At 38.6% G+C, this 59,404-nt stretch overlaps 2 protein-coding genes across 2 annotated transcripts; one reads left to right on the top strand and one right to left on the bottom strand.

Moving 5' to 3' along the window:
- Window positions 1-1,707: 1,707 nt before the first annotated feature.
- On the top strand, window positions 1,708-33,713 carry LOC145766174 (G protein-coupled receptor kinase 3-like). Its single transcript, XM_082577827.1, has 21 exons — window positions 1,708-1,939; window positions 9,449-9,525; window positions 10,922-10,992; window positions 11,332-11,430; window positions 12,610-12,684; window positions 13,524-13,585; window positions 14,416-14,467; window positions 15,397-15,488; window positions 17,964-18,051; window positions 22,489-22,570; window positions 24,364-24,494; window positions 25,970-26,064; window positions 27,095-27,269; window positions 27,754-27,854; window positions 27,948-28,014; window positions 28,419-28,590; window positions 29,606-29,686; window positions 30,140-30,273; window positions 30,827-30,946; window positions 31,355-31,486; window positions 32,003-33,713. The coding sequence occupies exons 1-21, from the start codon at window positions 1,827-1,829 to the stop codon at window positions 32,150-32,152; spliced, it is 2,169 nt and encodes a 722-aa protein (XP_082433953.1). The 5' UTR covers window positions 1,708-1,826; the 3' UTR covers window positions 32,153-33,713.
- Window positions 33,714-35,128: 1,415 nt separating this feature from the next.
- LOC145766344 (uncharacterized) lies at window positions 35,129-48,210 on the bottom strand. The gene is made up of 4 exons (XM_082578036.1): window positions 48,099-48,210; window positions 36,773-36,813; window positions 36,425-36,621; window positions 35,129-36,313 (listed from the first exon to the last, which is right to left on the bottom strand). Exons 1-4 carry the CDS (start codon window positions 48,193-48,195, stop codon window positions 36,277-36,279), a joined length of 372 nt encoding a protein of 123 aa, XP_082434162.1. The 5' UTR covers window positions 48,196-48,210; the 3' UTR covers window positions 35,129-36,276.
- Window positions 48,211-59,404: the final 11,194 nt, after the last annotated feature.

Genomic DNA, 59,404 nt, shown 5'->3' with positions numbered 1-59,404 from the left:
TTATCTTGTATTCAGTATTGTATTGCATTTTGATTGTCATAGTTAGCCCTTTGAAATACATAGCAATAAACATTTTTGTTTTTGAAAATTGATCGTGGGGGTAATTGGCTCACTTCAGGGTGGAGATTAGGGTAACAGCCAAAAAAAGGTTGGGAACCACTGGTTTAACCAGTATAACCACGCCACTCTAATGTGATCTTTAAAGCAATTTCCGGTAATATTATTGTTTCAGCTTCGTATTTGTTCGCGTTAAACAAACAATTGTAACAATTCAAATTTATAATATATTTTTGCTGCATTAGCTCTATTTTTGTCAAGAATTTTGCGGCGGTCATTTATGACCGACCAATGAGTCAGCTTCAGCAGGCATTTGAGGTTATTCCGGAGGTCATGACCGCCGGATATTTCGAGGCCTGTTGATCTACTTGTAGTTACAGTGGTTCTCAACATTTATGCCATATTCCTCCTTTGAAAGCCTCAAGTATTGTCAACCCTCTTCACAATCATTCACAAAAAGAAAAACAGATCAGCAGAAGTTTCTGTAGGGTACCCTTTCAGTTAGGCTATGATTTGATTGTAATCACAAAGTAGTCTATTTCATCCATCTAAAACTGTGCTCACGCTCAGTCATAAATAAATTAATTATCCGTGTCAAATAATAATAGATTAATTTCGACAAATTTACATTTCATTTACATTCCTTCCAATACGATTATTTCCCTTTAAGTTAAAAATTGCTCCTTATGGAGTCAAGTGGCTCCCTGTATGAACCACACTGTTGTAGTTGCTTAAAATCAACGTCCGTATGGCGTATATTATGCAACAGACGACATTAATCACATCATGCCACCGAAATTATTATTTCAATAATTAGAATGAAAATTACCACTCTGCAGCAAATTACAGCACCATCATTCGTTGTTACTACAATCAAAACAACTAAACGAAACACACAAGTAACACAAATGAAATTAAATTATTCAATAACTCTGACAGAGTTTTAAATAGGTATGTGACCCACCTCAAAATTTTTCCATGGCCCTCCTGTTGAGAAATGCTGGTCTGATCTAAGTGATCTAAGCATTGAAAAACTGCTTATCCTGCTTACGTATGAAATGATTACGCAGCACAACGGGTCAAGTATTTGATAGAGAAATATATTATTTGGTTGGATAGTTTAATCAGTTTGAAACTTTATCATTGGACTGAGAAAGCCTCTAATTATTTTTATGTTTGACCTAATGTCAGGTTTCTGAAGGATAGGATTAATTCACAAAGGATTCTGAGCTTAATAATTTATATTGTTTATTGAACCATTTTGAAGGCCCGCCGCCCACCCAGATCCTTCTTTGGATGATGACCAAAGACTCTAAGCCAATGAGAGGCAGATGGAAAAGCTGTGAAACCAAGTCATGATTATTCAAATGAGCAGCACACTCTCTAGCAACAGCTAGTGGATAAACAAGGGGAACATTCAAACTGTCAACTCATGAGAAACGTCTGTCACTGAAAAGTGTTTCTCATCCAAAGATAAATATTGTCTTAAATGAAAGTTATTCTGTTTCTCCACCTTTGTGTAGACTCCTGATTGTTTAACCCAAATAATCTAAAGCAAAACTATTGTAAAGTACCTTAATAAATCGTAGTCTTTTATCTTAATTGTTATGTATCTAGCACTGACTGTAATCATATGCTTCAGATGTCCGTTTGAGCTTAACTGTTGAAATTATGTCATAAAAAAGGTTTAGTAAGATACATTGTGTCAATGTCAAAAACTGAAACAGTATTTTGCGTTTAATCCGGGGTTTTGAATCGTATTAATCAAGATGGCTGATCTTGAAGCAGTCTTAGCTGATGTCAGCTACCTGATGGCCATGGAGAAGAGCAAAGGAACTCCTGGAAACCGTGCCATTAAGCGAATGCAACTTCCAGACCCAAGGTTGAATTATTTTTATATTCATCGTATTTAAAGCTTTTAATATTTTATTTTTATTTTCACATCTAATTTTTCTATATTTCATATATTTTTATTAGTTTGTTCTATACTGTCTATCAAGTTTTTGTTCATTATTATTTTGTCAGTCCTTGATAAAAGCACTTGCAAAAATGTTTCAAAGCTTCTAATTAGTTTAAACATGTTACCATCAACCTTTTTTCCAGATTAAGTGAGTACTATGTCTCTTCGTTTATATAATTATTTTCTAAAAACTGAAATTTATGAAGTTTTTTTTCTTCTTTAACATAATTTACCTCAACTGCAACAAAACACTGTTGTAGCAACATATTTAAACATATTCAAAAGGTTTACAATTGCATTTAGAAGAGATTAACTTGCAAACTTAATATTAGTATCATAGCCAATTTTGTATATCTTTGAGAAGAATCCATATTCAAAAGCAGTTGCTATAATGCTATATACATTATCACTAGACATGAACTTATTCAAATACAAAGATTCCACAACTTTAGTTTTGTTGGAACTTATTTCTAGCTTATTAAATTGAAGGGTTAAACATATTATGCACATTTTTCGAAGTAAAATCAATTCATTATAGGTAGAGCTCGACCGATGTATCGGTCAGCCGATATATATCGGCCGATATCAGGTGTAGCCGATATATTTTATCGGCTATTTTTCGCCGATAAACATCGACCAGCAAAAGCAAACTCAAAACCAGCCATACATGCCTTTTGAAGAAACACAAGTTGCTCAAACGTGCTTGTATAGCACGAACAATTGTTGCGAGAATATGATTTCCCGCCCATTCTAGTGCGCGCATCTATAGAAAATGTTAATAGTATCCCTTAGCTTCCCATCAAGCAGGAAAACTTTCGAGTTTTACGTTGCTTCAACGATTGATGACATTGAATCAGTGTAACAAAGGTGAAGTTTTCGCTAAGAATCGATGGGAGCGCCGGTGTAGGCCTACTTCTACACTAATCACGTGCAACTTATTTCAAGTCTCACGTCACAATGTTGTCTGGCTTTGATCTCCGAGTGATATTGATAAGGCAAGATTCGTTACAAAATTAGATCATACGAGTAGGCTATCACAGCAAGATGCAGCAAAATTTGTCAAGTTTTGGTATTACAGTCAGTAAGAAAGAAAAGGCCCAGGGAAAATTAACTTTCGCTCACATGACATGCAAAAATAAACCCAAAAAAAATCCTAGTGAAACTTTGCACAGAAGAAAATAGTAGTCATCATTGTAGAAGTTTTCCGACCAGAGCATTGTGACGCAAGAAGCCACACGACCTTGTTCGGTGGAAGTTAATCAGTTATGCGTCGTATTGCAGCTACACTGCGCTTTGACTCTCCAAGCGCACCTCATTGGTCTGATGAAAGCCTTCGCTGAAATTTTAAAAAGCCTTACAAATCGTAGCCATAGCTCTTAAATGGAGAAGAATTCAGACCGGACGGCATCGAAGAATTCAGATCAGACACGTTTGTCCGTCTTCAGCAAAAACGAATTTCGAGGCCTGGGTTGTTTCTTTTTTGTTTGGTGTTTTTTTGTGATTAGTGTTAAGAATGATTTTTCCATTACAACAACTAATGCATAAACTTTCTTGGACTGGTTTGTTGCTTAATAACTTTGTTGGTAACAACCTTTTCGTAGCTGATATATATCGGTATCGGCCTAAAAATTTCATAAATATCGGCCTGAAAAGGTGATATCGGTCGAGCTCTAATTATAGGCATGCGTATTAGGGTGGATCAAAAAAAACGAATTTTTAGGTTCAGCTTAGTGCATCTGCCAAAAGATGCAGTTTGGGCTATCTTTTACATTGGTACTTGAAAAAACATTTTTTGACCCCGTTTGACCCCTATCCAAGAGCGCTCTAGTGACCGCCGAGGCAAAATTCCTTAAATTGACTATAATTTTTTTTCTAGTGGGTGCAGGCTAGTGGTTTTGGTGTCTATCCCCACTAAATCAAGTCTTGGGAAGTCATTTCTGCAGTCTAAAATCATCTATGGGCTAGCAAAATGACATCAGAGCCTTTATTCAGCAAAAATGCTTGAAAAAGTTGGAAATTTATTGTTTTTTTTAAAAAAGGGCAAAGAAAAACAAATTCATAATGCTTCTAAAGGTATTGCTGTTAATACACTGAAGCAAACAATTACCGTATGAAGTTAATTGCAAAAATGTTGCCTTTAATTTGTGCATCCAATTATCCATAGCATTACAGTAATGGACACCAAATGCATGACAACGGGTTCAGGCGAAATCAGTATGTTAGTGTTTTGTTGAGGAGCTTATATCAAATCCTGCAGACATATCATTCTTAAAAGGAATGATGACAGACAGGACAGCCACAATAGCCGGATTTGACTCTATTTTATTCGCACAAGTCAGAAGGAAAGAAAATAGGATTCTTAGTGCAGAAAAACGACAAAAACACTCTAAAAAAAGAAACGCAAAAACTGCTTCTACTGTAGCTCTTAAGATAAGGAACTTCTCTGGTCAGGTTGTTTACATCACTTTGGTGAAATCGTTGTGTCATGTATCTTTGAAGATTTGAAGCTAGAGGTTTTAAAATAACCAGAAATGAGCATCTTCATAAGACTCCGCAATAACTGGGGTTCTATTCCACAGTGGCTAAGTACACTGGATATCAACAGCTTTCTAGTAACAACACACGATCTCATTCAGAACCTCAAAGATGACGTTGTTCAACTTGCACAAAGCAAATACAAGTTCATTTCAGGCGACTATAAATAACTTATGAACTTGTGCAATGTGCATTGCTTATATCAGTCCTGGTCTACAAAATTTGAAATTCTACCGTTCTGGGGCCACACACAAGGCCAGATGGATGGCCAAATTGATTCATTCCTATTAATTGGTGCTACTGGAAAATCAAATAGCTAAGTTACCTAAGGGAACTATCACATCAGGTTCACAAGTGGGTAAACTGAAAGATCTTATGAATTTTATTTCCCTCATCTACTGTATATATTGGTTTCGGTGTAGTGTTGCTGTAGATGCTCCTTGGAACCGTTTGACTATGTACAAGAACATTCTCAGATATGGAGCAGTGCATAAGTTGATATCAGATGCTGCTGAACGTAGCTTCAAACGTCAATTTTGGTATCTCTCTGCTGAGATGGTACCACTGGACTGGCACTGTTCAGCTCTGAAGTTCAGGAAGAGGTAAACATCAGATGGCTGATGAACTTATACATGTAAAACCTACAGATCCTGTTTTTACACTGTCAGCAGATCGGTTTGGCACTGGCCAGCTACGGACCACGTTTTCCATCAGAAATCAACCTGGAATCAAAACTGACAGATTTTATCACAAAGGGCTCTTGGTTCTTTTTCTCTGTTTTAGAGATAAATGATGATTTTCTTCCTTTATCAGTAGAGAAATGGTCTGAATCAGAGTCGTACCAGAAAGCTGTTTACAATGTGGCTGAACATGGAGTTAAACTGAGCGCCGATTACCTACATTGTGCCAGAAACGAGGAACACTATCAAAACACTTTACAAATAGTGGAAGCTAACAGAAAAGACACACCTAATTTGAGAATGGAAAAAAACTAATATCCTCTTGCACAGATTACACTAGTTGATCACATTGCCTTCTGTGACAAAATGTGTTAGTAAAAGTTTACAGTTACTGTATACATACAGATTCAATACCAGGCTTTCATGTAGCAAACTCACTAGCCTATATTGGTAACTTTCTATGGTATTTGATTTATTTCCAGTGTGAAATTAGAATTTTAGACCACTTCCGCTCACTGGAGTTGTATTTTTAGCTATTCCAACGCGTAAAAAATGTGAATTCACAGACAACTCGTATAGACAAGCATATTCTTTTAATTCCCTGTATGATAGATAGTCGAACAGGCAAAAGTTTTATGCATATTATTTTGTTGAAACATACAAATTTTGTTGAGAAGCGTGAAAATACCGGTAATTCAATATTTACTTAATGGCAAACCTAAAAATTTGAATGGGATGGTGGCCCACATAAATGTGCCCCAATTCTACTGATTTTTGGACCAACAAAGATTCTTGGCTAGTGGAACAATCTCACAAATCTACAAGTCAATAGTACAAAAAAAAGTAAAAAACAAGGGGGTTGAGTGCACACTACCCAGGATGTGTTCAATGGGATGCTTATTCAGAAGCCAAATGCAAGTTTTGCCTCTATTAAACATTATATAAACTCAATTAAGTTAAGTGTGATCAGATACTTGCAAACATTGAAATAAACAATATCTAAAGCTGTAATAAATGCAATAGTTAAGTTTACACTATCAAATAAATATATATATATGCGGCATGCAGCTGCACTATCGTATGCTTCTGTAGTCTATTGGACCTCATATCACCTCATTGGACTAGAGGCCAGTTTGCACACAAATGGTCACATCCTCGTGTGTTTTACCTAGGTTACACTTTTTTAGTATTTCATCCATAAAACTGCCCAAAATATCTAAAAATGCCATTTCTTTTCCATAAAATGCCTTTTTTAGAGCAAAAATGTCATTATGCAATTTTGGCTGCCCCATGTATCATTTTAGACTGCAGAAGTGACTTCCTAAGACTTGATTTAGTGGGGTTAGACACCAAAATCATTAGCCTACACCCACTAGAAAAAGTATTATGGCTAATTTAAGGAATTTTGCCTTGGCGGCCACTAGAGCGCTCTTGGATAGGGGTCAAACGGGGTCAAAAAATGTTTTTTCAAGTACCAATGTAAAAGATAGCCCAAACTGCATCTTTTGGCAGATGCACTAAGCTGAACTCAAAAATTCGTTTTTTTTTATCCACCCTAATGCGTATTCCTATTCCACACTTTTTGTTACATATGTAGATGTAGAATTGTAGATTGTAGCCTATGTGACATGGTACACTTGCTTGTAAGCTTTCTTGTATTCTTGTAAGACTTTCATGACAGCAAGTTCATCTTTTTTTCTATTCAGTAGGCTAGCCTAACTAAGTAAACTCAAGCTCAGCAACTCAAATAGGATTATGTAGTTTACGTACAAGACACAAGAGAAATGTTTGTTTTAGGATTTTATATAGGGTCTGCTACTATTCGGCTAGTCTGATTCGGCTAGTCCAATTCGGCTAGTCCGATTTGGCTAGTTCCCTATTTGGCTACAGTCCGATTCGGATAGTCCGATTTGGCTAGTTTCCTAATCGGCTACAGTTTTAAATTGTATTTTGTATTTTATTCCACAATATTGTTTCTTTTGCATTCCGACAAAGAAAAATAAATTGAAATGAAATTTAGCGCAAAATGTTTGAACTATTAAATTGAAATGTTTGCTCACATAAAATCGACATGTATCCTACGTCACCGTCTGTATGCAAACTTAGAATATATTAGAATCCTCAACTATTACAAAATTCTAAATCCAACGACGCCTTCTGTTCATTTAGAGAATTTTGTATTTTATTCCACAATATTGTTTCTTTTATAGTTGAAATTACCAAAGCTTTAGATGAATGGGGTTTAGACCTAACCACTGAGATCTTAAATCATATTTATGACACCGGAAAGATCCTAGTGGTATGGTACGTTCTATATTCATAACTTTACCAAAGTAAACCGTAGCAACAGAATGCTCACTCCACAGAACAATTAGCCTTGTGAATCATCTAACAAAGATCTCACTCCGAATCATGATGATGAGATTGAGACCAAAACTAAAATACCAGGTCATGTAACGCCGAAACCCAGGTTTATTCTAAACTGCCACTGAGGTTTTAACTTCATCTTTTATGTCAAACGCTATTTGGCAACTGTCTTTTTTTAGTTGACACGTTTTCGCTGAGACTTTATCTCATTAACCTCTATTGTTAATCATGAAAAATGTTGTTTTGATGTAAAACACTTATTTCAAACGAACCCAGACAACAAAATTCGTCATTTTTACATTGAGTCAACGTCTGCAGACGGATTTTGCCGTCTGGAAAGGCACTCAAAGGTAAACACAGGATAAAATGTAAGAAGGCAAAAGAAACGATTTTGTGGAATAAAATGCAAAATTTTCTATAAACAGAAAACAGAACAGAAGAATCGGACATAAATGATACATCTCTCTGTTATCATTTTTAATGTAAAAATTCAAACTGTGCTGTTGAAATTTCCGATTTTAGTTTTGGTTTGCATACAGACGGTGACGTAGGATACATGTCGATTTTACGTGAGCAAACATTTCAATTTAATAGTTCAAACATTTTGCGCTAAATTTCATTTCAATTTATTTTTCTTTGTCAAAATGCAAAAGAAACGATATTGTGCGGGTGCTATTTGCAAGTGCTATTGTTTGTAAAAATTTGGAACTATATTATAGTGTTGAAAGTATATCAGCAATAGTACATGATGTTTGATTGCATTGCTTTCAAGCATTGCATTATATTCTTCCAAAAACACTGTGTTTCTTAAAGTTGTTTTTTTTAATCTCACCTTTGTTAATTTGGAAGTCTTCAAAATTAATGTCCCACTTTACGATATGTTTGCAATTGAGGAATATTTATGAGATTGAGGATATGTTTGCTTGCAAATTTAAAATTATACATAGTTATTATATAATGTAATATTATTTATTAACTACAATTAGGTTTCTATGTCTTTAAATTTTATTGATTTAATGCTTCAAAGGTTTTAAAGGTATTTTATTTAAATGGCAAATTTTCTTTATGATTGAATTATTGATGAGATTATAGTGTATCTGCCATGATACCTCAGCTAATGGTGATATAAAATATTTATCAAGAACTTTGCTTGAAATCGTCAGAGATGGATGTTTTTGTTCCTTGTGCTTTCTTTTGGATTACCAGTGAGTGATTCCATTATAATTCAACCAATGGTGAAGACATTCACCTCTCAGATTTTTTTATTTTTAGATATTTTAAAAATACAAAAAAATGATTAAGAATGCATTTTAATTTTTTCTCTGTCTTATTTGATTTTCGAGCAATCGCATATTTCATATTTTCATTTTTGCAAGTGGCAAAAATGCCATTATTCAATATGCGATTACGATTACCTGAAAACCAAATAAGATGGAGAAAAAAATTAGAATACGGTATTATATGTCCTTAATCATTTCTTTGTATTTTTAAAATATCCAAAAATATAAAAACTCTGAGAGGTGACGGTGTTCAATTTTCTTGAAATTGGTTGAATTATAATGGAATTACCCCAGTTGCTGTTTGTAATTCATAATATTTTGGACATTTCTGTATCTGTAATCAGCAATAACTGGATGGGAAAACTGTGTCATGCATTTATTGTCCCTACTAGTTCACATGCAATATTCTTACCATTTCACAAATGTAGATGCAAAAGCTAGTGCAAACTGCTTCTACCACAGCGAACTCACAGCATCAGGCTAAAACAGGTTGTTCAAACACTATGTTTGAACTTAAATAAGTTCAAGTTATAAACAAATTAAACTTAATAGTTTTGTTTTTTGTTTAGTATTCGTTGTCTGATGATGAAATACTTATCTGAAAGAGGACGGCTGGAGTTTGATGAGATTTTTGATCAAGAAATTGGTAATTATTGTTCATGTATTAAAACTATGGTACCTACTGCTACTGCTGACTCACTTTTATCAGTGCCTGGCCTCACATCTTCTGCATCGTATGTAAGTTGTATCACTGTCACCAGGAGTTTATTACACCCACATATAATCCACATCTTGACATAACGTACATTGACCTGATGAAATGCGTAATTTCGTAACTCATATCGCTCACAAATGCGATGTGAATCCTACTTGTTTTCTTTTTGATCACACTGCCAGCCAGCAATAGCATTACGTTTCGCAATGATTTTCAACCAGTGTTCGGCGTAATACTGCTGTTGCCTGTTCCGTGATACTCCGTCAGATGTTCCGCACGAAATTTATCAGCTTGACTAGTGCTCCATGGAACACCGGTCACAAATCAAAATCACAAAAGCTTCGCAATCATCGTTCTGCAGTTCCTGTTCGAATGTAAATTTTGCGCTAATCCAAACAGGCTCAGCTCAGATATAACAAGTCTGAGAAAACTGAGTGAATAAATTGTTGTTGTTTATTTTTGCATTATTATAAATGCGAGATTACGGTATTTTAATGCATGAAGTGTTTAAATAAAGTTAAAAAACACTATAGATATGAAGAATTCTAATTTTATTTGAAGAATAGATGCGCAACCTGATGGTCCTGTTTGAAGTGAAATTGGCTGTGAAATTTATTATTTTCGATGGGTTTATCCACGTTATACCTACGCATACAATATACATGTTCCTGTTTGTGTAAAGCTTTCTTATGTTGCTTTGATGGCGTGTTGTGTCAATGACATGTGGAGATCATAAGAAGTAATAGGCCAAGAAACATGCTTGCATTGTGTTCATGGCATTCTCAAACATAACTCCATGAAAGTTTGTAGCGCCACACATCCAACATTGCCCGAGGCTAAACTTCAAGCTTGTCAAATATTCATTGAAAAAGAAGGGCTCGTAGTGCTTAGCATTGAATCTACTGTGATGCTATTTATGTCGTCTCACTGCGGTACAGGGTACATATGTTTACACAAGAATCGGTTACAATATTTTGGTATATATACAAACGTAGCAGGAATGTTATATTACTGACTTTTCAACGTTGTGGTTTGTTGCTTGCTGTTAGAAAAAATTATGTCATGTCTACTGGCCTGTCAATTATTTGATTTGACATTCATTCACTTCAATGGGTACAGTATCATACATTAAACACAGTGGTTTTTGTGGATGGTAGCTATGCCTTGCTACTTTCTGTATCCTTGCCAGAGTTCAGGTTTGAAGCGTTTGATTTCCACAACAGGTTTACCGCTTTTTGTTGTTTTGTTCTTCGCAAAGTAAATGCGCTCTGTTTCAATGAATCAATTTGTAAGTAATTGTAATCGTATGCCTTACGGTTTTTTTTAGGTTACAAGCTATTTAAGGAATATTGCACGGTGTATGGGGCAGAGGTTCCAGAGCTTCTCTTTTACGAACAGGTAAATTGTCATTTCTCTGTCGTAGTAAGAATTTATTTGGTTGATTTTGATATCGGTAGCCTATGAAACAATTGGTTTTGACCGATGCGTGTGCTACTTAAAACCAATTCCTTACATACCAATGTCAAATGGCAGATAAGTTTTGAAGACCATGACCGCCAATGTTTGTATCCTATCAGGCACATAACCAACATATCCGTGTGCTAAAAGTATCAGTGCTCCGTCGTCTACCATCAGTCGGCTCTTGTAGGTCGTGGACATTTTCAGCTTCGTCAACAGCAGGTTTACCTCGCAGTTCTGTTCCATTTCTACAAAACAAATGACGTAAATCACTTTTAGATTTTGGATTATCAAACTCTGGACACCGAGTCCGATCGGTTGAAGCAAGCCAAGATGATGTTCGACCGGTACATGAAGCCAGCCTCTTCTTATGCGGATGTGAGTAGCATCGCTGCTGGTACTTGATACATTGCACTTAGTATTGAAATTGCTTGGCGCAACCTAGCACGTTTATATATATTTGGCACAGTCAAGCTCTTGGTACGCACCGTCGTCCTTCGATTAGCTTTTCCTCCAGTAGTATCCATGTTTTTGGCAATGTGGACAGCTGCACATCATTGGGTCTTTGAAGCTCATGGATCATTCTGTCCAAGAAACTGATTTGACTTGTGTAGAGTTTATGCTGATGGAAAGCCTGTTATTGCGATGCGTAATTAGTGTTTAGCTGTTTATGGGCAACAGTTTGATTGAGACGTAGGTGCCGATTGAGAATTTTAATTGAAAGGAATTCATCGCTTTTAAATTTTACTTTTCTCGCAAGCCGATGAACTTGACATTGCGTTGTGGCTGTGTACGGAATTATGCGAGATTCGTTGAGATAAAGAATATTTTGCTTGGGGCTTTCTAAAACTCAGATGACATAAAAGTTTTAAGCTGGTTTAGTAGTTCTTACATTTTACCGCGACTTTAAATTTGATATACTTTCTTAACGTGTTATTTTTGTCTACAAAAATAGTAGTTTTATGCGCCAATCTTGCGTTGGATTAATAGCCAAGCTAAGGCAATTAGCCCTTTGGAATATTGTATAAATAGAACATGCTTTTAAACTAACTCAATGAAACGTTAATCGCTGCCACATTGTACAAATCTCTCTGATCAGCTCGCTGCTTCCTGCAGCAAAGTTGGCGAACTGCACTGACATTGTTCTGTCCCTTGTCACTTTTAGTGACTGCTTTTTATTTTCGGTATGATGAGTCAACGCAGTGTTGCACACTGCACAGGCTGGCGTATGACATGAACATAGGTGGCTTTGCCACCAAAAAACAGCTAATCCTTGTCCAAATTTTTAGCATCTTCACCTGCTCTGTTTTCTTCAGTACTTTCTGTTCCACGTGAACCAAGCTGGTATTGCTGTTAAAACTTTGCATGCATCTACTTCAACCTTTCTCAGTTATATTTTTAGAGCAATGATAATGTAATGAAATTTAGAACTCTTGAAACGACGAAGCACAACATTGTTCAGAACTAATTAGACTTATATATTTGCCGGTAACAACTAATAGGTAATTATGCGCTTGAAAATACAATATTTTTATTTTCTTCTTCAATATTTTGCAGCACATTTCCACTGAAGATTTAAACAAAATAATAGATTGTCTCAACACAGGGGATTCCCCTCCCGATTTGTTTCAGGTTGGTTACCGAAGGAATTTCTTAAATGATTAATTTTGTCAGACCAGAGGATCTCAGTTGTTACATAATTCGCGTTGTTGCAGTTAAATCTAAATCCACAGTGCATGCATTTTCGAAATATAAGTTACTTGTGTTATTATAGTCTAAGTGATCAGCAGTCGGCTTGATTTGAAAGCAATGTTGCTGTTTCTGCTGCAATTTGATTATTGGTTATTTTTCTTTGTGTTGCGTTTGTCCCAGATAGGATACGCCTAAACTACAGCATTGTACATTATTTTCCATTATTATCAAAGCGAAAGAGGCCGTTGTCCTAAGCTGATACCGCGGTTAATGTGCTTTGAGATCAAAGATACATCTTGTTAACGTTAATTGCCCACTCAATCTATCAAGCTTTTATGGTTTATCCAGGTTTAGTTCAGTGGGCGATAGCCCTAACAAGGGTCGTAGGCATTTCTCTTTTGAGAAATCAAGAGCTGTAGTTGACCGGACGCCACTCAGCATTTGACGACATGCTCTTAAGCGGTGTCGAACCAGGGCCCTCACCACTTGGTCATGCAGGTTCTGCAAGAGATTTCCTACCCTAATGCATTGATGTGAGTTTTCCATTGGCCGCATCCTTCTGTGTATTCTCTCGGTCTAGAAACACCACAATCCGAAAATAGTGAAATAGTTTATCTCTTTTATGTTTTCTCAATTGTAGTTCTTGTGGTCAGCTGATACAAGTTCATCCTCATGTCACTTCATGGTTCATGCCCATGTTGGCTTCAACAGTCAGCAGGCAGTGGTTACAAGGTGGATAACTTTTTTTCATCGCAATTATAACTGCTCTTATTCATCAGGTTTATGACAAAGGACTTCGAAAGACCTTAAAACAGAAGTTCTTTGAAGCGTTCATTCGCAGGTATGGCAACTATTTCTTTGTGATTTAGACATCTCATAGTAATGTGCCAGTCATTTCTGAAGTACCACTTACTTACGCTCTTGAAAAATGGGCTTTGAATCCTTAGTAAATACCGAACTATTTTGCGAACGAAATGCATGCAATGTATCACATCCACACCGAATGCAATCTCTTAGCCGGAGGTAGATTCATCCCTAAGAATCGCTACTTTATCAGGTCCTTTGAAAGTAAACTCGACGTTTTGGCTTTGTTGAATCTCATTGTAGCAAACGTTTCACGTGCAGATGACGACCGGCACGCTTCCTTTGCATTACTGAGAGGCCAACATCGCAACCACAGTGCAGTGTTGACTGACTGGCGCGTTGCTGTAAATAGCTCTGCTCTTTTGCTTTTTGCGCGAAAGTTGTCACTTGTATGTTTTCCTCAATGTTGCATAAACTTCTCAAGTATTTAACTTTAAGTGATGACGTGCACGTTGATGTCCTTCTATCTCTGCTTCTGTTCCTGGAGGACCAGAAGCCACCTTCGCTACATCGAAACCTTTATCAGTAGATTATACAAATTTGTAAACCTGGCTAATTTTATTTACCAATTAGATTTATTTTTGAAAATGATTTTTGCGTCGTGATTCGTCCGCAGTCCATCGTTGCATTAGAGACATAAACATCTTGAGTCTGATCACAAAGTGCTGAATCGGCGTGAGTGAGGGCCATCACCCTATTTCGACTTTAAGATCCCAACATATTGCCACCACATTATAGGCTGTACAACCAGTACATGGGACTGGTGTCGAATTGTGCTGCATGGTATTTAATGTTCTTGTTTTTCAGCGACAAATTCACAAGGTACCTCCAATGGAAGAATGTGGAGCTAAGTCTTCATGTGAGTTGTGATGTTGCTCTGTGTAGCCTAAAAAGGAAGACTCACTATTGACTAACTTCATTTCATTGCTTTACTCTAATTCAATACTTATTAAATGAATGAGGATGTACAATGTGCATTACCATTGAGTGTGGGACGTCAGCGAAGCATTAAAACGTTCTTCATTTTAACCTTTATCTCCCACCCCCCATAATCTAATTTAAGCATCTAAATGGTTTTGGTTAGTTGGTTGAAGTTATGTTATCTTGAATTTTGAAAGCCCCTTCTAAACCCTTAACCTTGACCCGGTGTGACGTTGCCCTGTTGATCAGATGGGAAACTTTTGCTTGACCCTACACTCGGGAGGCCGATGAACTGATTGTTGTTAATCTATGCGTCGTTTGTCGACGTGTGGCGTACAGTTGACGCAGCGGCTGGTAATTGTAGAAGGTGATCTATGCCGCGCTGTATATCAGCTCCAAATGACCCTAGCGTCTTTAATTATTGATGCTCAGCATTGAAGTGGTTCAATTTCTTCGTGGTAGAAATCCAACATAAGCGGATTAGAGCAAGATCTTGATACAAACTTGTAGAATTGCATCTCGCTTTTGACATGCTGACACAGTATGTTTTTGCGATTTCCATCTGTTGGTAAGACACGAGCAGTCAAGATGAAGATGGCGATATCAACTGCAAACATAGTGCGATTGTTATGATGTGTTAATGGCGCTGCTAATGGCGTCATAATTTGAAGCGCCATTCTTCCAGACAAACTAGATGCAATATTAAGCTGCTAGGCCGGTTATGTCTTGTCCTGGTCATGTCTCGCCCGTATGATAATGGCGGGATATGCTTACGGCCCGTCGACGACCCCGGCCGTGAGTCGCTGATAGGTTGTGCGGCAACACATACGTCATACATCACTGTGACGTGACAATGTTGTGTTGTAGCTCACAATGAACGACTTCAGTGTCCATCGGATCATCGGCCGAGGAGGGTTCGGGGAGGTATACGGATGTCGCAAGGCTGACACAGGAACCATGTGAGTCAATACATCGTCGTGGTTCTTACTTTATTGAAGTTGAACGACACGACCAACTTAATTTATGTCTTGACTGATTTTGTTGTTTCAATTGTCATTTGATGACGTAACAAGATGGTTGTACATAAAAGTTGAAAGAGACTGTCATCTACCCAGACAGCAAAGTCGGTCATTTTTACGTTTGCAGACGTTGAATCAATGTAAAACCGACCGATTTTGCTGTCTGGATAGTTCAATGGCTGGTAAATGTTTCGTACTGTTAAATAATCATTTGGTGAAAGAGTAAAACCATCCCGGTGTGTTGGTAGTGATAATTCGTATGTATCCCGGCGTTCGTCAATCAGATATTGGCGACTTTAAATTACTTTTGATATTATTTGTTATGGTTGATTGTTTGAATGATAAGAACATGGTTGATTGTTTGAATGATAGACAGGTAGTGATTATCTGATCTAGCCCTCTGAAGAAGTCAGTCTGATTGACGAAACGTCGGAATGAATGCGGATCACGGCATTAACATCCTGTTATAGCTTTACACCTAAGGAACGCACCCTACACTTAGATTGTTCAGATTGTTACGTCATGGACGTATATTGCATTGTTACGTCTTGGTCGCGTTTTGTAGTTGCTTGATCACTGATTTGTACTTTAGTTGGTCCTCTGGTTGCTCCAGTCATATATCTACTAATATGTTTAATTTATGGACACACAGTTGAAACATCTCGCAATGTTGGTAAAGCTCAAACAATAGGTGCAGAATCATATTACCGGTAATAATTTTATCATGTTATATTCGAAGCACAACCATATTACAATACACTATTATATCATCAATAATACGAAGTGTCTGCCGCACGTGGCAGTGATGACATGTGACTGTAGCTTATTAAATAACTGCAGATATTTTCTACTGTTGCTTGGTGCAAGCTACAAAGCATTGGCTGTCGTCACCCCAGTTAGATAACTTATTTGTTTCTTCCGTTAATGAATGAAGGAAAAAAGCAAAACTGCCAGACGCTTGTTTCCTCGTTATGACGTCACAAGCGTGTCGCGCTATAAGCTCATGCAGTCTTGCATCCGCTTGCTGGGCGCTGGCAGGATGATTAATAGCCAACCAGCAACGGGTTGGCTTTCCATGATACATAACCACACGCCTCCCACTAGCGCACGACTGTCGCTACCTAGCCAACAAATGAATCCACTTTTACATTGATTCCACGTCTGCGAACGTTGAATCAACGTTAATAGAATGAACTAATCTGCTGGCTGGATGATGAAGTCATGTGTTGAAGTGAAGACTACCTTTGCTTTGGAGTTGCATTCTCAACAACCAAAGGTTATTGGTTTGATTCCGGCCGATGTTGCATGTGGTGATACGTTGTTACAAACGTTTACCTTAGAAATCGAACGTACCTCTCATTGTCTTGTTGACAGATGGCCAACTAGTGAATTCATTCTTTGGCGTTTCTAGCTTTACCTATATCACTGGCCGATAACATGAAACCACCAAAAATTACCATCATGGCATTTATGTGCTTTGTTTTTGTCAGAATTTTTGTACCGTTTCTTGCATTTCGACTTATTTTATTTCCATCTAACAATTTCAAACGTCAAATTGAATTGCACGCATCGTTTGCGGCATGGTGGTTAATCAGGTTAATTGATTTATTGTTGAACTCTGTTGTTGATTAATGTGGTTGATTATTAACAAAAAAAACATAAAAGAGCAGCTGGTGTGTTATGCTACAGAGCACCACGTTTGTAGCGAGCTATCTGGCAACACCTTAATCAAATCGTGAAGTAACTCGTACATACCACCTAGAAAAAAGATGGTTCATCATCATTAAGTTCCTTCCTCTCGTCGAGGGTTGGAGGAAATGAGGCGCCAAGTTTCTCTGTTGTGAGATTTTTTTACTGCAGTTTTATAATTAAGTCCTGACCAGTCTTCAATATCATTAGTCCAAAGTCTTGGTGGTCTGCCCCTATTTCGTTTGCCGTTCATTTTTCCTTCTAGTAGTTGTCTTTGAATAGAATTATTGCAAATCATGTGGCCAAAATATATCAATTTTCTTGATTTAATTGTTTGTAGAATTTCCATGTTGGTTTGTATTCTGGATAGTACATCTTTGTTTGTGATTTTATCCTTCCATGAAATTTTAAGCATTCTTCTAGAAATCCACATTTCTAGAAGAATGGTTTCACTAAAAGATGGTTACACTTTATTTTAGACCAAAGTTTGATGGCTTTAGAAAGAGTGAACCTAACCTAACCCTACACATACAGCGTTGGATTAAAGTTTTTGTTCACTTTGCACAAAGATGTGTGTGTTAAGATTTCCCATTATGTTTTCGGCGTCGGTTTATTTTCGAGCACTTGTGTTGAACAAACGAGCTCCGACTTTTTACGAGTTTATTCTCGCAACTCTTAAACATAACCATTCCACGAAGGAGGTGACTGAGACATGTGTTTCCCCAGGTATGCAATGAAATGCTTGGACAAGAAACGAATTAAACTGAAGCAGGGTGAAGCTCTCTCCCTCAACGAACGGCGCATGCTTCAAATGGTGAGTTATCTCCAGTAGCTCGCTCATGATGTGAGAAGCCATACGGTATTGATTTTTAAGCTATTTTAAGACACCGCAGTGTGTGTGTATCTTTGCCTGGTTGATACACTTTGTAGAACTGCTTTCACTTTGAATCTTTCAGTATTTTGTTTAAAACAAACGCTTCTTCACAGTTGGTGCTCAACTCTTGTTTGCATGTCTCCATTCGTGTTCGTCTGCCGCCAAAACCTTCTTTGATTGGTTTGTTAACTTTTTAACTTCGTTTTTTGACCAATCTTTATGGGATCATTTTAAAAAGTACACAGTTTTCATCATAATATCGATTGCGCAAAGCCAATGGCATTGCATATCATCTGGATTGTGCATTTGTTGCAGTGAAAAGCCTTTTTTGGTGTGTCTTGATTGTTTTCCAAACATTTTCTATAATTTTTCACCATGCTTTGGAAGTCTGCCAGTAAAGATATAACCATCACCGCTGCAATGATAATCTCATACTTTTGAAGTTAAACATCAATGCACTGCTCGCCTAGTGCTTGATGAGCTATCGAGTAATCAACATGAAGTGCTGTGTATTTTTATCCCCCTAGATTTTCCAATTTCGATAGGTCCTTTTAGCGTTACCCTAGCCTCCAAAAGTTACCTATTGACATCGTTTTATCGTCTAGCGACATTGAATCGACCTAACTCTTACTGTCTTGGACAGTTGTTGCGTTTGCTTCCCCCCTCCCCAATAGTCCCCATGCCAGTTGCAAGTGAAGGGTGCAGTTGCTGTATCAGAGTGGTATATTTGCGGTACATTGACAGTAAACCAAGAATAACTTCACAAAATCGATTTTCTATGTAACTTGCAGGAACGTCTTACGCCGTTGTAATTTAAGTTTTGTGTGGCTAATGAAAGATAAGAAGCTTTGAATAGCTTGGAAACAAAACATTGCCGATCCTAAACGAATTCATCTTAATATTTGATTCATTGATTTCATCTGTCGCGTCATAGTTGGTATATTTGAAATGCTTCTGCCGGCATAACTGAAAGAGCAAAGTTAACTTAAAGTTCGATCGGACATTCTGATTTATAACAAAGATCCTAAGCCTAACTCGTGGTGGTTTAAGTGAGGCTGCACATTTCCTTCAGGCAATTGCTGTAAAGCGCGTGCGAACGAACGAAAGGTTTGTGTCTGTTCTTGTCGTCGTGTGAGCCTCTGGGGCCGAGACTCGAGAGTCTATCCTTTACCACCCCAGATTCACAATGTCCTGTTGCTTGTCATAGCAGCTACAACACACAATACCAGCCGACATAAATTTTGATTGTGTTGACGTCATCAGAAAGTAAGGTGTTACATTTTAAGTTGACTTTGCTTAAAATATCCTAAAAACGTTTTGAATCGCTCCAATTGGGAATTGAACTGGTGATGCTTTGCCCTGATTTATTCGAGCACGTTCATCAACGCTTGTGGCTGATGTAGGATGGATGTGGTTAGGGTGTCACTCCATTAGTGGCGGTGGTACACAGTGATTCTATCGGGGAAATCGATACTACAAGCCATCGGCATGCTCTCCCTTGGCACTGGTGCGATGATGTGTTGATGACATGTGACGTCACAGCGAGAAGGACCGAATCATCTGTCGTCATTTTCATACCAGCAGTGACAGCTTTGCAATTGAGCTGTCATGCACGGCGGGAAAGCACGAGAACTGATGATAGCTTGCTTTGAAATTGTGCACGAAGATTTCTGTTGTAGATATTAAGGCTATTTTCTGCTGGAATTTATATACTGGCGCTTGTGCAATGTGTATTTTATCAAAATTCTCTTTTCCGAAACCACTTGAGCACATTGGGTTCAACTTTCAAAGCAAATGCTTCACTATTCAACATTCCAAGTAAATGATTAATAATCGGAATATACAGTTTTGTCGTTCCCACATTTCTTAAAGCCATGAAACTGTTTGTTCATGCAGAGTTTCCAGCGGTTTTGCGAAATTTAATGCATTTGTTTGATTTCGCACCAATATTGTCTCTTGGTTGGATAGAACAAACACCACAACAATTGTATTTTGTTACCCAACAATCGAATGCAGAGTTTTGTTGTTGTTAATTTTTTGCTAAATTTACCTGGAGAACTGATTTGTTCAAGAGCAGGCGTATTACGAACAGGTCCATTCAGTTTTTAAGCTTCCTCCGCATGAAGAATCTGATGAGCTCGCATCTTCTTTAATAATTGATGAAATGTTGTGTCGTTTCGTCCCCGATTCCCATTACTTTTTAAATCGCTCTTCTAAAATAGTAACATGACTCAAAAAAGAAAATTGTCTTCATTTTTAAAAATGTTTATTGCGTGTGTCGCGGCTCAAAACCTTTAAAGCGTTTCGAACCTTTCAGGCTCCCGGAGTAGTCAATTAAGACCGAGTTTGTTGAACATTCCCAATTTTTTTTTTTTTAAATTTGAGTACCCAGTCAACGCCCCACAAGAGGCCTGATTGAAGTCGGCCACTCTAGCAAACAAAGGATAAATTGTGATGCTGGCACACGTCTATTGGTTTCATGGAAGCAATATTGATTTTAGGAGCAGCTTTTTATGGCACGTAATCTATTCTGGTGTGACTGACAGGATTTTAATTGCACGATAATTAAAGGCGGACGACCGCAGTTCATTGATAGCATAAAGTGTCACAAAGATGATTGCATGGTCGCCATGTATTGATTATAGCGTTCATTAGAGACATGTTTTACCCCATCTTTCCAGTGAGGCAGTATCGATATTTGTTGCTTATTTGGTCACTGACACTTTCCAAATGAGTTCACTCCTTTAATTTGCATTGGTTTACCTCTATGAATCCAGCTTGTCATATCTAGGATGACGCCCTGTGATTGAAGATTTAGATTAAGTGGACGGAAAAGGCAAGAAACTCCAACCACCCGAAGTAAACTCGAGTCCGGCAAAAGAATATATTTCCAACATTTGCCATACACCACATTGAAAGCACGCTCATGTTCATTTGTGGGGGGTCGATTACATCCATTTGAAGGCAATGATGGGAAGATCTCTTTCAAATATGTAGGCTTCTCAGATTTCCAGGCAATGAAGGATATGACTCTTGAGATCCATCTTTAGAGAAGGTGCTGTTATTTATTTCATGTCCTTTCAGACCAAGACAAATTCAGTATTGTGTTCAGTGTAGAAGCAGCGCAATCTAATTCTTGATGAACTGACTGGAATTATTTTATTACTGTTCAAGGCTGAAGAATTCATCATTCGTTGTTGTCTACATTCCGAGAAATCACGAAAGTTGATTTGAAGGGCTTTTCATCATTTATTTCCAATTGAAATGAACCAAGGCGGAAGAGACGTTAAATCTTTCGCTTCCACTTCATGAGTTGCGTTGACTTGGGCATAAGGGAGCATGTCGCTCAACTGCATGATGCATCAGGGCATGAATAACTGAATAATGCCCGGAGCCACGCAATACTCAGACAGCAAATCAACCCTTTTTCACATTGAATTAACGTCTGAAGGCATTAAATGAATGTGAAACGGTTGATTTACTGTCTGGGTAGGATATCATTGCCCCAGGGATGAACTGGTGATTTGGTGATGATATTGTTCCTAACTGGGTTTCATGGGGGCAAGTTATGTTTGTTTACAATTGCACATTGATGCTGTTTAATGTTTACTGACTCAGCTGTCAAGACTTGTTTAGTTGGTGTGCAACTTTACTGTATGCTGTGGTAAGATATTTCTTATGACGTTTTTATTTTTACCTTAATCTTTTGTGTGAACCTCAGCAGCTACATTTCTATATTGCCGTCTAATGATTAGGTTTGCACAATGCACATGATCTGCACAGCTGTAACCCCTTTTTTATGGAAGAAGTGCATTTGGTTTTAAGAAAAATTTCTCGACTTAAAGCACATTATCAACCAGTATTTGTACTGATGACTGTGTATGTTAAAATAGTGAGCCTATTATTCACCTAAAAGCTATAACAGCTTGTTTCACCCTTATTGGGATCATCAGACGGTACTTATTTAAGCCATGTTCTTACATCAATCAATCATAGCGTCCTTGCTTGATGCAAAACACTTTCGTCCATAGTTCATGTTGAGAGGAGCTGATTTCAGCTATTGGGGTAATTGCTGATTGCATTGGTGCGTTACTGCTTTGGTGTGATTCACAGCTATGGAGTTCAATTTATGGTGTTTCTGTTTGTCTTCTAGTTCACCATAAATGCAGAGAATTTTATTGTGCCACTAAATGTATTTTGTGTCGACGTCTTGTGAGCTATATTTACATTCTTTGTTATAGTCCGAAGATGTTTCGGTTTGAGCTGTCATGAAGTTTACAAGAAGTTATGGTTGTCCATTAACTTACGATGTTTGATTTCTTTATGACGCAATTATTCCACCATTATGATGTCGTTAACGCACTTCCATTTGCACAGGTTGATTCTCCGTTCATAGTCTGCATCTCGTACGCTTTCCAATCAACGGACAAGCTTTGCTTCCTCCTTGATCTAATGAATGGTGAGTTAGTGTGTCCTGCCCAAACTAGCTTCCTTCCAGTTGTGTCGTCACAATGCGTTGTTGGCATTGTTACTATGGCACATTTTGCTGGGTTGCTGTCAGATATTGCTTTGCTTGGAAAAGTTGCCATGCTTATGGTTAGCCTGGGAAATGGTGTGTATATTATTTATTCGGTGTGTAGCCTCACACCGAATAAATAAAAGGAAACGTAATCCTTGCCATGTTTGTCTGGCTGCTTTGCATGTGAGGTCGATTTGCATCTGCGATAGAATAACAAAGCAGGAAAACACAATATTTTGCAAGTCACTGTTTTATTGCTGTTCATCTGCTCTACATATAAGTTCACTTCAAGTAGCGGCAGCAATTCGATTAATTCATAACTTGGCCACACCATCATTTCTTAAATTAGATCACTTGTCATCGGCTTTGTGTTATCACAGTCGCCTTCATTATGATCTGGCGTTGACCTAGCTAGCGTAACCAACAGTCTTTCAAAACCTTCTGTTATCATTGGCTTATGTTGGAGAGTTGACCACTCTAGCTGCCGCCTGATGGTGCAGCAGTAGATTACGTGAAATTAATTCTTTCAGCTGTAGCCTCTCAATTATTCAAGAAACTGCTGTTGGATTTTGTTTTTGATAGAAACAAGACAGATTTTCCACAACGTCTCCAGCTCTAAGTGATTTCATGCTGAAGAGCAGTAGCACTGTATATGTTTTGCAGTGTGCTTGCGTATCACGCTGAATGAAATACAAAAACTATAATAGAAATATCGCATGGTTTAAATGAAATCCAGATGAGTTTATTCTCTGTTTGTTTTTGAATCTTTATCCTCGGACTGACAAAACCTTCATAGGTTATTCCTGGTAGTTTCGCATGCTGTACTTGTAGAGGATATTGACGCAGGGCTGCATGTAAGAACTGATCTGGACCTTTGCAACTAAAGCGCTCAGTTCACCTCAACAAGGCCTACATTACATCATTAAACGTAATCTGATCAAGGCTGCACTCCGATAGAGGTGTGTCGCTTGCAGAAATATTTGGGAAATATTGAAATTTCTTGCCTGCCACGTTTGCGAGTAGTACGCTTGTATCTTCGAATTACCAATGTTTTTTGCGATTAGCATTGCGTTAAATCAACATTTGTCAACGTTGAAGTCGTGTCATTTTGTGCGCATACATGGTAGGTTGCAGAATGCACAAGCCGCAGTGGCATTCGAACTGCGGAAGGATTTATGACAGGATGGCTTTGTCTCATTTGCACTTGCATGATCTGACCGTTCGATGTGACCTGAGTTAACCTTTGTTGTTAACCAATAAGATTTCTCGTTTCACGTGGTGCCAACTTACTTGTCAACAAGACTTTGGTATCATTGAAGCAATGTTTTGACAGTCGTCCAACGTGATGCGCTTATGCATGTGACGACAAATAGTGGATATTGCGTACCCACAGTCTGTTTGTTTTCACGTCACAGGGCAGTGTGCATGCATGACTGAACATCAATCAAGCGTCATAGTGCCAAATCCATTGTCGCGTAATATCTTCGCCACGCTGACATCTGATCGAGTGAAAGTGTAAAGTGGTTCGACCTTTGCGTTGCTTGAATGCAGCTAAAAGTGACTGTGTTCGGCGGCATGTACCTACCTACCTGCCAACCTTGTAAAAAAGGCGACCACCTTGTCTTTGCTGCCACTCGGCCGAACCATTTCAGATTTAACTTCAGACCTTTTGTCTTCTTGACCGAGCAACAAGCTGTGCGGTCGGTGCTGAACTATATCCTTATATCCTCAAGGTGGCGACCTTCATTACCAGTTGACGCAACGAGGGACGTTCACAGAGAACGAGGTTCGGTTCTACGCCTCCGAGATTCTTCTTGGTCTGGACCACATGCACTCTCGCGGCATCGTTTACCGAGATCTCAAGGTAAGTACGAGGTTCGCCTAAGTCATTCTTTAGATAAGTCGCCATGTTGCGCAAATGTTTTTGTGTTTACGTCACCAATTCTACATCACCGTGCATCAATCGATCGTCTGTGACGGTTATTTTATTACGTCACAAAATGCCACGCTCGATCGAAATCTATGAAGTTGTACAGTTGCTGTAACTGCAACAGTTTTTATTTGTTTCTAAACCTATTTTGATGATCTATTTTTCAATCATACTCATTAATGAAAACCCATGAACTTTGTGAAGCGGCAGTCAGAGGTTTCAGTTTCCTGCTTTCTATGACAATGACTAATGAAACTTTTCTGTTTTTTGTGAACCACCCAGCAAACTGTCCACTTGAAGCGGTTGACTGTCTCTTATCATTCGTCTCGTCCTGTTGCTCAACACAACAAACAGTGTACCAGTGGCTGGTACACAGTTCTATGACAATGTTTTATATATCTGTGTTTGGTTGGTTGGCAAAAACAGCAGACTACTGTAGATATAAAAAACGTTAAAACAACGTATGATTACGCTAAAATTGTATGAAATGTTTAAGCCAATGCAACCAAGCCTGAAATATTAATATTGCAAAGGATTTTTGCCTCTGAGTCAGGTAGAAGCCTGACAGCAGAGATAATTAGCTTTTAAGCTGTCAAGAGCCAAGTGCAGTCGAATGTAATGAATAAAATTTCTTTAGCTTTGTGGATTAGCTCCCTTCATGGCTCTGAACTTGTAAATTTGTGATTGAACTATTGAAGTTCTATTCTAGTTATGATTGATAACACTCTGTGTGACCGCCGTGACCTAAATGCTGCACACGAAAGTCCTAGTTGCAACGTTCATCTGATGAAAGTGAAAGTAATTAAGCAACAATGAACAGGTCGATTTATTGCTTCACTGACGTTTCGCGCACCATGACAATGCGCATCCTCAGAGCGAATAATAGCGATAATTGTCCTGATGAACACCTAAGCTTTTCAGTACACCAAAGTCCATTGTTGTGCATGTTGTTTGTCTTTGTTTTCTTAGAATGGCGCAGCAGTTAAGGCGTTCATTTTCCAATCAAGCCACCCTGGCTCGATACCCGGTTAATGCGCCTATAAAAAAAAAAACAGTGCTGTCCTCTACCCAGAATAAAATGAATTGAGTTGGCGTAGTTGCTGAAGGAAAATCGGCTCTGAGAATTGAGAAATAAACTGGCCGGTGGCTGCTGGTTACCCTTCGTGGCCATAGTGTGGAAGGCTTAGTATTATGATAATCTCATTTTTTCACTCCCAGTGTTTGCTATGAAGTATCGGATCACTTCGTATTTCACTTTATAGTACGTTCCCGAACTGGTGTGAATACAATTCATAATTTTGAGCTATATATACGTATTGAAACACATACGTATCTGTTGCGTGTACCACTCGCTATCACCCGCAGTTCTGCTCCAATTTTATCGATCGTATTGTTTCAATGCATTCCAGCCTGCCAATATCCTGCTGGATGAGAAAGGTCACACGAAGATATCGGATCTTGGCCTCGCTTGTGACTTGTCAAAGAAGAAACCCCACGCCAGCGTGTGAGTGACAGCCTTGTTTGCATTGCCGCTTGAACAACCATGTAGATGACGTCAATGTGGTTTTTGGAAGAGTAACATAGTTGGCCCGAACTTGTAAACGTGTAGTTTTATGCTGGAAATCCATATCACTCCAACAGTATGTTAAGTAATGTTTCTATGTTTTTGTGATAACAAAAGTCTTTTATTGATTGGTGATTCTATTTTTACCAGTGGCATCTTTTTGGAATTTGTAACGAACTTCTAGAGCTAGAATAATATTTTATAATTAATTCAATTCTACGGAAGATCATGTTTCGTCGTTTTCCATGTCACGTACATACAACTCCACACATTTTTGTTTATTGTACCCAGTCTTCCCCCTAACTGAAAATTTAAATTAAGTGGACGCGAAGGCAAGGAAGCCAATCTTCGTGTCCACCTTCAGGCATGCCTTTAAGTGTCTTGCCAAAGACACAGCCGCATGCTCTTAAGCGGTGTCGAACTTAAGCAATCTTTTTGTTTTAACTTAAATATAGATTTAATTTTTTACAAAGCGTTTGGTCTGGGTCATTCTATGAGGTTTAGCTGTTTGCACACTTTTTAATGCCATGAAAAGGAGCGGCACCCGTAAGAATATTGGGAACAACAGCAGTGTAGGTTTCGATTTGTTCCTGCAATAGTGCTGATGATGTCATGAATGATGTCATGATGACGATCACGATGAAAATACTGCAAAGAATAGAATGTTATTTTCACGTTTACACCGTTCGAAGCTGACTGGCTGCTCTCTAGTAGCCTTACAGTTTAATTCAAGAGCATCGTAAGGAACAACATAAAAGGATAGACCCTCGGGCCTCGGCTCCTGGACCTCAAACACATCTAACTACCAACATATTATCGCTGTGTTTCCGTGTTAAGACACAGCATCACGTTGAATCTACGTATAACCTGCTCAATATCTTGCTATGTTTCTTACTACTTGATCAGTGCGCGGGTTATCGTTTTGTTGTCGCTCTAATGAATAATTAACGCGCGACCTTGTCGTCTTCAGCGGCACTCATGGTTACATTGCACCTGAGGTCCTGTCGCGCGGGACCGCCTACGACACGGGCGCGGATTGGTTCTCCTATGGATGCACGCTCTTCAAGCTACTGAGGGGACATTCCCCTTTCCGAAACCACAAGACCAAAGACAAATCAGAGATCGACAAAATGACGCTGACAATGGTGTGTTGGATTTTTTATTTTCAGTTCAGTGTTGCCAAATGTTTATTAGAGTTGCATTACTACGCTCAAAAGAACATTGGGTTTACACCTAGACTCCTAGAGAAAGCATGCTGTTGTGTACTGTTGTGGCAAGGTGGTTAATATTCTGCTTGAAGATGGAGCTACCTAGTATCTGTGAACTTCCATCACTGATCAATCTTGATCTCTTTGGAAGATGGATGTTAAAAAGTTTTTTGTTGAACGATGAACTACCGTGACGAAATATGTCGCTTGTTAACACGTGAACTCGTTTGCTGAGGCATAATTATGTTTTGACAGTTTGCCAATGATGTGTTTTTTTAATATCTTTGGCCTACATTAAGGGATGTGCCTTATCTAATGTGTATGTGCGTAATAAACATATAACTGTGGTCTGCACAGTAGTCTTTGAAATGAACCACAATCATCGAAAACTTTTCTGAGAAAATGTTTTGTGATGTAACAGGAAGTGAAGATGCCTGATCAATTCTCTAAGGAATGCTCTAACTTCCTGCACGCCCTCTTAAAGAAGGACCCCAGGGAGAGGATGGGTTGTCGCGGAAGAGGGTGAGTTAGATTGGGTCCTTTTGGACCAGATCGCTCGTGTTTAAGCCTAAAGTTTTACGCTGAATTTTGTTGATAAATCTTCCAACATTTCAGGGGCGAAGAGTTGAAAGAGTCTCCTTTCTTCAGTGACGTAGACTGGTCACAAGTGGAGCGCCAGAAGGTGAGCCGCCATTGTTGCCTTCATGTACAACTTGGCTAACAATCGCTTGATGGCCACCTAAAATCGCATAGGTTGGCGATTTTAGAAATGTCTTCCAGGGGTCGCCGGTTCGACCCGCAATTAAAATACTTTTGATTTTTCGATATGGCGTGTACGTGGGTTTAGAAAACCCTTAGGGAACCTTTCAGTTTCTTACAGGCTAAGAGAGGCTTTGAACCATTGACGCAGATTCTTTGAAGTTGACAATTTGAAGTTTTTGCTTGTGGTTAGTTTCGTTAAAGTTCGAACTGTTCTCTTTGGTCTTGCTGTTACTTTGTGTTTGTGCTATCCTTTTATTATGTATCGTGCTCGGTGACGAATCCTTCCGTAAAGAAAATCTGAACCTGACGAGTTCTGTTGCACAGTACCTCCCTCCTCTCACGCCTCCACGTGGTGAAGTGAATGCGGCCGACGCGTTCGACATCGGCAACTTCGATGATGACGAAACAAAGGGGATCAAGCTTACCGACACTGATCAGGACCAGTACAAAGATTTTGACCTGGTGGTGTCCAGTAGGTGGCAGAAGGAGATCTGTGGTGAGTTGAGGATGAGGTTACTTACCAGGGGATGTCATTAAAGTAATTGGCGGGGTCAGGGCTCAGGCATTCATCTGCGTTACTATGATCTTCTTCTTCATTTTGTTTCACATGGATGGAAGAGATGATTCATCATGTTTAATCTAAGAAGGGAATTTATGCTAATTATGGCTCATTTCCAGAACAAGATGGTTTTTACCGAGACTGAATGTTCTAATTAAGTAGCAAGCTTCAAATGTATCTAAAACTTCAAATAAACTTTATGACGTGAGCAACGGGTGCAAGTGGCTGAGATATATTTTATTTAGAAACGCTTCCTGGCTTGTTCCATTGTAAAATATTGAGGTTTCATTCAAGAGAGGCCTAGTTCTACTTGCTTGCGGTTAGTTTGCGCGGAAGTCTACCGGCTGGATGACGCATGACAGCACGTGCTCCCCTGTGACCTCACAGTTCCCATGCTCTCTACCAACATGTCATAATCATAAAGAACCCCATTACGTGGATTGCGTTGCCATAGGAACAATTTGCGTAACTCGTTTCTGCAGCAAGATGGCATCGGTTCCTTGCTACAAGCCTTGTGGAGTCACAACCCTCTAACTATATGTGTCATGATGGTTTCACAACAGAAATGTGGTTTATAGATGAAACGTTTTCGCCCAGCGTACATTATGAGCATAAGGAACCACTTTGTAACGTCCGAAGCATCGATGGCTGTGCAACATGTGCTGTTCAAGCAATGTTTGACGCTTCCAAACATGATAAGGTCGCTTGTCGCTGGCTGGACGTGCAACAACCTTTCACTTCAACTCGACTTTGATGTGCACCTGGATAGTTTGAAAGGGACATGTTATTGACCAATAACGTTTCATGCAGTCCCCACTTGACGAACAAAAAGAAACTCACAACTCAATTTACTTGCCACTAGTTTCGTAACATAGCGCTGTACCCGCCGCATGCATTGTCGTGCAACAATGATCAGGTTATTACGTATCTGATTGTTTTATTGTGCCGTCAGAGACGGTGTTCGATCTGGTCAACCATGAAACCGACAAGATCGAAGCGAAAAGAAAATCCAAGAACAAGTTACTTCAAGCAGGTGATCCTTCTACGTTTTCATGCTTGCTACATGTTATCGACTGTGATAGAATAGACCAGCTTGTGTTTGTTTGTTACATCAACAGAAGCAAACAACCCAGTCTGGTAACGGGTAGCTCGTTCAGATCGATCGATGTTGCCTATTTTCCTTTGTTTGACATCATAAACAAACACCAACGTAACAATTTGTTTGCATCAATCATTTGGGTGTCGGCTGTGTGGCAGAGCGCTAACTGCGTCTGGCTCCACTCGAAAGGACGTCGGTTCGACACCGCCCAAGAGCACACGGTTGTGTGGCTAGACACGTAATTGCTTCTCATCCACTTAGTTTTAATCTCACACCATTCAACCACCCGGATAGGACGAAAACAGTCTTGTTAATTTTCACGTTGCTTTAACGTAAAGAAATGTTGACCTCATATAAAGCGGTAAACCGTTTATTCCCCTCCCACAGAGAACCTGGACGGTGATTGCGTGTTGCATGGAGTCCTCTATAGGCTGTGTGGCCCTCTCGCTCTAACGACCTGGCAGAAGAGATACTTCTATCTCTATCCCAACCGGCTTGAGTGGAAGGACCAAGAAGGAAATGTGAGTGTCTCGTGTGCTGATGAAACACCCCATCGGGCAAATCCATCTTTTTTACACTAATTAAACGCCAGTAGACATTGAATCCAAATAAAAATGACTAGTTTGCTTGCTAAATTGGGCTGCTGATAATTTGACAGGCATGCTTGATGCTGTCTTGTGGTTGCCTTAGTAGGGCGAGGAGTTATTTACAAATAAGGTGAGCCAACGGCGACATGCTGTCGGGTTATGTTTCGACAAGAAACATTGCTTTGTTGAATCATAAGCCAACAAAACCAAACAATGACACGTTATTTGTCATAACGCAAAAACATAACTTGCAAACGTTTTCGGCTGTCCATCATCTTTCCCTCTTTGAGCATGTGAAAGAATGAATACTGTATGAACCAACTCAATCTTATGTTTCATTGGCGGCGACTTGATTCCTTTAGGTAATTGGATCTCCGGTTAGCAAATCAGTCATTTTGTACATTCAACGTTTGCAGACGTTGAATCAATGTAAAAATGACTGATTTGGTATCTGGGTAATCTTACAGTGATGATCACTTGATTGCAGAAGAACTTGGTTGTCTTCGAATCCGTGACGATGGTAAAGGAAGGCCAGGCCAAGGGAATGAAACATTGCCTCTTCATTTCAACGAGGGACAGCAACAAGGATATCGTCGTCAGGAGTGATGTATGACGTCGTCTTATACGCTTATATTGCATCAGTTATCGTTGCATTGACGTGATAATGCTCAGGAGTAAAATGGTTGGAAAGTCTGTTTAATCTAATAAAAAAATAAAGAGCTCACAATGCAGATACTAAACTCATGTTCAGCAAACGTTTGAAAACTATATTGTCTTCATCTTCAGTGCTATAAATGTAAGCAGTCCCTGTGCTATAACTTTCTTCATCTTCAGTGCACATTTATGGTACTGAAGATGAAGACAGTGTAGTTTTTAAAACTTTTTATATAGACTTCGTCTTATACACACGTTTAAATTGCATCAATTATTGTTGTGTTAACTTGACAATGCTCATTTGTGTTTTAAATCACCCGCTGATTGAGACTATGACTCACAATCCTCGTTTACTTGTCAGACCCTCCCTGAGTTCGAGCAGTGGTCGAACGATTTGGTAAAGACCTGGTGTCAAGCGAAACGCGTCATGAAGAAGGGGCCGAAGCTTATCAGCATGCAGCGTTCCGTGGCCGAGGACGCCAACTATAATAAGGTGAGCCCGGTAAACGTCATCTCGCTGGGACTGTGAGCGAATAATGGAAATAGTTCTACGGCAACTGGTTTCGAATTTCTCTTAGATATTATACCTGTGCTATAAGCAGATGGATGGACAACAAAGCAACTGGGTTTGAATAATATTCTGGAAACTTAAACAAAATGGAGAGTTCTCGGCTGCGACAGAATTTTCTCAGCGCCAAAACCTCTGGGACGTTGTTGGGTTGGTTTCGTTTAAGCAACGAAATATAACGCAATTTCTTTGTCATCAACCTTCTGTTTGTAGCCTCAGAGTTTTGTAACGTTAATAATAATAATTCAAATATATGCAAACGAGGATTATTCTTGGATACTTCTGCTAAGTTAGTTCGGTATCTTCTTGACGCTTTAGAGTGAAAAAGCAAAAAATTGCTTTTCCAGGAAACCAAGAATTTTTTACATTGATTCAACATTAGCAGACTAACGGTTGATTTACCGGCTAGGTGTTATTATCAAGCCGCCTCCTCTTTTCCAGGCGATCCTGGCAGCACAAACCCGATCCGTGCAAGGGAACAGTAACGGACCTACTTACAGACACAGACTGGTTCTTCTTCCCGACGCGGAAACGAATAACAAAAGCGACGATGAATCCGTGCTTGGAACAGCCAAGCTCAGCCCGACATAGACGTCATTGTGACGTAGTTGGGCACGTTTTGCGCTGGCGGTTATAAAACGTGACGTCGTTGATTTTCTGCGGTTACATTAAAATTTTATCGTCATGTCCTGCAAAGGGCTTCTCGGGCTGCACGCGATGTATTGTGGGAAATGTCACATCCGGGTCTTCGGTGCTTGTCATGAAGATCTTGCAATGGCATTGAGATTGAGAAGCACTTGCCAGCGACCAACACACGCGGTGAGTTGGATCATCACTCTCTCTTTGGACAATGTTCATTGTTGTCGGCAGTGCAACAACAGATGACGCCTCCTGACCCCCTCTCCCCCCAGCATCGCGTGTACTTCGGGAGTGTCCTGTTTTGAGCCATATGCGAGCACAGTCATGGTCCGCCGATATTAGTTTTAAGTGTACGAACTAATGTGCAAATATTGTCTGACGTTTCTAATGTTTTTGAGCCTGTCTGGCCAATGCACATGACGGCCATCATCTTTTTAGACGAATCGATGAAATGCAGTTGGTGTTCTCTTGCCCCACTCTCCGTCGAAACTTTAGTGTTATCTCTCTTTGTGCCCACACATTTCCTGCTTCTAAATCCCTCCATCATCGCGATGTGGACAACTTCCAATGACGGAACAATTGCAGCTATTTGTTGAATCCGCTGTGTCATTGCAAGTTGATGACTTGGCTTCCACAATCGGACGTTTTCATGATCACCTTGCGTTCCGGTGACGTCATAAGCACAAATTTATGACGTCATGCGACTGAAGTTCTCTCTCGGATACCAGGGGCGCTTCCGCTTGAATGACTTTGTTTTTACCCGTTTGCATATCAATATGTTTTGGTCAGTGTGATTGCTAGATCATAATCGGGTGGCGTAACGCTCTGAGGTGACATCAGCAAGCGTTGAACCGTCCTTCAGTGAGATCATACGTTACGAACGCATTGTTTGAATTGGACGTGTGACTCTTGACCTTCGCACTGATTGGTCGATACTTCTCCGGTGGGGTACTCACCTTGCCGCCGAGCTTGTTTCAAATCGTGCACTTGAGTTTACAAATACAGCGATCCCATCGCGATGGGATTGTTAGCGTCACAATAAGTAGCCAGCCATCAAGAGCGGCCTGGGAATTGAACCTGGACCGTCTGGTTTGTTACGCAATAATTTTCTTCTTCATCGGCCTGTGTGGGATCCGAATATTATCTACCTACCTGGTCGCCGTAGCAAATTAGACAATATTTTGTTGTGGAATCATCTTCAGCAGTGCTGCTCTACTTTTGCAAATGGTGGGAGCTTTTTGATCGGGCTGAACTATTGGAGAGGCTGGGCGGGTTTGTTTGTAATGTTTTATTAGATTGAGAATCTTTATAAATTGCAGCTTTTACCATCATCTCCTCTTTTAGTTTGTTGGTCCAGCAATCAAGCAGTTTTATGAACTTATCGTGATGAAATTATTTGATCTTTTGTTATTTATGGAGCAGCATCAACGCGTTGCCCATGAATCTGTACGATGTTCGTGTGTGCACTTTGCATCAACATATATATATTAAAGAAGGTACTTGTAACTGCGAACTGTGTAACTTGATTGTGAGGCTGCAAATCTTAAGCTGATAAAACACGCTTTAATAATCTACTCCCTTGCCATACTTTAGCCATTCTGTTAGTGTGGCTGCACAGCTGAGTGATACCCTGTTGGGGCACTGGAAAGGGCGCCAGTTCGACAGCGCTATAAGAGCATGTGACTGCTTTTGGCAAGACACTTAAAGCCATGCTTGAAGGTGGAAACTAAGATTGGCTTCTTGTTCACGTAATCTAAATCTGCAACCACATTGTGAAGCTTGGATGCGATACAAAAGTGATAATAACTTGGCGAGTCCTGTGCTGGCTCGCGCGGTTCAGCTTCTGTAACGCTGCTGTTGCTATTTTAGGAAATTGTGCATGGCGATTCACATAACGAAATACTCGGACTGAGAAAGCCCCCCTATTGGCAGCTTCGCATACTTGTAGACTGTGGAGGCTTCAAACCACTGGCGGAGGATTGGCAGATTGAAATTCCCGCTTGTATAGTATAAGTGGTGTTTGAATAATTTCTTTCACGGTCCCGCTGAATAGAAAACTGTCCTTAAAATGTGTAGCGCACTCCCCAAGAGTCGAACCCGCGCCGCCGCATCTTGAAGTTTCTTTGTGCAGAGTCCGGCGCTAAACCAACTGATCCATCGGGAGGCCTTAGGCATTATATCTGAGACAACAATTCCAAGCGATTATAAAACGAATGCGCGTCTCTGGACGCACCGAGGGACATGAGTGAGGTCACAACGTGTTCTGAGCATTCCATAATAATTTAGGGTTATTTCAGATTGTGCCACACAAACACCATACATCTCAAGTAGGCTACGGTATGTTTTAAATAGTTCTATCCGCCCCGATAGCTCAATTGGTTAGCGCGTCACTTCTGGAACGAAAAAGCTTCAAGATCAAGCGGCGCTGGTTCGACTCTCGGGGTGTGCGCTTGAGCAACGCAGGTTAAGGACTGCTCTCCATTCAGCGGCATCTAATGGATGGAATAGTTCCCTGGCAACAAGACTTCAACAATCGGAAACTCCACTCTGTCAATCTCGGTAACCGGGCCTGCGTCAGTGATTCAAAGCCTCTACAAGTATGCGAAACTGCCAGGATTAAGCTCTGCAAGAAGCTTTCCCAGTCCGAGGATAAAGATTCAATCAATCAATCTCCTTAGTCGTCGTAGCTTTTTTGTGCTAGTGTTGGAAAAATTGAAGCATCAAAATTATATGACACAAAAAAACGAGGCTACTTAATATCAGATGTTTTTGTTAAATCATGAAATTTCTATCTATGACTATTTTAGTAAACCAAAAGTGATTAAATTAAAACAATGACTCTCTCTATACAACATAACGATTCTTGTTCCAGGTTCTAAACAACGCAGCTTGACCTTTTTAATAAAAGTTTTTTAAACACAACTAGTATGCATCACCAATTCAGCTCATAAATGTATTGTACCATCTAAAGTTCTAAACACACAGTGGTAAAGTATCGTGAATTAGCTAATTTTAACCTTAACTACACAGTACCAAAATGTGTTACAGCTGACATTCATACCAGTTTCAAAATAAAACAAAACATCATTAACTTATGACGACATAACAAACACAGCTTGGTGTGAAGCACAGAATGAAATGCTGGAAATGGATAGACAGCACCAGCAAGCAAAATATCAATTAAGCCATCCCAATAGTGAGGATAAAACCGGAATTTGTATGATGAAGAGAATACACAGTTTATTTCAAGGTAGTCGCGGGACTTTGAACACTCTGTAAAATCAACCGACGTTTTACTGATTCACCACAGTGGGATCTTTACACAGGAAGTACCCAGACAACAAAATCTGTCATTTTTACATTGATTCAACGTCTACAGACGTTACGTATGATGTAAAAATGACAGAGTTTGCTGTCTGGGTAGGCTAAAATTAGAGCATAACAGTTAAAATCACGAAAACGTAGCGATAGCCACAGAAAATATCATAAATAACTTGTGTGAAGTTTACATTCACAACAGATTGAGAGCACCAATTGCCATCAGATCATTACATGCTCATTGTAGACGCTTATCATCGTGGCAAAGGTGGGCAGGATCAATGTGATCAAGCCAACGAGTCGAGCGATCAATAATAATACAAACCGCCTCGTTCAAAAACAAAACGAGTGTAACCGGACAGGGATTCGAACCACAAAACTTTGTTTTAAATGCCTCATATCAATCAAACGACCTGATATATTACTTAATCAATTAGCAGATAGCAAGGTGATTGTGAGATTAAATTGCTGTTCTACTTCGTCACCAATTCATTTAAAAATCCATCGAATCCAAATAGAGAATTTGTCACAACTCGTTTTGAGCACGAATCGACCAACACACTGCACAGCTTGTCAACACTTATATTCTTAAGTACGCGGTCAACAAGATGGAAAAATAAATACAAAAATATCTGAACGTAAAAGCACCGTTGTATAAATATAGTGGCAATAGAGACATATGGTGAGTCATTTGTGTTGTGTGTCATTAGTGTAGTAAACTTGTGTAAATTACTGTATTATATACGCTGTGAGAAAGATCAATCCTTCGATTCCTCCTTTAACGATTGTTGATACCTGAAAATATAAAGTTAAAATTCAGAGTCAATATTTGCATCAGACAAAGCTCAAAATGACGGCACTGACAAGACAAACAGAAGATTCTCAAATTGTAATGTGAGAACTCACTTCAATATCCTCGCTACTTGGATGCTTCCTGTTATGCCCAAGCAAATATTTACTGAAAAAAGAAGATAGTTCTTGGGTATAACGACGAGCGAATACCGAGACCATATTAAGCCAGTTACCATCAATGAGGCGGATTGATTGAGACTAAGGGCTTCCGGTGGCCGAAAGTAATCAGACAACCCAGCAATCACCAAAGCCTGAAATTGAAAAATGTTATAATAACCAATTGAACATATCCATGTATTCTCTTCTCTTCCCAACAGACATACTCATAATAAAGTATTTCTTTGGGGTATGGTCTACATAAGATATTACAACTTCAAAACAGTGAAAAGTTATTTCACTCACCCATTTAAATGCTGGCGCCCAAAAATGTATTGTCTTCAAACCTGAAATAAATAGATATTTTTAAAAAGTGTTATACAGTAGTAGATTGATTGCTAGTATAAACAATACAAACAAACTTATTTTCACACAAGTCAGTTCAATCATAAACAGCTAAAAATCGCTTCGATCAGCTAGATCATCATCAGTTAATTAACAGCCCATTTATGGATAGAAGACGATGCGATGGACAGAATGAGATGGAGAATAGGAGTGAAGGCAATCGCTGCAAGGAAAGAATCGGCCACCTCCACTGATGAGGACAAAACCGAATTTGGACGATGATGATATAAACAAGTTCTGAAGATGATTTAGCTCAGAAGTTCCAGAAGCACTGCACTACTTAGAAGAAGCACTACTTAGCGGCCATGGCCGCCGGCTGCTTTAAGGCTTGCACTAATAAATTTTGAGTTGAATTAGACTTGCAAACTGTTGTAGAATTTAACCACACCGTTGTGAAGCCCAATGAAACCGAGTTAGCGCACATTCCCAACTATAATGCTTGATCACAATAAACATCTTTTCTTGACTAATTTGGTTAAACATATCAATCAGATAATTCTATCTAAATGTCTGGCTAATGGCTGATATGATTAACCAGTTTTGTCTGTATTTGGAAATCTTGATGCATAATAATTGTGCAATGTGCATGAGCAAGCTCTATCAGCGAAAATCATTGTTCTTGTAAAAATTTTACGCCAACAATAGCTATTAAAAAATGAATGAGGTTGTTCATCAGGCATTTAGTTAAATGTCATTTAGCTAATAGCAATAACAATAACATTTAAATGACATTAGTTAAATAAAAATATTGTATATCATGTTATTTAACAATAGCTATTTCTTAAATAGTAAAAACATTACGTCGTAGTAATAGTATAGTAGATACTAGATACATATGACGAAGCATATACAAATTCATTGCAAAAGTCCTATCCTGTTACTTTTGTTGGTAGCTGAAACAGCCAGAAAATACATTTCGTTGCAGATTACAGGCCTCGAAATTCACGGCGGACATGTCCGCCGTCGGAAGTACCCTCTAGATCGGTCATATTTGTCCGCCAGAAATAATACAAGAACTAGTGATACAAATCGTCATTGCATAGCACGAACAGTTGTTGCGAGAATTCAATTTCCCGCGCATCTAGAAAATGTAAATATAGTATCCCTCAGCTTCCATTCAAGCTGGAAAACTTTTGATTTTTACGTTGCTTCAACGATTGATGACATTGAATCATCGTAACAAAGGTGAATTCTTCGCTTAGAATTGATAGAAGTACCGGTACTTCTGCACTAATCATGCGCAACTTAGTTCAAGTCTTGTGTCACAATGTCTGGCTTTGATCTCCGAGTAATATTGATAAGGAAAGGTTGGTTACAAAATTATAAATATGTGTAGGCTATTACAGCAAGATGCAGCAAAATTTGTTAAGTTTTGGTATTACAGTATGAAAAAGCCCTGGGAAAATTCACTTTCGCTCACATGACACGCAAAAATAAACCTAAAAAAAGCCTAGTGAAACTTTGCACAGCAGAAAATAGTAGCGTTAGTGTAGAAGTTTTCCGACTCGTGCCCAGAGCATTGTGACGCAAGAAGCCACACGACCTCGTTCGGTGGAAGTTAATCAGTTATGCGGCGTGCAGCTACATGGCGCTTTGACTCTTCAAGCGCACGTCGTTGGTCTGATGAAAGCCTTTCAGAGTGACTTCGCTGAAATTTAAAGCCTTCTAAACCAGGGTTGATCGGTTAAAACCTGGTTTAAACCTGGCAGTTTTGACCACCTATTACTGGTCAAAACCCCTTTAGTGTATTAATCAAGTTGCTTTTCAATTGAATTAAAAATATTACCCTCCATGTTTAGTAATGATGTTCAACTATATTTTGTTTTGATCAACAATAACCTAAATGCTGGATTTGGAACAAAAAATATTCAATGTCTCTGTTTATTTTTGATATTTCAATCAGTTGGTTATTTTAATTATTGAGAAAATTCAAATTCTAAAAATAAGTTTCTGATGAACCACAAAATGCTTGGTAGAACGATGAACAATTTGCACAGCCAACTGAAGTACAAGAATTTATTCCAACAAATTTTGCCTGCTTGACAGGCCGGTATTGGCAGCCATTAATGAAAGTTCAGGCGGCCATGGCCGCCAGCTATTTCGAGGCCTGCATATCAAAATGGTCATTACTCACAACTGCTTTTATATTTCCTAAATAGCCCATAGCCCAGGTAGCCGATCATTCACTACATAAAAATATTTTTCTGGGTTTTGACCGGTTTAAACCTAGTTTTCACCGGTTAAAACCAGGTTTAAACCGCTTAGTGGCCAAAACCAGTTTTGACCACTTAGAGATCAACCCTGTTCTAAACCGTATAGTTATAGTTCTCAAATGGCGAAGAAATATCAAGATGTGATTAAGCATGACGATTGACGATCGACAATAAAACTGGTGTGTCCGCCGTGAGACTTAATTTGTCCCCCACGATAGCTGCTCAGACCGGACACGTTTGTCTGTCGTCAACAAAAACGAATTTCGAGGCCTGAGATTAGTATAGTCTGTGTTAACAGTGGCAAAACAGCATTGCAGTTAGCGCTAAACTGGACAAACTTCGTTTCAATAGTTCTAACTGTGACATCATAAGCTATTTTAGTGTCACAATATTCACTTTACTCACTAATTGCACATCAATACGTTTCAAGATAAATGCGATTATTTTCATTTCAGGCATATTCTTGATATGTTTTCTTCATAAAGATTGCAATCGTGCATGTCTGTCTCATCTGTGTCTTTGGTTGAACAATTCATAATTCTTATTTATATTGGTCAAGAAAATGAAATATCTTCTGACAGGTGTCAAACCCACAACAATGCTTGATATGAACAACTCGGTTACATGTCTTGTAATACAAACAAATTTATTTTCACTTGAGTCCGTTCAACCATAAACAGCTAAAAATCGATTTCTTGCAGCTAGATCAGGGGTTCTTAACTTTTTTTGTCTCGTTTACCCCTTGCCGAATGAAAAAAGTAAAATTTACCCCCACCGTTTTGGTGGCCCCTTGTGATGTCATCGTATCCAGTCAACCATGCGAAGAAATGCAAAACATCCTTTTTTGTGTAGATTTACCTTGGCAAATATCAAAAACAAGCTGTTTATTTGCCGAAGACACGATTATTCTTGACGGGGTCCTGTGAAAAATAATGTCTACTCAAATATCCTAAATAAGTATGATAAAAGCACACAAGAATGTTTAAGTTTGTCTTTCTTTTATTAATAACTGACACGCAATTTCAACAGTCAATCAGTGAGACTTTTGTGCTTGCTTTCCACGAATTTTTTTGGAGATTCTTGGAACAGTCGTTGAAAGAGCTAGAAAAAGCTACTCGCATGTCGTCTTTGGGAACTAAGCGAGATCGATGTTTGTTTGTTTTGATAGTCAACAATCAAGAGAACCCTGCTTCACACAGATAAGTAGTTGGTAAAGGTATAATAACTTCAAATACACGCTTAGTCAGTGTAGGAAACTTTTCGACTAATCCACACCAAAACTTGGAAGTCACCATTGCACCATAAGAATTTGGAGCAAAGCGTTGTTGAACGTTGAAGATCAATTCAATTCATCTTTGCAAAGATCATCGTCAGCAATACTTTCTAACTTGGCTTCGAAGGGATGAGTTATCCAAAGAGTAGTACGGTTAAAACTTTCACCTTCGAAGTAACCGTCAAAGTTCTTTTTTAAGGCGGCAAGGCGCTGGCGTATTTCGACCTCGCGGTTAGAAATCTCGTTGCGACTTCTACTGACTTTCCAATCATCAAATGTTGGAAAATTTGCGTAAATTCCTTTTTGAACTCTTCTACTCCACAGATTTAATTTTGTCTGAAAGCTCTGAATTTTATCATGTACATCTATACTAACACTTTTTCCTTGCATTTGCATATTGAGCTCGTTCAAACTTGAAAAAATGTCTGTCAAGTGAGCCAATGCACCTATAAATTTGTTGTTGCCAAAGTGCTTACTTAACGGGGATTTGCGTTCTCAAAGAAAAATTTCGATTTCACCATGTAGTTCGAAACCTCGAGACAAAACGACCACTAGAGAGCCACCGAACTTCGGTGTGCTAAAGGAGAACAAAGTGTTCTGAACAGAGAACAGAGTTCTGTTCTGATAACTAAAAAAAATGAAGTTTGCTTACAATTCAGTAAATTTACCCCCTCGGCTAGTAACTACCAACCCTGAATGAAGAAATTTTCCCTTTAAAGTGGAGTTTTTCAGCACTGCTCAGTGTTCACATAGTGAATAAATGCTTCATAATACTTTTCCTGACAAGTATAAAGTTTTACCCATATTCCCGCAATGCAGGATAAAGATACAAAACAAACATCAAAGATGAAAACTTATTTTATTGGGAACTAGGCCAACTACTTTTTGAGATAAAAAGAAATTGACCTCTTGTCGTTATGCACCAATAAAACCATGATGCATAGCTTTAAATTTTTTTTTTATTGGGTAGATGAAAGATTGACGAAAATTTTGGCAAAAACAGAAAAGTGCTAAAGTCTCAAAGTCCTGCAAACTAGTTCAAATTGGATGGATTAAGTGCAACCATACTTCTTTTAAAAATGTCTATGACAACACAATGGTGTGATTAAGGGAAAACAAACATGACTATGACATCACAAAGGAGTATTGACCCTCTTCAGGGAAAATAAAAAACATCAAAATGTTTCCATCTTTCACTACATTTAAATGTGATTTGGGCTAAAGGTTGGAACTTTAGCACTACACTGCTTTTGCCAAACTTTTCATCAATCTTTCCTCTACCCAATATTTTTTTTTTAAGTTATGCATCATGGTTTTATCGGTGCGTAACAACAAGAGGTTAATTTTTCTTTTATCTCAAAAACTAGCAGCCAAAACTTGTTTTAATGTTCATAAACAGGTAGCCCACCCAGAAAACATGGGGTAGAGCTAAAAATTATCCAAATATGTTGAGCGGTTCTTGAGATATTGCCGTTTTTCTATTGCTCCTTATGTATGAAGCCACCTAGTGGCTAAGGTTATTTCACTTATAACTCGAGAACCGCTTGTGTGGTTTTCATCAAGTTTGCACCAAATACACATCAACTGGAACAACTCTTGACGTTGTACTGGAAAAGGTGTGGTGTGCTGGTCAAAAGTGCCTTTGTGAAACAGAGAAACAGGACACTCACCACCTGGTCCTAACATGCCCATTAACCAAAATCTCAGGTGGCTTCGAAACTGTACACGAGTGTGGTACTGCATTTAACAACTGGCTGGATCAAATTACAGACAATACTGGAGATGTGCCAACCATAGGACATTGTTACTAGTTATTTGAGACAAAAAAAAATCTTTATGGCTCGTGTGTTGAGACTTGAGATCTACAAAATTGCAATGAAACAATATACCAGACATATAGTCTGATTTGAAATAAGTTATACGAGTTATGAGACTGTTTCTTTGTTGAAAGAGATGCTATTGCAATGAGTTTACCCTAATTGCTGCCATGGCCACCTAAAGATATGGCCTGATTTGTAACATTTTGCAGAAATTTCCAGGTTTTTCTAACTTTGGGCGAACGTTTAAATAAATTTTTCTAAAAATTAGATTTTTACGCTTTCTTTACTCTTTTCCCCAGATGACACAATAGGTTTTAACATCCTCACATGTTGAAAAACAAAGAAAATTTGATTTCGAAGATTTTAGTCAGACTCAGGGCTGCGATTTTTTCTTTCTTGTCGAACGACCAAAAATTCTGCGTTTGTTTGTCGAATAGCAATATGACGTCATAAGAGTCAGATTATAAGCGTTTGGCCGCGAATTACTGCACAAGTTGTGTGGTACCAGAGTCACTTAAGTTTTAATCGCACGGTGGTTGAGTGATTGCAAAGGAGTATCAAGCGCTAAGTTATTTACCTACCGGACATGTATATTATTTGTTTTGCTCCATGAAGAGAACTGTTGTAAACGCGAAACTGAGGATCGCAAAAACCCGCACGCAAACACAGTTAGGAGCGAAATATGCAAGTTACCAAGAAACACAGCGAAGATATATATAGCGAAAAATGAACTGCAGATAAAAGAAAACGAAACAATACTACGATAATACGAAACAACGGCGTAATGTTACAGCGTTTAAGGTGTGCCGAGATGGCAAACAAGCCCCTTCGTACAACATTGCAACTTCAGACCGAAACCCAGATCTTTCGATTGTTGGTGCTACTTCAACATGAGAGGCTGTTTCAACTTCCTGATGAGTTTGAACGTCTAGTAAAGCCGTGCTATCGCCAGGGCCTGACCTTATATTTGCAGATGGTAGCTCACCGACCGAACTTGAACTGCTTGTTGGTTGTGCTAGGGCAAACTCAGAAACGTCATCACTAGGGCCATTTTTATATGACCTTAAAAACTCAATAATATGACTTTATTTTTTGGAAAATATGACTTTATATGACTTTATGTGAAAATCGTTTATTTTTACATGCGAACAACGTCACTCACGGAACTAAGAAGTAAAACATAAGCAACATAATACACAATACACATCCATTTTTAATTTAAATCACTGTTGTAGTACAGTTTCATGTAGTGTGGAACGTTAGAGTCTTTGAAGTTACGATTTGGACGTAAAAATGACTTTAGTAAGGAAAATGAGCGCTCCACAGACTCTGATGTGGGTTGACACTTCTGCAGTTTTGCATAAAGCGCTGGTGAAATGTCTTGTCTTTGTAGCTCCATAATTTGTTTCACATCGTTTTTGTCCAATCGCTTCTTAATGTTATTTTTGAGCTCAAGCGGATCTTTTCCGAAATCAAGGGCATTTAGATCAGCATGGGCCTCTTTGATGGTGTACGTACAACTTTTCATTTTGAATATTAAGTTGACCTCAATGTGTGACCTCATAAAATATAGGTCTGTGACTGTAAGTGTTATGTAGGCTAATCCTACAGTTTGCATTCGTGCAATCAGAAATTGCCTTACTTTCTTAGTGCTTAATTGTTTTACCGCTTAAATTGGTATTTTTTATTTAAAGTGTACAACGGTATGACTTTACAACTCAAAAATATGACTATATAACTTAAAAAGCTGATTTATGACCTAACCAGGAAAATATGACTTTATATGACTTCATAACTTTCTTAATATACCTCATAGGGATGCGGTTTTTGCGTTAAAATTGATTTCACGACTTACTGATGCATAGAAAAAAATATGACTTTAATGACTTTAAATGGCCCTAGTCATCACTATCTCGTCGAGAAAAGAATGTAGGCCATCGATGCGTTGTTCCTTATGCACTTGAACGGGTTTATTTATAAAATTTTATTGTTGAAAAGTGAAAACGTAGTAGGCGCATTCTACTAAGCATGCTTTTGCTTATACCACTAATAAATTGAACATGTTCAAAATTGAGAATGTTTTGCGACGTTAGGCTACTAAACGCTATTAGCCGGAAGTTTATCTGAATGATAAGTTCCAAAGTGACGTGGCAATGCTTCTCTCGATAGCTCCTTCGAACAGATCCCGCACTTCACTCGCTGTTTGCTGAGCCTTAACCGTTTCTCTAAAACCGACCGAAGCTTTTGCCATCCGTGTTGTCGGAGGATTCTTTCGTTTTTTAGTCATTATAGGATACTGACTAACTGAAGACTATCCTATCTGTAGTTGGGCAAAGCTATGCTGTTTTTACAACTTGCCTGTTACCTTGCCTAGAGCTCGACCGATATCACTTTTTCAGGCCGATACCAATATTTATGAAATTTTTAGGCCGATATCGATATATATATATCGGCCGATATACATCAGCTACGAAAAGTTTGTTACCAGCAAAGTTATTAAGCAACAAACCAGTCCAAGAAAGTTTATGCATTAGTTGTTGTAATGAAAAAATCATTCTTAACACTAATCACAAAAAAACACCGAACAAAAAAAAAACAACCCAGGCCTCGAAATTCGTTTTTGCTGACGGCGGACAAACGTGTCCGGTCTGAATTGTTCGCCATTTAAGAGATATGGCTAGGGTTTGTAAGGCTTTTTAAAATTTCAGCGAAGGCTTTCATCAGACCAACGACGACGTGAGAGTCAAAGCGCCGTGTAGCTGCAATACGCTGCATAACTGATTAACTTCCACCGAACGAGGTCGTGTGGCTTCTTGCGTCACAATGCTCTGGGCACGAGCCGGAAAACTTCTACAATGACGCTACTATTTTCTTCTGTGCAAAGTTTCACTAGGCTTTTTTTGGGGTTTATTTTTGCAACTTCTACAATGACGCTACTATTTTCTGCTGTGCAAAGTTTCATTAGGATTTTTTCTTTGGGTTTATTTTTGCATATCATATGAGCAAAAGTTAATTTTCCCTGGGCCTTTTCTTTCTTACTGTAATACCAAAACTTGACAAATTTTGCTGCATCTTACTGTGATAGCCTACTCGTATGATCTAATGTTGTAACGAATCTTGCCTTATCAATATCACTCGGAGATCAAAGCCAAACATTGTGACGTAAGACTTGAAATAAGTTGCGCGTGGTTAGTGTAGAAGTGCACCAGTACTCCCATCGATTCTTAGCGAAGAGTTCACCTTTGTTACGCTGATGCAATGTCACCAATCGTTGAAGCAACGTAAAAATCGAAAGTTTTCCTGCTTGAATGGAAGCTAAGGGATACAGTATTAACATTTTCTAGATGCGCGCACTAGAATGGGCGAGAAATCACATTCTCGCAACAATTGTTCGTGCTATGCAAGCACGTTTGAGCAACTTGTGTTTCTTCTAAAGGCATGTATGGCTGGTTTTGAGTTTGCTTTTGCTGGCCGTTTATCGGCGAAAAATAGCCGATACAATATATCGGCTACACCTGATATCGGCCGATATATATCGGCTGACCGATATATCGGTCGAGCTCTAACCTTGCCTTGTCCACTCCCAGTGACTACCTACTATTCTTCTAGAAGCGAACTCTAATATATAGCGACCTTTCTTATCTGTGTTTCTGATTCTGAACATCTGGTCGGAAACTAGGCTGTTTTCTTGATGTAAAAAACTTGCGTAATAAGTAGGCTTTGTTGTTGTCTTTTATTGTGTGCTTCTGCGATTATTTTCTCCTGTATCAATCACCTGCTTTAAGTTATATAACGGAAAGGAAATCTTAAATTTGTTTTCGTCATTATGCACTGGCTGCATAAATCCATCATTGTTAAATCTTTCAAAGAATGACATCTCGCCTGGTGCGAGACAAATTTCCTGCAGATGTCCAGACTTCGCAGCGAGCAAACTTGTTTATACTTGTCATGCATTGTGATTGGCTACATACTGGCTACAATGTAAAAACGACAGGTTTTGCTAGCTGGGTTGTGTGCTTTTGTGAATGTGCAAAATCGCCCACTACGTAATCACAGAAACTCTTTTAGTGGAAGGAAGTCGAGTTGCAACCGTGTTAATCTGTCCACTATTCTTTATTCACATTGCAATTTGCAAAACATTTCTGCAATCTTGGAACAACGAGTGCATAAGCCAGACATAAATACAAACTTGCAAACACGTTGACAACTAAAAGTAGCCTACTTCGATTATTTTATCTATAAAAGAAACCCGTTGTGTCGAATAGCACGAAACGTGTGTGGCGAAATGTTTGATGGCAGGCGTTAGAACTTCGAACAAAGCATTTTCCCGCAGTGTTCAAAATGTTCTGGAAGAGAACTCCTTTCCATAGAAATAGCGGCTTTTTTCATCTGTATTTCTGAACATCTGGTTGGAAACTAGGCTGTTTTCTACGTGTAAAAAACTTTCATAGCAAGTATCCAACAGTCATTTTACGAGAGCAATATTGTTAATTGGCTCAAACGGCGAAATACAAACTGGCATAGACGTTGACAACTCAACGTAGTCTAGGTTATTTCATCTATAAAAGAAACCCGTTGTGTCAAATAGCACAAAAAGTGTGGTTGCGAAATGTTTGATGCCGGGCGTTGGAACTTCGATCAAAGCATTCTCCCGCAGTGTTCAAAATGGCGGCACTGACGCTTTGGGAGTTTCTCGTGTGAAGCGTCGCTTTTAGACCTTGCTTTGAAGTACCTGGCGCAAGAAAGTTTACGTAAGTCAGCACTTTTATGATTGCATCACGTGATGCCCCCTCCGATTGTTCCTCGACCTGACCACGTTTAGTCCTCTCTCAGTTTATTTTCCTTTTTATTTTTTGTTTTTTTTTTTCGTTTTTTTTGTTGTTTTTTTCCGTAAGGCACAGCGTTTGTCGAATAGTGATGGCGCGTGTCGAGTGACCTCGTCACCGAAAAAGGCAAAAATTGAAGCCCTGGTCAGACTGTTAATTTTCAATAACAGTCTGATTTTGCGTTTTTCAACTTACTTTTTCTCATTTGCTACTGCTTCCCCAAAGCAACAAAAAAGTTTTATGTCATTAGAAAACCGCCAAAAGTAGAAACATCTTAAAAAATGTCAGTCAAGCACTAGCAGTAGCTGTAATCAAAATCTGCAAAATTTAACAAATCAGGCCGCATCTCCAGGTGGCCATGTTGCTGCATATTGGGACGTTTAATGTCAAAATAGGTAAAAAAAACAAAAAAAAACAATAAAAAACAAAAAAAACAAGCTCGTTTTTTTAAAATCAAAAAGAAACGTTTTTTTACATCTCCAGTCACAAGACCAACTTTGATCGCCTTTATCTTTGTTTCAAGCGTGCTATTTTTATATCTGGTGCAGTGTGATTCTTTTCTATGTCTGTTCTTTCGCCTTAGTGAAGTCCACCTGTGCAAAGATTAGATTTTTGTGACACACTGTCTTGAGCACAACATCACAGCATGGGGTTACAGTCGCTGGTTTTTCTTTTAATGCCACGCATCTGTCTGGTCACCTTATTTTCTTCAGTTTGCTCTTGCATGTGGCAGACTGTTATGTGAAAGAAAAAGGGACATTTTCCTTTCGCTTACCAGCAAACATTTGTCATGTGACTCATTGTCTTTGTCCAGATATTGGAAAGCAAAGACAATGATAAAGGATACACTTATTCGATATATTTCTTTACGTTAAACGGATAGTTTCACTCAGTTTCACTTAACATTAGATAGGATTTGGTTTGGGATTTCAGATTATGATACAATAAAATGATTGATATGTTTAACAGTATCATACTGTACGGTACGCGGTTAACCAAATTTCGGTAAACCAACCAATAATGTTAGTAGTAGTACTACAAATAGTACTATAGGCTACTTACTTAAGTATAGTCACTTTTTACTATTTAACCAACCTGCCGGATGATTCCATCTTTGTTTCAATTTATCAGACATTCGAGCTTGCAGACGTTTGTCCAATCTTGCCAAACCATTACGAAAAGCACCACTCATTCTACTTTTGTGATCTTAAAAAACAATACTAATGAATAATGATTCATACCAAACTTTATGTTAAAGATGCAGTAAAACTTGCCTATAGTACCACCTGAAGTGACCTTCAAAAATGTCCCTGTCGCAAAAGGTCACTATACAGCCAAGGGCACTACAACTGAATTCTACTATAGTTTACATTTACACGTGTCGTACAGTCGTACAACATAGCAATAACTTTTACTTTTGATAAAAAATATATTCCTGGTGCACAAACATTAGCAAATCGATGAAGTCTATGTGAAAACATATTTGGAATTTTCAGAGTTGGTTTGTAAGCTGTTATAGAATTGGATAATTTTGGCCCAATCAATGAAGTTTATTTCAGTATATACAGGCCTCGAAATATCTGGCGGTCATGACCTCCGGAATGACCTCAAATGTCTGCCAAAGCCGACTCATTGGTTGATCATAAATGGCTGCTGCAAAATTCTTGACAAAAATAGAGCTAATGCAGCAAAAATATATTTTAAATTTGAATTGTTACAATTGTTTGTTTAACGCGAACAAATACGGAGCTGAAACAATAATCGTACAGGCAATTGCTTTAAAGATCACATTAGAGTGGCGTGGTTAACGAGCTGATGGCAAAAGTAGCCATTTTTACATCATTTCAACGCCTTGCAATGTTGCCTTGAAATAAAGTTGTCTGAACTTGTCCGCAGAATATGTAATTATGTATTCTAATTTTAACAATGAGGATTGTTGTGTTACATTGATCGTTTGTTAAAAAGAAACGTCAGAGAGAAACAGCTGTCTCAGCTCAGCACAGAGTCTCAGCTGGGTTCCGCATGTGCTTAGGCGAATGTGGCCAGGGAATAAGTGATCGTAGTTGCTTTCTGGGTTTTTTTTTTCAGTCATTTATCGGTCATTGACCGGTTTTTTAGCAAAATGTCCGAAAAAAAATAGTCAATTCGGTCAAAATGTCCGAAAAAATATGTAGCCTAGTCAACGCGCGCAAATCGATTTCAGCGATTGCAAAGAAGCTTCTTGCGCCACTCTACCATTTTTTGTCAATTGGAAATACAAGACATAGACTTAGTGTTTGAACGTTGATCCAATGTCTTATTATATGTGATAACGCAAATACAGAAGTAACATATCTCCCAAACGTGACTGACGTGGTGCTTTTAAGTGTGACGCAATGTTGCGTTGCCTTGGAAAGGTCAAATCGCTTGGTAGAGATTGATCGGTCCGTTCTGTCAATCGGGACATTTTCTCAACATGTTGCATAATTATATTATCAATTTTTGTGCTGGTGGTCAACCCTTTCGAAATGTTATTGACCTGACCTGATAAACAACGAAGTATCCCTTTGTACGTTGATCCAATGTCTCATTCACGCAAACATGAAAGTAACACACTCAAAGACTTCAACTTTCTAAAAATGCCACTATGTTTTCAAATCTTTCCTTCGAGTCGTGGAAAAGATTGATCTGTCAGTCGGGAAGTTATCCCAGCATGTTGCATAATGTGAAGAAGGGCGTTCTTCCCGGCTATCAGCACAAGGCTGATTACTCACTAGCACAGCGAGCAGCAGTAACGCTTCGCTAACCAGAACGGTGTAGCTTCCACGCTAGCCATAGAGACTGACTGGTAAAGCGGCGGTCGATTACTCAAGTGGCAAGAATACGGTGCGATACTGATGAGCCCAGCCTCATGGGCGAAACATGTGTCTATCGCTGTCTATTCGATGCTACAATCGGCTGCCAAAATAACTTAAATGTTGCATAATGTTGTTAACTTTTGAGCTGGTGATAACCTCTGTGAAATGTTTGACTCCACATGGATAGATAGTGATTTTGTGTGATGGTTTTTGCAATGTCGTACTCCACTCCATTAAAAATTTTAAATTTGAAGTAATGTGTAATTGTAAACCAGGTGACAATTGGCGGAAAGTTTTAACAATAGCTGCGAAGCGTGGCATAGATTGGCCAAGTTTGGCAGCTAATTGTTAATGCTTTGCTGACTTTTAATGAAGAGACGCAACCGTAGAACGTGGATTCAGTTTGCTTTCTCGGTTGCGAACTCCAACAAGAAATCGCTTGCGTTGTTCAACTGCAGATAAACTTATGCGTATGAGGTTAAATGCTGCATCATATAAAACATTCAATTATGACGCGGCATACGCGCACTGGCACGGCAACGCGAGCGCCGAGCACGCTACAACGTGAGCGGTGAGATTGTTGAGGAGTTAAATCACTTTGTAAATGCGAACCATTAGAGCGTAACGTGTTTTTTTTATTTGGTCATTCTTACTTGTTTTTATTCCTTTCCGTTGTGCAATAAAAGATGTCTGTGACCACCGGATGTTGCAAGGTTGAGTTTCGCTGATGAACATTGAAGAAACGTTTGTCTGTTCTAACTTTTCTCAGATATAACAGGACAACGTTTCTCAGCGAAACTTCATGTTGTAGCTGGTCAGGAAGTGCAAATTTTGGTTTGTATCAGCTACTTGAAAAGAAATATTTTCATCAGAAAAAATGACCGAAATAAATTAAAAATGACCGAATTTTTTCAAGTCATTTCGCACAAATGACCGAAAAGTCTCAGCGAAAAAAAAAACCCAGGACTTGCTTTTGTTATAAGGAAATTTGGATTGTTGTTTTCAATTGTGTTTATTGCGTCATTACACGACTGTCATTAACGCACTGATTTATTTGCAAGCAATCTGCTCCAGTATACTTCAGGGTCGGTTAATTAAGCCATCAAACATTGCAGAGTTATTCTGTTGTAAAAAATCTTCTTCTACAGACACAACTACACAATACTGTAGTGTGATTTTGTGCAAAATCTACATGCAAAAATATGTCCGGTTGAGATATTAAATGTCCGCTGAAAGGGCCAGTCCGGTAGGACATGTTTGACCGCCAGAAAAAAGTACAAATTTTGAGGCCTGAGTATAGCTCTACGTTCATTTCAGTAATATATTATTTTTATTCATATGGAAGCTACGGTACACCACAGAAGCACTGAAAAAACCATGAAGTTATCTTAGTCAAGGTTCTGCCAAATCCACTTTGGAAAATTGTTCTACAGGCTACCATTTACGGTAGTCACTTAAAATAATGAGCTTCTTGTTTTATCAATGGCCAAGCTTAGAATCAGTTGAATTGTACTGGATTTCTGGGGTAGAGCAACATCCGAAATTGGCTGGGCAGTGGGCAAGGCTTGGTTCATTTTGAAAGTTTGTCCTCAAACCAGTGTTCGAAATTAGCATATTTTTACTTTGGCAAAAATGTTGCCGAGGCAGAACGGCAAAAGTTGAAATTGCTTCGGCAATTGCTGTGAACATTTATTGCGAAAAAACTGTACCAAAACATGTAAAACGAGAAGCGAAAAATATACTAGAGTAGTCTATCACAACCGCATTGTTTGATTTGTTGTGATGTGATAATGCCAAAAGTAGCGATAAAGCGAGCACCGCGACACGCACGCTGTTACGGTTATTCACGTTAAGTAACTCACGGGAGGGGGGGGGAGTAAGTTAATTTTGGTTTGATTTAACATTCGAGTCAGTACACAAATCGATTTAGTTTTTCCGGCGGGTTATATTGCGTAACAACAATTTTACATTAATTCGACATCTAGCGACGTTGAATTATCATAAAATAACGTTATTTGCTCAACCAGATACCAGTAACAAACTAATAGCTCCCTGCGAGAAGATTGCCTCGATTTACATTTAAGTTAACATAATTTCGGCACAATTGGGACACTGCGAGCAACACAAAGTCTGTTTGATAAAGAACTAGTTAGAATCGGTATTATCAGATGTTGTATCAACTGGACAAGATAACGGAAAGCGAGGCGCAATAAGGAGTACATGCTTACAATAATTTGATGTGTACTGGCGTAAATCAATGCAAATAGGGTGATATTTCTATAAAAGATTCAATTCTCCCAGCTGGGCACGTGTCTAAGCGCCGGCGAAGTAGGAAATACCGTAACCCAAATAAAACATCCAGCAATAGTAAGATTGAATCAACATCCTAGTCTGGTGTAGTCTAAAAAAAATTGGCTGTGGCTATACTTACACTATATAGTGTAATAATAGCCTCAATAGTGTTGCCAGATAAGGAATTCTGCCCTAATTTGAGATAAGTTTAAAGCTGTTGAAAACAAAAACTTGCCGTCAACCGGGGTGACTTTGTTCACCGGGGTGACTTTGATCAGCACTGTTTTAGCTTTGTAACTGCCAATTTGAGTAACTGGACTTCGCTCAAGTACTTCAGACCCCATCCTTGGAATTTGAGCGAAGTCCAGTTACTCAAATTGGCGATTACAAAGCTAAAACAGTGCTGATCAAAGTCACCCCGGTGAACAAAGTCACCCCGGTTGACGGATGTATTTTGGAAATTTTTTTTAGTCCTGGGAAGAACAAAACCCTAATCTTATTCCTTAAATCCTAACTCTAACCCTTACCTTCACCCTTCCTAACTTTAATCCTAACTCCGGCAACACCTGATTGTGGAAAAATAACCACTTCCAAAAAAATTAGTTTTTTTTGTAATCTTGTGGTCCTCACAAGCGCTCGTGTGGTTTCGGCATTTTTATTGACTGCAGACTGACAAAGCCTTTGATAGGTCATTCCTGGTAGTTTCGCGTACTTGTACATCTACAAGTATGCGTAGGCTCTACTACTTGTAAACTTGTAGACTCTACAAGTATGTGAAACTACCAGGAATAACCTATCAAAGGCTTTGTCAGTCTGAGGACAAACTTTCAACTAAGTCTTTTAACCAAGCCTTGCCCAGCCAAACTTTCAACCAAGTCTTCAACAAAGCCTCTACAACGTAGAGGCTTTTGAATTAGGGACAGTGACCGAGATTAACAGAATTAAGTTTTTTGATTGTTGTTGCTGGGAAATTATTCAATCCACTTGGTGTTGCTGAATGGCGAGCAGTCCTGAAACGTGTTGTCAAGTGCACATCACGAGAGTCAAACCAGCGCCATATGATCTTGAATTGGGCACTTTACCACTAAGCTAACGGGGCAGACGTTACGGTACTGACTAGTTTGAGTTTTTCTTTTTTACAGATGCACTTCCTATCGAATTTCATATCAATAAATTAGCCTAGCTAAATTATAATAATCTATTGTCTAAATTGTATATCATAGTCTAGAATAGGAAATTATAGTCTATTGCGCATCTTGTACAATATAAATTGTAAGCTGATTTGGTTTCACAGACAGTGTCAAGTGTCAACCATTCTCTCCAGTTTATATCACTTTCCTTTAATTTCACATCAATGACAATTGACAATGATCTATCAAAGTCAAAGACCTTCGGTGTTGCCAGTCTTTCAGATTTTTTTTTAGGTAAACCGTCTCGGGTGAAAATTGAAGATGTGCAAGACAATTCCAGAATAAAAAATATTATATTTTTAACTTATTATTACTTTTTTAACATTTTTTTTCAAAAAAATACGCAAAATTGTTGAAGCATTTATGCTTATGGACTGGCTTGAGCCGTTGCAATGGCAACGGCTTTTCGAAACGCCTCGGCCGATCTTGAAAACTCATTCCGACTGAGCAGAGCACATCCCATGGTAAACGGTAACGCCTAGAACATCACACGGCAAGGCGAAAGAGAAAATTGAATTGAATCCTGTCTTTGTCATGAGTTACCATGAGGGTGGGGGGGACAGGTTATACCTGGGACTGGTATATAAGTCCCCCCCCCCCGCCCCCCTTGGTAACTCATGACAAAGACAGGACTCAATTCAATTTTCTCTTTCGCCTTTACCGTGTGATGTTCTAGGCGTTACTGTTTACCATGGAATGTGCTCTGCTCAGTCGGAATGAGTTTTCAAGATCGGCCGAGGCGTTTCGAAAAGCCATCATCATTTGATGTTCTAGTTTTTTCCATGGTAAACTAGCAGCCAACCTGAAAGGAAAATAAATATAGACACCAAGATATGACAAGCCGAACTGACCAAGAAAGTGACGATATTGAGAACATTACTTCTGTCCTTTAATTGAAATGTGCTTTGAATAAGGGCGATAGTCAACATTTAAAAAAAAGCAAAGAGAGAAAAAGAGCAAGTGAATTATATGAATAGTCATTACAGAACGCAACGTACCAGACTTTTCAAGACTAACAAAAACGGTAGACTACAGTGGATAGTATTAGTTAAAACAGCATAAAAATATAAAAAGTTTTTTGTGGACTAACCATTTTTTTAAGTCACGTAGATACCGTACGTTAATATAATATTGCAGTCAGTCAATTGTGTCCCGCTTAATTGCAACCGTGATCGTATTTACAATCTGTAGGCCGCCACAATAGATGGAATGCTACACGCGTCGCACGTAATATTGTGAGCTTTCATCTGGAAACATTTTTGATAGAAACTAAACTAGGAGAACGTTTAGCCGTCGTCAGCGTAGGCCAGCGGCCCAAAGTTAGGGTAAGAGAGGCAGTCACCTCGACGACGTGGGCTCAATTTTCACCCCTGCCATTACGCTATTATTTTTTTATATTTTAATTACCAGAATTGAAAACTAAATTTTGCAATGCTACCGTATGAAGTCCATGTAGCCTAGGCTAAAAACATGTTTGGAATTTTCAAGGATAGTTTGTAAAAAAATATTGAATTGAATCATTTTCACACAATCAACTGACATTTTCTGAACTGAAAAATCTTTTTTGGAAGCTTCATCCTGGCAGTTTTACTTATGCTGCTTAGCCTTGAGTCTTTAAAAAACTGACAAAGGTCTGGTCACCAAGATTGACAGAGTGAAGTTTCCCGCTGTCTTGAAGTGTTGTCTGTGAATTGTTCTATCCACAAGTTGTCGCTGAATGGAGAGCAGGCTTTGAAATGCTCATGAGTAAAAGACACTTTAACCGTATCTGTCACTGGCGTAGACCTTATGGTCTCGCCCTCTGCTAATTCAGCAATTTCACATAGAAGCAGTGACGCTAGAAACCTGAGATTTCTAGACTTTTACTTTTTTATCTTGCCCAAATTTTAATCCCGAATATGTTGGTATCGGATAATTGTGAAGTTCACAATAAACCTTTTGTCACAGCCAGTTATGAAATGCAGGAAAATTTCGTGTTTATTCAATAGCTTGATTGACAGTTTACTATTAGCGTGCGGTTTCATTTTGTGCTTGTCAGTCAAACGCAACGGCGCTAAAATTTCAGGCAGCAAAATCGGTCTTTTTACATTGATTCAACGTCGATTTTGCTGTCTGGGTAGAGAGTCGGTTTCTGACGCAATATGAGTCATTCTTAATTGCTGGCAGACAATAATTAGGAAGGTAATTCGTTATTTGCGCAAATTGCTTTGTAGTGCAAAAAGTGCATGGAATACTGTTTGCACAGAAACAGAAAAACAAAATTGATGAAATTCTGTGTTCAATACAAGAAGACTTTCAAAATGAAATGTCAACTGAAAAATTTGACCAAGAAATGGCGAAAATAGGTCTAAAACCGAGTCTTTATCACCTTTTCTACCTAAAATACACAATGACAAATATATTTTGCGAAATAAATTGATTGAAGTGATAGATAAGGCTTTTGACCAACGGCATACTTTTTCCCGGTGTTATTTGATATAAGCCGACGGAGTAATTAGCAATAAGAGAGACGTAGACCTGATGGTCTCGGCCATAACTCTTGCCGCCAAAAGGAAGCAGTGACAGATACGGTTAATAGTAGGCTAACCACGAAAGTCGAAACAGTGCTTAGATCTTGATGTTTCTTCGTCCATGAAGTGAGGCTCAACTAAGCTAGCTGAGCGTAGCCTACTGTAGGGACCCGTGATGAATATCCATTGTTTTCAACCTTATGCAAAACGTTTTTCTTCTATAATCTATAATATTTGCGTTCCTTAAAAAACTCACTTGTTGTAAACAAAAATATTTGATAAATCGTTTTCCACCCAATAACACACCGCAGCTTTCACCAATGATTCTGTTCAATAGCGATTGATGGCTTTCAATTTTCTCCATTTTAGCAAAACATTGCAGTATGACGTCAAATCGGTGATTTAATCAACAATAACTTTTAAGAAATAGCGTCAATAGACCTTTTGCATATCAAACCAACAGAGCGTGACGTTGGAGTCGTGAACGACTAGCCGCTGTTTGCAATGCTGTGCGATAAGGTTAGTGGCGTAGTTTGCAGGCGAATAAATTGTTTAACGTTTGCTTGAGCTGTTGTTTTATGGTTTTTACAGACATGTATCAGTGTTTCAGTATAATTTTCCAGAAAATAAAACTCTTTTAAGTTGTAAACTTAGGCTACAGAAGTGTTAACCTTCGACCAGTTCTTTACTGTATTGGAAGCAATCTTGCCCGGCAAAGATGGGAAGAATTTCCTGAATTATACAGCTTCAAAAGCTAAGCATGCAAATCAAAATGTTGATGTAGAAGCAGAACTTAATGACGATGCTACTTTTAAAATACCTCAAAATGATACAGGAGTACTGCATCTAGGCTACATAGACTGGCGGTGGAAGATGAAGTTTTCTTGGTGTTGATGAAGCTTCGCCTGGGTTTGTTTTATACAGACTTAGGCACAAGGTTTGGTATTAGTTCTGCATTCGTATTGTAGGCTACACCGTATTTTTCATTCATGAATGCATCTCATGTATTTAAAGTTGATTAGTTTGAACATATTCCGTCATCGTGATGTTATCATAGCAGCCATGAAGCCAGTAGCCAGACTTCAAAAAGGACTAACTTACTCAAGCACCATGATCATCATCGACTACACCGAAGTAGCCTACGTCTCGAAACACCATCCTCACTTCACCGTCAGTCGCAAACGTACTCAAACTATAAAAGTACGAACACTGCAAAGGCATTAGATTAGTGGGAGTTGATCCAAGAAATGGGGGTATTAGCCTATGTTTGTATCTCAGTTGTACACTGGTAATGTGAGTGACAAAGAAATATGTCAGAGGAGTGGATTTTTCACCTTTTGAAGCAGAAAACAGCTGCTAATGAACTGCACTTCAATGATGCTGTTATGGCCGAAAAGGGGTTTCTTATAGAAAAAGATTTAGCCTACATGGTATTGGTCTACATTTGAATATCTCACCGTTCCTAGGTAGGCCTCAAATGAGTGAAGACGAAGTGTTGAATACACGAAGTATTGCACGCCATCGCATTCATGTAGAGAGCGGGCCATAAAAAAATTCGTCAATTTCACATCTTCGACAGGAAAATACCAATGACTATGCTTGGCAGCACCAATGAAGTGTTGTTGGTTTGTTGCATATGTTATGCAGAATGAAAATAAAATGTTGCAAGACAAGGTACCACTAACGTGATCCATAATTCCCGGTTAAAATGCACACGCTCCACAATGGCCGTCCTAAATTGCCTTTCCTAGTCTGTTAGCCAACACTATGATTAAAACGAACAAGAACTGAAATGTACCGATAACCTACATTAATTCATAAACACAAAAAATTTACTTTCACCTGCCAGCAACCTCACGCTTGCTTGCAATAACAAGAAACGCCTTCATAAACCGTAGAAAACAAGCGATTCTTAACCCTCGGACTCCGCGTAACTCAAACGTCACGCTCTGGTGATTTTGAATGTGCAAAAGGTCTATTTTAAGTTGCTGAGAAGTAACAACTACTCAATATCTCCACAGTTCACCTCTATGACGAAATCTTACCGTGAGTTCACCTTTGTTGTTCTACAATCGTAAACATATTGTTGAAATTTGCAAATTTTAAATTACTGGTACGCAATTACTTGTCTTTTCTTTTAATCTAAAAACGCTTTATATACCTATACACAAACAAGTTTTACACACATTATTTTATTTCTAAATGCAAAATATATTCTTTCTATTTAAAACTCGGTGTTCTAAATTCACCATTCGAACTCACAATTTATATAGAAATTCCTTGATACTTATTTCTTTTCTTTTTTCCTTTTTTTTTTTTTTTGAGACTTATTTCGTTACCTGTGTGTCATCGGAGCGTAGTTACGCAAGCAGCGGTTCTGCTGTCATCAGGGGTTAAATAAAAAAAATCTCTAGAGCCCTGCATGGAGATCATAAACATTTAAATAAAAAATCTAGAACCCTTGCAGTACCAAAAGATGTATATTTTACAGTCTTTATTTAAATTCTTATTTACCGTAGTGGTCTAAAAAAATATTAGATCAATAAAATTTATTATTAGTTCACACTTTAAACCCCCTTTTAAGCTTTTGAAATAGAAAAAATAATTCATCAATACATAAAAGCTTCCACAACTCATTTCAACAACTTCTCTCGGGGTAGTGGGGAAATGGTGCCAATGAGTGAGAAACCGCTCATGACAAAATTTGAGATTTGTAAAAAATTGTCTTCAACCTCCTCATGGGGCCCAAAAATCGAAAAATGGGGTCAAAAACGCAGTTTTTTTTTCAATATTTTTAGTTTGGGTAGATACAATATTATTCTTTCAGCTTCCTCACAGCTTCTGAAAATTTCCATTTTGCTAAAAATTTTGCATCTTTGTGGGTGGTTAGCCTACATGATACATAATTGCGTTAGACATTTTGCCAGCTATAAAACGTCATTGTATTTCTCTTTATAGACCTGCCCTGAGCTTTTGCGTCATTTTTTAATGAAATTGGGTTAATTTGGTAGGAAAAAGTGATGTCCTTTTATTTGAATTTACGTCACTGATGAAGTTTGTAGTTATGTAACCACAAACAAAAATGCAAAATTTTTAGCAAAATGAAAATTTTCAGAAGCTGTGAGGAAGCTGAAGGAATAGTTCAAATGACGCCAATTTTTTTTCTTAGGTTAATTAGATATATCTAAACAATATTACTAAAAGTATCTACCCAAACTAAAAATATTTTTAAAAAAATGCGTTTTTGACCCCATTTTTCGATTTTTGGGCCCCATGAGGAGGCTGAAGACAATTTGTTACAAATCTCAAATTTTGTCATGAGCGTTTTCTCACTTATTGGCACCATTTCCCCACTACCCCGAGAGAATTTTAAAAAAAAGTTCAAAAACGAGCCACTCTACTGTTCAATGCAAATTTGTTAAATTGAGAATTTGGTTTACCGCCAGACTTAAAAAGCAAACAAAAAAATAATAATAAAGAAAGTTTTTGCTTTTGGATTGGCTTTTATTGTTCTTGGTTGATTGGTTTTGAATCTTTATCCTCGGACTGGCAAAGCCTTGATAGGTTATTCC

Source organism: Aplidium turbinatum, chromosome 3, assembly GCF_918807975.1.
Source record: "Aplidium turbinatum chromosome 3, kaAplTurb1.1, whole genome shotgun sequence".
Classification (NCBI taxonomy): Eukaryota; Metazoa; Chordata; class Ascidiacea; order Aplousobranchia; family Polyclinidae; genus Aplidium; species Aplidium turbinatum.
Note: the sequence above shows the minus strand (reverse complement) of the source record. Positions and strands in the feature narration are given on the sequence as shown.

Coding starts and splice junctions, on each gene's coding strand:
- LOC145766174 (XM_082577827.1), top strand. CDS start 1,827: ATGGCTGATCTTGAAGCAGTCTTAGCTGATGTCAGCTACCTGATGGCC. Junction 22,571..24,363: donor CCTCCTTGATCTAATGAATG/GTGAGTTAGTGT, acceptor TATATCCTCAAG/GTGGCGACCTTCATTACCAG. Junction 31,487..32,002: donor AGGACGCCAACTATAATAAG/GTGAGCCCGGTA, acceptor CCTCTTTTCCAG/GCGATCCTGGCAGCACAAAC.
- LOC145766344 (XM_082578036.1), bottom strand. CDS start 48,195: ATGAGTGGTGCTTTTCGTAATGGTTTGGCAAGATTGGACAAACGTCTG. Junction 36,814..48,098: donor AAGATGGAATCATCCGGCAG/GTTGGTTAAATA, acceptor TATTTATTTCAG/GTTTGAAGACAATACATTTT. Junction 36,622..36,772: donor GGGCGCCAGCATTTAAATGG/GTGAGTGAAATA, acceptor TTTCAATTTCAG/GCTTTGGTGATTGCTGGGTT.